We start from the raw sequence: 72089 nt of genomic DNA on the forward strand, positions 1-72089 counted from the left end.
ATGCCAAAGGACATTCGACTCACCATAGTTTATCAAAGCTTTACCAATCCTTCATGTCTTCTTCATGACGCTTATTTTTCACCCGCGTTTTCCAAGCACCCACTCCACTCTCTGTGTCGCCAGGCATGTGCAGAGCATGGACCTCTGAGTCAAACTAATTTGTCAGACTCTAGTTGTCCTAATACTAGCTTCAATTTAGGCAAGAAATTGCACCTTGCTGACCCTCCTCACCACCCCCTATAACAACTCCATGGTTACAGGTTTTCAGGGAGAGAAAGACCTGACCCAAATTGCTGAAGGGAAAACAAAGAAAAGTTTCACTGGCTTGCAGGACTGAGAAGTCAGGTGGAAAATGGCTTCAAGCACAGCTGTCTTCATATTCACATATATTCAGATGATTTAGTGCCACACTTTCTCCATCACTGCTTTGTGCTCCTTTGTGTTTCTCCAGAGGGCTTCTGAGATGGTGACCTCTGCTATCTCCACATGTACAATATCCCTATTGCCTAGAATTCCACAAGGAAAAAGTCCTCACTGTCTTACTTGCTAGAAAAGACAGTTCCAAGATTCGCTCTGATTAGACCAAATTGGGTCTCATGTGCCACCTCAAACCAACCACTCTGATGGGTCAGTTCTGGTCCGTACACCCACCCTTAGCAGTAACGGGTGAGATTAACTCCATCAGAATCCCATGGACAAGGAGAAGGTTAATTTCCCAAAGGGAATTATTATGAGTCCTGCTTCCAAATGATAGAGGCATAATTTACAGGGCGGACACAAAGAACAGAGTTCATTCTACCTATTTTTTCCTGAAAATCTAGCACTTGAGCCTCATAAAGTTGTTGGGAGAATTAAAATAAATGATTGCAAATTATCTGAGCAGGTAGCATAGAGCAGGTGTTCAAACAGTCCATCCTCTTTCCTTTCTTTCAAAATGAAATGCATTGTTTTATGCTTCCCTTTCTCTCTAAAGAGGCAACAGAAGGGTTTTGGTTGGGTGCCAACTCATGTTTATAGCTTTTTCAAGATCAACCAGTCCTGTGGCTTGTGCCAAGTGATAGGTGTGCGTTTTAAAAGGAAAAGTGTTTACATAAGCACAGACTGGAATGACGGAAAAGTCTAGAGAGATTTCTTGGATAAGATCACTCATGTTGATATAGCTAACTTAACTGGTCCTCTTCATGACCACATCATGGACCAAAAAGGATTCACCTTGAGCTCTACTTGATGGGGAGCTTGAGTTCCTATGACAGGAATAATACTACAGCTGGGAAAAAAAGATTCAGAAGTCATCTCTGACCCACGCAAAAGTCACACATGACACAGCAGCTTCCCTGAAGGCTTGACAAACAAAAGTTGTGGTGAAGGATCACGTAGCCACTTGTTCTTTCAGCTAGCCAAGAAGGAGTTTGACCTAGAAACATGTCTTGCTGCACCTATATAAATATAGCCAGTCAAGTAGAACAGTCTGTGGCTAAGATAAAAGAAAAAGCCATCTGGCTCTCTAGAACAACCCTAGCTGGGATTTGAGACATGTTCTCGTAGCCTGGGTTTGGTAATCTAAGCTCCTGGCTTTAGGATCTCCTACAAGAACTGATAGCCATTTTGTTTCTGGTAATCCCTTATGTTACGGTTGGCCAGTGCCTCTTGTTCAGATCCTTAAATGCAACTGCAAAGCCATTTTTATACCAGATGATTCAATGATTGATCCTGCAACCAAGAAACAGGAGGAATGAATTCCAGCCCAATTACCAAAAAACATTCTCTAAAACATTCATGATCAGCAGAAGATGGCAACGATGAAGATCTGGACACCCTGAATAAATGCCTACAGCCTGATCTGATCTACCCTCATCCAAAAGAGGGGACTAAAAAAAAAAAAAGGAGTAGTTGTGTAATTGTGACAACTCTCAGCTTTTAGCGGTGAGCCACTTCATTCCTCCTACTGCCTAGATTAAAAATTATTGGCATCCAATCATTGTATTACTCCAAGCTTCTGACAGCAAGACACAACAGAGAAAATCCCTTGAACTTTCCCCAAATCACCTAACACAAGTCCAAATCCTGTAACTAGGGCCTCCTAACACCATCTTACTGAAGGTCCCATGGTTCCCTAAGGTGTGTGGTACCCTTCTTTCAGCAACTCATAAATCCAGCATCGTTAGACACCAGTGTGTCTTCAGCTGGAGGACATGGACTCCGTCACTGGTACTCATTAGATATTAGTCGCTGTGGGGAGTTATGAACATGTGGGCAGATTACATTAAAGGGAACCACTCGGGGTTTCCCTGGTGGTGCAGTGGTTGAGAGTCCACCTGACGATGCAGGGGACATGGGTTCATGCCCCGGTCCGGGAAGATCCCACATGCCGTGGAGTGGCTGGGCCCGTGAGCCATGGCCACTGAGCCTGCACGTCCAGAGCCTGTGTTCCACAACAGGAGAGGCCACAACAGTGAGAGGCCCGCGTACTGCAAAAAAAAAAAAAAAAAAAAAAAAGTAAAGGGAACCACTCTTAGGGAGTCCAGACTCACTCTCAATGCCGGTCCTTGCAGCATCTGTGGTAGCTCTAGGGAAAATTTTGGGTTTCCACTGTGTTTTTCTGGATAAACTTGCGTTGAAAGAACCTAATTTTGGTGAAGAATGAGAATAGTTTGCACAAATGAGGACAGAACTGCACGATATAACCCTGGCTTCAGAAAAGAATCCTTCCGCAGATGGGAGACAAAGATCCTGCCTCTCTCTTTGGATTTGTGCCCTCATCTTTTAGGTCCAGACTGCCAAGACCTTAGGTATTTAGGCTCTGGGGAGACAGTGTAGAAATAACACCTACCACATGAGAGGGAGTCTGTGAATGGTGAGAAAAATCTAGCCCGTAAGCCCTAGAAAGCAAGCCACACCTTGAACATCAGATTATTGAGTGGTACATGACTTTCGGTGTTCATTTTTTGATTAACACTAAGCCGTTAGTAAACTCTCACTTAAATGTGTCACTATATAAGTGGTTATATTGAATGTCCATTCTTGGTCGAGAGCCTCAAAAAAGCAACACTGACCCTGCCCCGAGGCCAATGTGGAAGCAGAGACAGACAGAAGCTAGACCTCCCAAATAATGATGTTTCGCATGGATAGCTTTGAAGACGCTGGTTTTAATTGTAAGAGAGGTGGCAGTTCCTTCAGAGTGTGGCTTGGCTGGTTTTAAAGGAGTTTTGTCATGAGCCCAGTATCTGCCCTTCCTTGGGTAATTTGCTAATACTTGGAAAGAAAATGAGGAGGGAAAACCCTGTGGCTTGAGGCATTCACAGAGAGCCTGCCTAGTAAGGAGACAGTAAATGGAGGAAAGCCGAGGATATGTTGTAACTGAAAGCAGCTCAATAATTCCAGACACTGTACAGACAATCTAGTTTCCACCTGCCCCCACCCCCCATCTTTGGATACTGATAATCATGACCCAAATGCCCTCTGTCTTGCTAAGAATGAACATGTCTCTCTGCAAACATTTTTATCAGTTCCTTTCTGTGCTAATCTTCCTGCCTGTCATGCATAGGTAGCAGAGTTATGATCTGTATGTCCAGAAATGTATAATGCAGTTTGAACAAAGAAAATACTGAGAACTATTTGCTACTTACTGGGCAGGATTATGGTGTGCACAAGGGGTTTGAAATATTTAGATGTCTCAGAACTACAGGTGAGGATTCATCAAGGCCACTGTGGCTTTTCTTCTTACAGAATTAAGTAAAGCAAGCCATAGAGTTTCACTGGGTGGCAGCGTCTTTGACAGGATATTAATATCACAGGATATTAAAATCACTCCGCTGCCCCTGAACTAATTTTACATCTTTTATTTACAGCAAGCTACTGGTAGATGGGGCTAGTCAAAGAGAGCTCAGGGACCACTGAGGTAGGCTTGAAAGATATGGCAGATCAGGCAGAATTTGTGTGATTCAGTAGGCATTTTTTTGTGTGTACACCTACTATGTGCCATCTTTTGTGTTTGGGCTTGTGGGAGAAATGGGTGATGTGTTCACCATGAGATCAATCCTGAGGAGGCTGAGCCAGCTGGTAAAACCTGATGTCATCATTCCTCAATCCTTCCATCCTTCTCACTTGCACATCTGTTCTGTCCCAGGTTAGGGATGCTTTGTACCCACAGTGTGCCCTCATTTCTGCCCATACTTGTTCATGCCTAAAATTGGACCACTGTCGTCTCCACTGCTAACACCCTGGTTTCAGCCACCATTCGCTCTTTTTCTGGGGAACAGAAAAGCCTTCCACATGGCCTTCCTGATGCCACTCTCATTCTCCTGCAATCCTAGCTTCATTCTCCACACAGTAGCCAAACTCAGTTCAACTTCAGAGTAGTTTGACTCAAGCCAACTCATGAGTGGCCTGATGGAAGAAAGGGTGTACCCTCTTCTGGAGGTAAATATCATCTATTTCTTTAGCTGCTGTATTTTGTACAGAACGTCTGGCAAGTGATTAAAAATTAGGAACATATGAAAAATGTAAGAAAATATGACTCATGACCTAGAGAGAAATTAGTCAATAGAAGCAGGTCTGTGTTGGCTCTAATGTTGGAATTAGCACATTATGATTTCAAAATAAGTATGAAAAAATATATTAAAAGATCTAGTGGGAAAAGTTCACATGTATGAACTGATGGAGAATTTCAGCAGGGAGGTGAAACTAATAAAAGGATTAAGTGAAATGCTAGAAATAAAAAATATGATATTATTTTGTAGGCTTCAAAACAATCTGAGTACATCAAGGAAAGGATCACTGAACCAGAAGACAGGTCAATAGACATTTCTCAACATAAAACACAAAGAGAAAAAGAGATTCAGTGAAAATGAGTTCTAGCATCCAAGACCTTTGGAACAAAATTAATAATATAACACATGTAATTGGTGTATCAGAGGAAAGAAGATAGAGAATTGGAGAGTTTCCAATAATTTTTCAAAATTTTTGAAAAAAATATCAACTCACAGAACCAAGAAGCTCAGCAGATCACAAACAATATAAATACAAAGGAAATCACACATACATATTTTATAGTCACACTGTGAGATCTTTAAAGTGCTGAAAGAAAAAAAAATCAACTCAGAATTTTTTATATAGTGAAATTACTCTTCAAAAAGGAAAGCAAAGTAAAGACACTTTCAGATGGATGAAAGGTGAGAATATTTGTCTACACCTGACCTAAGCCGCAAAAATGATAAAAGATACCATATGAAAGTCAGATCTCAGGAAATACTAAAAAGAAACAAAAGGGCCAATATACCTTTTTATTTACACACACACACACACACACACACACACACAATTATGTGTTTTTATAATTTCTTTAAAGACCATTGAGTGTTTAAAATTAATATAATAGCAATTTGTAGGCCCATAGCATAAAATATCAGACAGTCAGGGTGAGAGGAGGGCTGAGACTAGGGTGAGGAGAGTGAGGCACCTAGGACACAAAACTTAAGGAGGCACTCACCCTCAGGGTCATGTTTGTACCTCACTCACTTCACCTTTGTCCTGACTCTGAGTGGGAGAGGTAAAATGGAAATATACTATTATAGGAATCTTACATTTTTCATGTGGTAGTATAATTTTGTTTGAAGAAAAATGTGAAATGTTAGCATGCATGTTGTAACATCTAGAGCAACCACTGAAAAATATGAGCTATAACAAGTAAGTCAATGAGGTAAATTCAAAAATTTTAAGATACTAAATACTAAAAATTCAAAAATAGAAGAAAGGACTGAGATGCAGAGAAACAAAAATTAAATGGGATAAATAGAAAACAAATAGGAAATACAGTAGAATTAAGCCCAAACATATATCTTTATATTAAAAATAAAGAGACTAAGCAAACCAATTAAAAGGCAGAAGTTGTAAAATTGGATACAAAGTAAGACCTGGTTACCAGTTATTAACAAGAAACTTCAAACAGGCTGATAATAAAAGGATAGAAAAAAATACATTGTAAAAACTTTGACAGAAAAAAGATGTGATTCTATTAATAGTCATCAAAGTATACTTCAAAAGGAAAGAATATTACTAAGCAAATGCATTTAACAATGGTTAAAAATTACATTAATCAAGACGGTGTAATGATCATACTCTGTATTAAACTAATAATAGAGCTTCAAAAAATTTTACAAGGCAAAAATTGACAGAACTAAAGGGACATATAGACAAATCTACAGTCAAATACAGGGGTTTCAACATCCCTCTTTTGCTAAATGACAGAACCTAGATAAAAATATTAACAACATCAATGCTTGTAGAATTTTTCTAAATCAGAATTTAAAGGGAGTAAGAATAACTTCAATAACAATCAATATTAAATAGTTACTCTTCTAAAATCACAGAGCAAATGGCATGACCAGACTCCCAACCAGCTGCTAGCTATTCTGATTTATCAGTTTGGTGCTCTTTCCTCACACCATAAATGCACTGGAAAATGCTAAGGTAATTGTTATATCCCTGAAAATCATCAAAAAATGTGACTCCTTGTGTGTGCGATAGCCCAATGCAGGTACTAGAACCTGAGGGAGAAACTCTAAAATGGTGGACATGGATAAAATGGCAGGTGGTTCCACTGGGAACCAAAATAGCTCTCTTCCCAAGGGGCTGAAAAGGATAGCCCATTCTTCCCACGTCATTGACTCAAAAGACTGTAATGAAACTATAATGATCCATCATGTCAGGGAATACTACTGTTTAGGGAGCACTTGATCTGTGAGCTGTTGGCACCGTGCACTGTGGGGAACCGTTAAGGTACAGCTTGCCAATGTGCAAAATATTGAGGAGCCACATCTGCCAAAGGGACAAGGATTTGCCTGCCAGCTCTGAGGGCTCCATTCCTGAGACGCAGAGTTAAAGCTAAAGTGGAAGAGGTTTTTCAGACAGAGCATGGCACTATTTCTTCATGAGAGAGAGAGAGAGAGAGAGAGAGAGAGAGAGAGAGAGGGAGGGAGAGAGATGGAGGAAAGGAGAGGAAATGAATAAAATTCTATCAAGGCAATTTTAAAAATCAAAAGTATCCACACTGACCTGTGTCATTGTCAGGTCAATCAGTCCATAGGTGACCATTAAGCCTTTAGGATGAATGAGATATGAAATGATATATATATATAAAGAATATCATCCTTGGCATACAGACTGAATGGGTTTGTTTGCTCCCCAAAATTCATAGGTTGAAATCCTAACACCCAATGTGCTGGTATTAAGAGGTGGGGTCTTTGGGAAGTAAGTAGGTCACAAGGGTGGAACCCTCATGAATGGAATCAGTGCCCTTATAAAAGGGACCCCCGAGCACTCTCTCTCTGCTCTTCCCACCATATGCGAATGTAGGGGGAAGTTGGTAGTCTGCAAACTGTAAAAGAGACCCCACTAGAACCTCATAGTGATGGCACCTTGATCTCAGATTTCCAGCCCCAAGCCTGTGAAAAATAAATTTCTGTTGTTTATAAGACACCTGATCTGTGATGCTTTGCTGTAGCAGCTCAAACTGACTAGGATGCTTGGTCTTTTCTCATATAAGTTTTACTGTGTGGTAAAACTTAGGTTTCCAGGGATGCTGCAGTGGAAATAAAATAGTCTGATAGACCTGGCTTTGCATCCTGTTCCACCAACTTTTCACCTTATGATCTTGGGTCGAGAAGTTAAGCTTAATTTTCCTCATCCAAAAAAAAAAAAAAAGTACTCATCACTCCCATTGCTGCTAACCTGGCCCCAAATTGCCCTCATCTCTCACCTGCACCAATGTCATAGCTTCTGAATTCGTTCCTTGCTGGCACTTTTCTCCCCTACAGCCAAGTTCCGGAGCATTCTTTAAAATCATAAATCTTTTCATGTCATTTTCCTGCTCAGAACATTTACCATTAGAATAAAACTCAAAACCCATAAAATTTGTTACAAGGTCTTACAACATCCTACACAGCCTTGTCCCTGCCTGTCTCCCCCTGCTCTCCTCCTACGACCCACCTGATGGTCACTGCACTATTGCCATGGTGGCCATCTTTTTTTGATTAAAAAACGTCAAGCCTGTTCCCACCCCAGAGCTTTTCTACTGGTTCTCCCTTCTGCTTAGAACATTCTTTTGCACAGCTTGCTCTCTCAGTTCCCGGGTTTCTGGGAAAATTTCAGGTCCTCAGGGAAGCCTACTCTGGCTGCTCCAACTTAAACAGCCTCCTGCCCTCCACCTCTCTCTCCTCATCATCTTCAAGCCACCACTCTGCATTATTTCTTATTGCAATCATCTCTATCTGAAATTATATTATGTATTGATCAATCGATATAATAGTTTATGATAGTGTATTACTTCTACACCCAACTTCCATAATAATGTAAGCTCCAAGAGGAGAGAGTGTTTTTATTTGTTTTTGTTCTGTATTGTGTTCCACAAGTTTAAAATAGTTTGGATCGTAAAACAGTTTGGGTCATATCATAATATGATACGTATGTGTATGTGTGTGTGTATATAAGTATATTATGTGTATAGGCACACATATACAATATATTTCTATTTAGATTTGTATTCATACTCCTATTAAATACATGAATGAATGAATAACTCCACAGATACTGAGTGCGTAGAAGTGAATGAGCTGAGCTGTATCCACAGTGTGTTGCTTTCCCTGGCCACTCTGGGTAATTGGAGCTGCTCCAGAATGCCAATCAAGAATTCTCTGAGCTGCAGCTAACAAGGAGAAGACCTCTATCCAACAACAAGACCTTTTGGAATCAAGTCTCAGTGGGCCCCTCTGAAATAACACAGATACAGTGCAGCAAAAATAGCCCGCAGAAACAGCATTTATAACTCTCTTTACAACTGAAGTCTATCAGAGGAAATGCTGAGAAAACGCATATAAATAAAAATGAATTCTCAGATTTATCTGCTGAGACGGTAACAACCTAATAAGATTTCCCCAGCAAAATCAGGGCAGGTGGGGAGGAAAAATACCCCCACAATTTCTTCTTTTCAGCCCACATATAAAGGCAATTCCTCCTTGTTTCCAGCCAGGGCCTCTTCTGATCACACATAAGTGGTTCTAACTACCTTCGATTGGAGGTGAGAAGGGAAGGAACCATGCTTTCGCTTGGCTAAATTCTTCATGGCACATAGTGCAAATAGGACCACCTGGTTCCCAGGTTTTACATCCTTCTCCTCCCACTAGTGAGTCTGACGTACCTGAAGGTCTGACCATCAAAATCTCAAAATCTTAAAAGAAAAAATATATGTATTTATATATGTATAGGTATGTGTGTGTATGTGTGTTTTGACTTCTTCTTGCCTGAAGTAGGATGTGTACATGCACACATATGTGTACACACACACACACACACACACACACACACACACTCTCTAGTTACCTCTGTTGTCAACTCATTTTCTGCCACATTAGCTTTAACTCTATACCCCACTCCTAATAACTAGACTCTAGTTTCCTTCTCTGTGCATAAGCCCCAGATTCCCAGTGCCCTCAAGATACATATAATACCTTACCCTTAGAATTTCCATCCTAGGCATGGTTTGTCTATTCCTAACTGTTGTCTGGACTCACCATTTGCCATTCACCCTTATATCCCATACAACCTAGACATTGTATTCTCTGCACCCTGCTCTAATTCAGAATCCAGTTTGCTTGGAGGTCATTCCAAGCCACAGGTTATTCTAGAAAAGAACCAAAGTTGTGGGTCCAGAAGATTTAGGGAGGTACACTCATGGTGCAGCAGGAGTAGATGGTGCCTTGAATATTAGTTTGGGGGAAAAATAGAAAAAGTTGAATAAAAATACTCAAGGCCTTGGGTCCTATCCTGGAGTCTACTGGGACTAGGGGAGGGGCAGCAGGTACTAAAGCCATAATGGAGGGAGGCATAGGGATCAGAAAATGGGTAAAGAAGGAAAGAAAATGAATGCATGAATGCTGATTCACCCAATTGTCAACATTTCCTGTGACCTATAATATGCTGAGTGCAGTGCTGTGCTCCAGGGATAGAACACAGCCCCAGCCATCATGAGGACAGGGTTGAATTGAGGTGGGAACTAATAAGAAAACTGACAATTTTAATACTATTATCCCCAGCAAGACTTTCATTTTGCACAGTGCTGCTGAGGATTTCTATTCAATATAACAGACTGAGCTGACATAAGAATTCTCTATCTCCAAGCTAAAACAAGTAGAATGCTGGATAAACCCTAGCCAAAATTTATTATTTTTTCATACATAAAGTGAGGTTAATCCAATAAAGGGATGAAGAGCAAACACATTGGTAACAAGATGACAAACCTAAAGGATTTATGGGAGAATCAGGACCAGATCTGCAATTCCATGCCTGGGGAAGAGATCTTTAGCATCAGAAAAGGTTATGAAGTACCAGCCAGGGTTCCTGTGCACATGAGAGCTACCTGTTAGAGAACCAAAAGTACGAATGCCCAGTCTTTATGTGAAACAGAACAGAAACTCTACCAGCTGGCCAGAGAAAGAAGGGAGAAAGCATACAGTCATGCCTGATATGCAAAACTCAGGCCTGCCCTGTAAGAGTATATGGTCTGCATATTAAATAAATAAATATTTTAAAACTGCTGTAGGATCAATGAAATCATACTCTCCCAATTCTCTGAAGCAGATATAGACACAAATCTGTCTAAATCTGTCTAAATGAATGCTCCACAAATGGGGGCCCAGATAATTCTCCAACAGACTTAACACCCACTGAAAGTGAGCTCATAGTCAGAAATGAAAAACCACAAGAGGACAGCAACCACTAAGGGGGACAGTTAGCAGATGTTACAAACAGGAAGAGCTCGGGACAATGTATTTATTTAGTCAGCAAATATTTACTGAACGCATACAAAGCACTATTTTAGCACAGTGACAAATAAGCAAATAAAACAGACCCAAAATTTTTGCCTTCATGAGATTTATATTGCAGTAAGAAAAGACACTTGAAAAATACTTGAAAGTAAGCATCCAAGAAAGAACTTACAGCTATGAATTACCTATAAATTGTATACTTCCTCTAAAAAAACCAGGAGTCACCTTATACTCAAAAGTTCAGAGATGTACCAATTATTCAGTATCTTCTATTCATTTCTTAAGATGAAAAAGTTATAACATAGTAATATATATATATATATATATATCAGGATATATAATATAATGTAATGTGTATCTTACTATGTATTGATATATAATTCCTTATATATAGTGCAAGTCTGATGATGCAGCCCAGGCACTTGGACTGCATTTGGCTGTTTCCTCTGCTTCCATCATGGAACATCTCTTACATTTGGGATAGAAGTGTACACAGGGATTAAAGTGCAAACTATAGAGTCAGCCAATCTGGTTTTGAATATCAACTCTTCACTTACCAGCTAAAAGATCTTAGGGGGGTTGCCCAAACCCACTGAACTCTTTCCACAGTTTTAAAAAGAAGATTAAAAAGTGGGCAGAGGAGTGGAATGGACATGTCTTCAGAGAAAACATACAGATGGCCAACAGGCACACGCAAAGATGTTCAACACCACTAATAATCAGGGAACTGCAAATCAAAACCATAGTGGGATATCACCTCACACCTGTCAGCATGGATATGATCAAAAAGGCAGAAAATGGGGCTTCCCTGGTGGCGCAGTGCTTGAGAGTCTGCCTGCCAATGCAGGGGACACGGGTTTGTGTCCCGGTCTGGGAGGATCCCACATGCCGCGGAGCAGCTGGGCCCGTGAGCCATGGCCACTGAGCCTGCGCGTCCGGAGCCTGTGCTCCACAACGGGAGAGGCCACAACAGTGAGAGGACCACGTACCACAAAAAAAAAAAAAAAAAAAAAAAAGGCAGAAAATGACAAGTATTGGTGAGGATGTGGAGAAAAGGGAGCCCTTACACACTGTTGGTGGGAATGTAAATTGGTGCAATCACTATGGAAAACATTATGGAGTTTCCTCAAAAAAATTAAGAATAGAACTACCATATGATTCAGATATTCCACTTCTGTGTATCTATCCAAAGAATATGAAAACACTAATTCAAAAAGATATATGCACCTCTAAGTTCATTGCAGCATTATTTACAATAGCCAAGATTTGCAAACAACCTAAGTGCCCATCAATGGATAAAAGGATAATATATATTTATATATAGTGGAATACTACTCAGCCATAAAGAAAGATGAAATTTTGCTTCTCTCATGTGTGGAATATAAGCAACAACAACAAAACTAAATAAATGAACAAACCAAACCAAACAAAAGCAAGTAAATAGATGCAGAGAACAGAGTAGTGGTTACCAGAAATGAAGGGGTTAAGGAGATGGTGAAACAGGTAAAGGGGATTCACTATATGGTGCTTTTGATGGGAACAAAAATTTTCATGGTGAGCATGCTGTAGAATATACAGAAGTAGAAAAATAATGTTGTACACATGGAACTTATGCTGTAAACCAATGTTACCTCATAAAAAATAAATTTTAAATAAAAAGGATATCACTAGACAGAAACTCATAGGGCAATTATGATTTCTCTATGTAAAGCACATAGCAGTGCTTGGCAAATAGTAAGAACTCAATAATTATTAGCTATTATTATACTATTTTGATGCCAGATAAAATTTACCCATGATAAATATTGATACTTCTTGATTCTTTTTTCAAAGAATGGGATTTCTTTTAAATTCTGGAAGATAACCACCATTCAAACACTCAAATCTTTACAAGTGAAATGAAGTCCCTTCCCTTTCACGGACAACCTTAAGAAGAGAGGGAAGCATTTGTTAAATTGACGAGGGATGGATGGCAAGGATTATTCCAGAACCGAAGTAGGTAAAAGCTGTTCAATAAATTGTGACCAACAAGTTAACTATGATGGAGAAGAAAATTGTTCAGACATGTGATTTGGGACGATTTAGGGCTAAAGCGCCTTTGAAATGTACATCCATTCCGTCCTCTAATACCTCCCGCAGGTTGATTAACTCACTAAGCTGGGTTTTATGAGAAAGCCCCTGTGATAATCTGTGGGTGAAGTCATCTTGAAAATGACAGAGTGCAGCATTAAGGGCAGTTAATCTTACCTTGTGGCTGTTTGATGTCAGTAGACTCTGATAATGTTAAAGTGTGTTCTCAATGCTGTGTGAAGTCATCAGAGGCCAGTATGTATGTCTTTTCTATGAGGACAATGATAACGGCAAGGATGATGTCAATATTGCTCTGCTAATGACTATATATGCATACTCTAATTTTATCCGCAATTTATTTTGAAATATAACTAACAGCATCTTCATTTTACAAATCAAGACACTAAGACTCAGAGAGCTTAAGTCACGTTATGAACAATGGCAAAATCAAAATTCTAAGTCAGTCAGTCTGATTCCAAAATTTCTGCATGGGATCTGCTGTAAAATAATCAAATCAAGGAAGTCTGTAAATAGATTTTTCTCCATGTTACGCTTCCTTAGTCAAAAAATAATAATAGGGCTTCCCTGGTGGCACAGTGGTTAAGAATCCGCTTGTCAATGCAGGGGACACGGGTTCAAGCCCTGGTCCAGGCAGATCCCACATGCCCCAGAGCAACTAAGCCCGTACGCCACAACTACTGAGCCTGCACTCTAGAGCCCACAAGCCACAACTACTGAGCCTGTGTGCCACAACTACTGAGCCTGCGCTCTAGAGCCCACGAGCCACAACTACTGAGCCCGTGTGCCACGACTACTGACCCTGCACTCTAGAGCCTATGAGCCACAACTACTGAAGCCCGCATGCCTAGAGCCTATACTCAGCAACAAGAGAAGCCACCGCAATGAGAAGCCCGCGCACCGCAATGAAGAGTAGCCCCCACTCGCCGCAACTACAGAAAAGCCCATGCAGCAACAAAGACCCAACACAGGTAAAAATAAATAAATAAAATAAATTTTTAAAAAAATAATAATTGATATTAAGCACAAGGAAAGCATAATCAACCATATTTGTAAATATTATTAAAAAGTTGTTTCAATGATAAGGTGCTTCCCCTTGAAAAAATTGCTCTTGTGATTCTGGTATTTTATTGGTGTATTATTTATCTCTCCTGCATGCTTGGTTTCATAAACACTTTCCACAATGCTCATATGTCCCTAATAAAACAATGTGACACTTGCATTATGGGCTCTCCATAAATTAGTTTGACAGCCAGTAAAAATCATGTTAAGAAAAAGAAAAATCTCAGCATCCAAATTGTGATGGGCATTTATTTGGACATTTGACAACAATATTTGAGCATCTGGAGTACACACCCTGATTATAGTTTACAATTGTTTAGCCAGCTGTCTCATTTCTATTGCCACTGGGTGTTATCCAGACACATATCTTAATCATTCATGAGCTTCATGGAAACATTCCAAGAGGAACAAATAACAGGCCACCACTCTTGCCTGGATGCCGTCAGATAAGATGTAGAGTCCTCGAATGTCGGAGATGAAAGAAACTTAAGTGATAATTTGTCTAGCTACATTCTTTTACAAATGAATAAACTAGAGCCCAGAGAGAGGATGTAATTGCTGTATTAGTCAGGATAAGGCAAGGTTATACTGCAGCAACAAGCAATCTCACATTATGGTACTTTAAAAAAGAGGGGAGTTATTTCTCTCTTAGGCTACATGACTCAAACCATAGTCAGCCAGGTATATAGGCCATAAGAGACTCTCCTTCCACATGGGCTTACATTGTCATCACAGAGGACTAGCACAATGCAAATTGTACCCAAGTTCTTAAACTTCCTTCCGTGAAGCAAAGCTCATCACTTGTGCTTCATTTTGTTGGCTAAAATTAGTCACATGTTTAACTTCAAAGGAGAAGGGATGTGTAATCCTACTAAGTACTCAAAGGACAAAGTCAGATATATTTTTGGGTTGCAATAAATATCATAATCCACATTAACTATAGCCATATTCACAATGTGACATTCGTGTAGAATTCAATGAAAGGCATGATTCCAGCAGAGGTTAAAACCAAGAAAGAGGGACTTCCCTGTCAGTCCAGTGGTTAAGACTCTGCTCTCCCAGTGCAGGGGACGCGGGTTCAGGCCCTGGTTGGAGAACTAAGATCCCACATGCCGTGCAGTGCGGCCAAAACATTAAAAAAAAAAAAAAAAAAAAAAAAAAAAACAAGAAAGCGATGCTTTGGCAGACCTAGAAGGGCAATGACAGAAGGCCAGGTGACAGGTAACACCTGAAGTCAGAAGGAAACCTGACGTGCTGTTCTAATAATCTCTCCATCTGGGGCCAAGGACTCTTTGGATAGTCTGGTACATCTGGATAGTTCAGGAAGCAGATGTCCAGCTCTGACCCTACAGATGGAGAAAACACGTTGGAAGGAAAATAACACTAAGGTAAGTGGATGCTGGGGACTAATCAAACTCTACTGTAGGTTCAGGAGACACTGGCAAAGGGAGAACCCAAATTAGGGTGGAAAATAGTCAAAGCTGTAACTAGAATGTGTAGCAGCACTCGTGACCCAAACTAAAGTGCACTGAGGGTAAAAAGTAAGAGAATGAAGATGGTGGGGTGGGGGGAGTGCGGAGCTGGAACCAGTATAAGGAATGGGTCAAAGCCAACTTATCACACTAAAAGAGTAAATACGGAGAGAAGGAGATACATTCCTTTTCATATGGTCCTTGGTGTGTGTGCTCTGAGAAGGGGGAGCAGCATAGAGATTGGAGGAGTCCTGAGAGTAGAACCTGGAAAGCACTAGGCGTGGTGTCTGGGCTCCATTCTACCGGTCAGAGAGAACGGTCAGTCTTAGTGAGGGGCTAGAGGGAAAGTGAGGCAGAATTCTAGTCCTAGGGAGGGAGACACAGAGAGAGGAGGAAACAGAGAGTGTCACAGCAAGCAGAGAACCATCTCCGTCTGAAGGCAAGCCCTGGAATCGCAGGCAAGGGTCCTCAGGTCACTTCACGACCCGTTCCCTGGCCCTCTAGGATGCTGAGGCTAAAGTTGTGCATACATTGCTCACCTGATTCTGTCTAGTTGATCGGTTCATAATTGGCTCACAGTAAAGACATGAATATATGTCTTGATGTAAAAACCTGGGAAAACTGAGGGCCTGACAACAAAACAAGCAAGCAAGCTAACTAAGCCCGGGAATGCGAGGGCATTTCTTCCTTCCTTTGGAAGAATCCACCCACTAAATCTTTCTTAATTTCCCTTAAAATATGGGGGCCTAGGTGGTGATATGGCCTAGTCAGGGCATAAGACCATCGCTTGATTGACACACTACTCCATTTTGTTGGTGGACGGAGCACAGTTACTGGATGTTGACAGCACCTTTGCTTTTCATTCATCAATTCATGAGAAACTAAAGCTGGAAAAGAAGTGACTGGAACCCACTCATACTACACGGAGCAAAAAGCGGGATGTCCTGGGCCTGTGTGTGTCTGTGTGCCCTGGACGTGTTGGATTTTTAAAGCTGGCTGTAGCTTAGACACTTGGCTTTAGGAGGATAGAAGAATTCTCTTAGGAAGACAATTGTTCTTTGTTTAGGAAAGCTCATGAATAGGTATCTTTCAAAATACAAAGTGAGAGCCGGAAGCTGATTTGAGGTATACCTATGGAGGGGATTTTTTCTGCATGACAAATTAATAGGGTCTCTGTCAGTTCTCCAAACAGAGGATTTTGAAGATCCCTAGGGCAGTTGAACAAGAGGGGTACAGGCTCAGTAAGGGCTGAAGGTAAAATGTAAAGGGTAAAAGGCTGGCACCAGTAGCAGGAAGATCAGCCAGGTCACATGGAGAAAGACAGCCAATGAGAGTCAGCTCATGGGGGCATACGCATCCTGGCCCAGCCTATTGTAATGTCTCACCTGTTCTACTCTGAGCCATAATCATCCTCCAACATCCTCAGCACTCAGGAAAAGTTTGTTGTATACAATGGCTTCATGTTAGTAATTCTGGAAAGTGTAAGTCATGTGAATATTCTCCATTTGGAAAAAAAGCAAGACAGAGAGTGTCCAGCAGTTTCTGAAAACCATATGGAAAGCAGAGTGATGTCAAAATCAAGAAAAATGAAGATCGTGAGAGAACAATCGGAAGGCAGGATATGAGCCCTCTTCCCGCCCTGAGAGTCCTCGGTAATGCTGGAGACGCTGAGAGGCTTTGCCACTAACCAGGTTGGGGCTTCAGACATGCCATCAGAACACTGACATTAGGGGTGATGGACAGTCAGGGCTGGATGAGCAGCTACACTTTACATTCATAAACTTGGAGCTGAATTTTTGTGCCCAAAGCCAGATTCACTTTGAACTGGAGCTGGCTGAACACAAAATCACAGGAATGCTGAGAAATGACAAGTTGTCCCTTCGAGTCAGAGAACTTTTTCTTATAGTTTTTTCCATTCTGCTCGGGAGGGGGCCAGTAAACATCCCAGGAAAAACCCCAGGGAAGTGATTGTTTCTCGAGCGCTCGAATTACACTGAATTATGTGCTTGCTTCACTCTAACTAGCCTTGGTTTCTGCTTTGCCAGCTACCCCTTATTCCTTCCTAACCCAACAGAGGTTCTGTTCAGGGGGCTACTCCTTTGCCAGGGGTTTCAAGGGAAAATGACCACGTCACCCACTTGTCTGTGTAGACAGTCACTCACAAAGCCTTGAGGATGCTGGGAAAGCCTCATGTCCTGCAAAGGAAGCGGGACCTCAGGAGGGATTAGAAATAGGAATAAGAAATCAATCAGGGCTTCCCTGGTGGCGCAGTGGTTGAGAGTCCGCCTGCCGATGCAGGGGACACGGGTTCGTGCCCCGGTCTGGGAAGATCCCATGTGCCGCGGAGCGGCTGGGCCCGTGAGCCATGGCCGCTGAGCCTGCGCGTCCGGAGCCTGTGCCCCGCAAAGGGAGAGGCCACAACAGTGAGAGGCCCGCGTACCGCAAAAAAAAGAAAAGAAAAGAAATCAATCCGACGCCAAGGCCCCTCTCCCTCTCTCTCCCTGTCTTTCTCTCCACTTACCTTTTAATCTCTCCTCCTCACCCTTCCCCACTTCCTTACCTGCTCTGAAGACAAGCGAGGCCTCGCATCCATAGCTTTACATGGTCTTCCAGAGGAAGAGCACAACAAAGTCCTCCAAGGCTCCGAGACCTGGACTCCAGATTCCCTGCAGGCAGAGGCCGATTGGCCCAGTTTGGGCTACTGACTTACCTCTGGCCTTACCCTGGCTGTGGCCTGGGGTCCAGAGTCTAAGGGCCCCAACAGCACATTCTCAGGAGAAGGGTGAATGACACTGTCTAAGAAGGCGTCTGTGAACACTGAGAAGCAATGAGCCTTTCTAGTGTTCAATTGTGAAGAGTCCACACGTCCAGGCACCACGGCAGGCACCTTCGATAAACTCTTTTCTATAAATCTCACAAGAACCAAGCAGCATAGCCCTTATGAGCCCATTTCACAGACACGGAATGAGAGGTGCATCAGGGAGTCCCAGCAGAGAACAGATGGCACACTCCAGCAGGGCTCAGACAACATCAAGGTGTGATGTTCACCCAGGAACCAACCACAGCTGGAACCAGCCACCACCCCTGGATCCAGGGTCAGGGCGAGGGCGCAGTGTTCCGGAACCTGATGGGAGCTGCAGGGGAACCATCTCCGCCTGGGAGCTGCGGCCACAGGTAGAAGCACCGGCTGCTACCCAGGCTCTGGTCCGACAAGGACAGAGCAGTGAATACTGTGGCCACGTTTACTCTGATCCTCTGCTGCTACCTCCCACCAGCAACTAGAAACTAGAAACGCGGCATGGATGATGTAGTCCACAGGGCAGCCTCCCAGGGCACCAGGTAAGGTGAGAAATGGATCTATCAGGCAAATGGAGAATACCTGAACAAGGGGCTTGAGGGTCCAGGCCTTCTGGGGTTCAGCCTTTACCCTTTACCTTGCAATATTTCTCATCGCTCTCGTCTCCTTTACCGCGTGACCCTTTCTTGTCACCTAAACTCCAGCCATATTAAATGTCTTGGATTACTGATGCCTTGCTGCTCAAAGCATAGTCCACGGACCAGCTGTATCAGCTCACCAGGGAGCGGCAGAGTCTCAGGCTCCACCCCAGATCTACTGAATCCAAATCCACCCTGAATCAATATCCGCGGGCAATTCCTGTGCATCTGGAAGTGTGCAGGCATTACCCTAATGGACCCCAATGGCTCTAACTCTAGGACTTCATATAGGATGACCCCCCTTATCTTTGCATGGTGTAACACATAGAGCATCATGTTTAATTTGTCCAGAAATATTCTTAAAAGGATTCTTTTCTCCAGCACGGTGGGAATGCTAATGATATAGCTGGTCTCCCCAACCTCACGGGAGTCTGGTGATTCAGGATGACCTGGGTGCACAAATTTCAGAGTCCAGAGATAAACTCGAGAACAGTGCTTCTAATTAACTGCAGTGGATGACTGAACACATGAGTGAGTAAGAGAATAGGAATGTGGCCCAAACAGGACCATGCAGTGTCCTTTTCTGGGGAACTGACGTGGATCCTGGCAGAGTACCCATTTGTACAAGGACCATGCAAGCCTGGATCAGCTTAGCGTATTCCACTGGCCTAAATGGGAGAACAATTCTAAAGAAACAAACAAGAAAATAAAATATATGTGTAAGAACAAGAGAATTGTAGACATTGTCTAGACCAGGCTTCCACCCATATCTGGGCAGTCCCTTGAACCCCTCACTTGTGGCAGTCAATAAATTCTTTCTTTGTGCTTAAGCTTATTCTTTTTGGTATCTCTACCTAGCAACTGAATGATGTCCAATTAATCCTTCTGGATATTTTATATTCGTATTCATCTTTCTGGAAGAGCTTAAGTGTCATCTTCTCCAGGAAGCCTTTCATGATACCTCTTCCCTAAGCAGAAAGAAGTGTCCCGTCTCTTTGCCAGCATGATCTTCTGGGCATATCTCTGGCACAACATGCATCATATCATAGGACCACCACCTGACCCAGCATCTTTCTCACTGGACTGAAGTGAGGACCAAAGGCAAGTACCACAGCTGTCTTTTTCACCATTGAAATAACAGCATGTTGAGGAGTGTCTGGCATATAATGGGCACTTAATATATTTTGTTTTATTTTGTTTTGTTTGTTTATGCATAAGGACTGCTAAAACACTTGCTCTGGAATTTTTTATTTATATGTTGTTTTTCTTTTTACTGTGGCATGGTGTTTTTTTTTTAATTGAAGTATAGTTGATTTACAATGTTGTGCTAATTTCTGCTGTACAGCAAAGTGACTCAGTTATACACATATGTACAGTCTTTTTATATTCTTTTCCAGTAATATATTTTTAATTAAAAAATCATTGGACATAACTCTCCCACATCCTATACATATGCAGAATGTTTCTTAAGTCCTTGTGAAAATTTCAAGTTAGTAGTATTTCAGCAGAATTGGACAAATTCTCCTGGGCAGGTCCAATAAAAATAAAGGAACAATGTAATCACCCACTCTTTTCAGCTTCATTAAGTAAGGAATTGGAGGTAAAACTGAGAAGGCAGACAGCACTTGGGAATTTGATACATGTCTTTTAAAGGACTTAAAAGAACAATTAGGAAGACAGGGTTCCACAGTTAAAATGAATCTTAATTGAATCAGTCTGGAAAGAGAAGCCTGAATTAGATTTAAAGGGAAAGTTAAGGGATTCTTCATAATTAAGTAAGTTAATTCAAAACATTCACAGTCTAATAGTTTCATCCACTCCTAGGGCTGGGTTGAGAGGAAAGAGGCAAATTAGTAAGAAGTACCTCTATAAAATCTATACCACGCACGTAGTTGAATCTCCTGCTGGACTAGGACCTGACGTAGTGGAGAAATCAGGTGGTGGAGGCAAGATGGTGCCTCAAACTGCAGCTTGGGAGATGCACAATCAAAGCAAAATTAACAGAGGCTGCATTTCCAAAGGGAAAATCCATGAAAGCATCCAAAGTCATATTAACAAACCTAAATAAAGCCTGAAATGAAGAAGCAAGTTCGTTGTCTGCCCTGGAGTACAAGGAAAACAGAAGCTTGTGTGTTGATGCACATCTAGACATACTGCCAGGTACTTGCCAGGATCAGTCCATGGAGGTTGGGTCATTAGGCAAGAGGAAGATGCTAGGCCACCCCAGTGTTCACTGCAGTGCTGTTTACAGTAGCCAGGACATGGAAGCAACCTAAGTGTCCATTGACAGATGAATGGATAAAGAAGATATGGTACATATATACAATGGAATATTACTCAGCCATTAAAAAGAAGGAAATAATGCCATTTGCAGCAACATGGGTGGACCTGGAGATGATCATACTAAGTGAAGTAAGTCAGACAGAGAAAGACATATCATATGATATAGCTTATATGCAGAATCTTTTTAAAAAATGGTATAAAGAAACTTATTTACAAAACAGAAACAGACTCACAGACTTAGAAAACAAACTTATGGTTACCAAAGGGAAAAGGGGGTGGAGTGGGGACAGGGATAGATTGGGAGTTTGGGAATAACATATATATATACACACTGCTATATTTAAAATAGATAACCAGGGACTTCCCTGGTGGTGCAGTGGTCAAGAATCTGCCTGCAGGGGACACGGGTTCGAGCCCTGGTCCAGGAAGATCCCACATGCCACGGAGCAGCTAAGCCCATGTGCCACAACCACCAAGCCTGTGCTTTAGAGCCCATGAGCCACAACCACTGAGCCCACGTGCCACAACTACTGAGCCTGCGCACCTAGAGCCCATGCTCTGCAACGAGAAGCCACCACAATGAGAAGCCCGCGCACCGCAACGAAGAGTAGCCCCTGCTCACCACAACTAGAGAAAGCCCACGCACAGCAATGAAGACCCAAGACAGCCAAAATTAATTAATTAATTAATTAATTAATTTTTAAAAAACTTAAAAAAAATAGGTAACCAACAAGCACCTACTGTATAACGCAGGGAACTCTGCTCAATACTCTGTAATAACCTAAAAGGGAAAAGAATCTGAAAAAGAATAGATACACGTATATTTGTAACTGAATCACTCTGCTGTACACCTGAAACTCACACAACATTGTTAATCAACTCTACTCCAATATACAATAAAAATCTTTTAAAAATAAAAAAAAAAAAGAAGTCGCTAGGCATGGTGAAGAAGAGAGGACAACATGGGTTTCCCCCACATAGAAACCATCTTGACCATCACTATGTCTGCACAAGACAATAGCAACAAAAAGATTGTGTGCCTCCTGTGTGCATACCTTTGTTAGGTGCTGGGAAATTCAGAAATTAATATGACTCCTTTAACCTCTCTCAGGTTTCAGTTTTTATCATCTACTCCCAAAGCTTATTGAAATGAAGTAGAGTATATTTAATTTGATAAGGGATTACGGATATACCAAAATGAGTGAGAGCCCCTGCACTGTGGATGTGCACAACCAGGTAGAGACATAACACAGGACACCAGGATGTAAGCCTGCTGGAACAAAGTAGCATGCGACTTCTAAACAAAGTAAAGCTGTTCAAAGATGAATTCTAATCCAAGGAGTAGGATGTGATTGGGTGATCCCTTTTCAACCGGTCTGTAACAACAGGAAGTGAAACAAAGAAAAGAAACCTCTAGGTAATGGAACCAGCACAAGACTCCTGGTTGGAGAGATGTATACACGTCTGAGGGATATTTTTGCCAGAAGAGACATTACATTTGATTCTGTTACCACAACCACTACATACTACACGCCACTCTCTCTACTATGATAAATTCTTCACAAAACACTTTCAGATTATTTATTTATTTATTTATAATTTTATTTTCTTTATTTATTTTTATACAGCAGGTTCTTATTTGTCATCCATTTTATACACATCAGTGTATACATGTCAATCCCAATCTCCCAGTTCATCCCACCACCGCCCCCCGACCGCCGCTTTCCCCCCTTAGTGTCCATACATCTGTGTCTCTCTTTCTGCCTTGCAAACCAGTTCATCTGTACCATTTTTCTAGATTCCGCATATATGCGTTAATATACAATATTTGTTTTTCTCTTTCTGACTTCCTTCACTCTGTACGACAGTCTCTAGGTCCATCCACGTCTCTACAAATGACCCTATGTTGTTCCTTATTATGGCTGAGTAATATTCCATTGTATATATGTACCACATCTTCTTTATCCATTTGTCTGTTGATGGACATTTAGGTTGCTTCCATGACCTGGCTATTGTAAATAGTGCTGCAATGAACATCAGGGTGCATGTGTCTTTTTTGAATTATGGCTTTCTCTGGGTAGATACCCAGTAGTGAGATTGCTGGGTCATATGGTAGTTCTATTTTTAGTTTTTAAGGAACCTCCATAATGTTCTCCATAGTGGCTGTATCAATTTACATTCCCACCAACAGTGCAAGAGGGTTCCCTTTCCTGCACACCCTCTCCTGAGAGAGTGGCATGGACATATATACACTACCAAATGTAAAATAGATAGCTAGTGGGAAGCAACTGCATAGCACAGGGAGATCAGCTTGGTGCTTTGTGAGCACCTAGAGGGGTGGGATAGGGAGGGTGGGAGGGAGATACAGGAGGGAGGAGATATGGGGATATATGTATATGTATAGCTGATTCACTTTGTTATAAAGCAGAAACTAACACACCATTGTAAAGCAATTATACTCCAATAAAGATGTTAAAAAAAAGATGTTAAAAAAAAAAGATCTTGGTGGCTTCCCTGGTGGTGCAGTGGCTGAGAATCTGCCTGCCAATGCAGGGGACATGGGTTCGAGCCCTGGTCTGGGAGGATCCCACATGCCGCGGAGCGGCTAGGCGCGTGAGCCACAACTGCTGAGCCTGCGTGTCTGGAGCCTGTGCTCCGCAACGAGAGGCTGCGATAGTGAGAGGCCCGCACACCGCGATGAAGAGTGGCCCCCACTTGCCACAACTAGAGAAAGCCCTCGCACAGAAACGAAGACCCAACACAGCCAAAATAAATTAATTAATTAATAAAAACTCCTACCCCCAAACTCCTACCCCCAACATCTAAAAAAAAAAAAAAAAAAAAAAAGATCTTGCTGTGATTTATGTCAAAGAGTGTTCTTCCTATGTTTTCCTCTAAGAGTTTTATAGTGAGCCAAAAATGGCAGAGTCAAAGCTGGAAGCTTTCTATCCCCAAGTCTGATGCTTTTTGATATTCTACAAACCAGCAAAAAAAGGGGCAATAATGAAAGAGCAGGCCATAAGAGTAATCATAACCGCATCTTTACTGTTTCTCTAAAGAGTTTAGAATATAGCATGTAGATAGTTAATAATCAATATTTCATTGTTATTTAAATATTTTAAGCAGAGGCTATCAACTCCAATTCTGTTGCAAATTTGCTTTTGCACAGATAAAACAATTTGGATCAGACATTATTTTCATCCAAATGTTTATTGGTCACACGGCAATCTCCAGAGGAGTACAAACCACTCCCCGCCTCCATCCTTCCTTCACCTGCCCCACCAAAGGAAGCCTGAGATGTGTTGTGATGGGCAGCCTCCAAGGTGACCCTCAATCATCCCTATGTTCATGACCTTGTATAATACCCTCCCTCTAGCTATGAGCTGGAATTGCTGACCCATTTCTAACAAATGGAACAAAGCTGAACCAACAGGATGCTGCACCTGATTAGGTTTTAAAGATAGTGGCTTCTAGCTTAGGCACTTTCACTCTTTGAAATCTCTTTCTCTGTCATGCTATGTGGGCGTCCTGTGAAGAGGCCCACAGGGTAAGAGATCAAGGCCTACAAACAGCCACGTATGTGAGCTTGGAAGTGAATGCTCTTCTCTAAATCAAGACTTCAAATGAGACCACAGCCTTGCTTGACAGCTTGACTGAAACCTCATGAAAGGCTTTGAGCCAGAGGCACTCAATGAAGTTATGCCTTGACCCACATTACACGTGAGATCATACATGCTTGTTGTTTGAAGCTGATAAGTTTGGGGGCAATTTGTTGTACAGCAATAGATAACTCATACAGATTTTGAAGACTGCAAGGAATCTTCAAGAATATATAAGTTGACCTTCCTAAGGTACTGGAGTTTTTAATGACCAATATTTGTTTTGTTCGTTTGTTTGTTTTTTCTGAAAAGGGCATGGAGCCTTATGAAAAGAGTAAGATTCAGCAGGGTTAAGGCAGGACTCAGAGATTTTCATTTTCACAGGGCTGCATGGGTGATTTTGAAGTTAACCAAAGTTTGAAACTCACAGACTCAACGGAAATGTCCTAGCCTTTGGGAGAGTGAGAGCTGGGTTCAATCCTAGCTCCATCATGGATGTAGGATGTAAAACATGTTACTTAAGTTGTCAGAGCCTCATTCCCCAAATATATAAATGGGAAGAATTCTATCACCCTCTCAAAGTTATTGGCAGGATCTATTAAGATAAGGGAGCTAAAAGGACTGGTGTGTGGCACGCAGTAAGGACTCAACAAAATTTCATTTTCTCCCTGGCCACTTGGGTTTGGCCTCAGACCAGGACTGCCTATGTGTGATGGTTATTTTTATTGTGTCTACTTGACTGGGTTAAGCGATGCCCAGATACCTGGTAAGGTATTATTTCTGGGTTTGTGTGTGAGGGTGTTTCCAGAAAAGGTTAGCATTTGAATTGGTGAATTGAGTAAATCAGAAGATCCTCCCCAGTGTGGGTGGGCATCATTCAATCCTTTGAGGGGGCAAATAGAACAAAAAGGCAGAGGAAGGGCAAACCATTCTCTCTCTGTGCTTGAGGTGAGCCATCCATCTTCTCCTGCCCTCAGGCATCAACTTCGGTACTCCTGATTCTTGGGTTTACTGACTCAGAGTGCACTTAAACCACTAGCCCCAATTCTTGGCTTTCAGACTCAAACTGAATTATACCACCAGGTTTCCACCTTCTCCAGCTTGCAGATGGCAGATGGTGGGACTTCTTGACCTCCAAAACCCCGTGAGCCAGTTCCTATAATAAATCTCCGTTTACATCTATCTATATCTATCATCTATCTATCTATCATCTACCTCTCTGTCTCCTATTGGTTCTGTCTCTCTGGAGAACCCTGATCAATACAATATGTTAATGCTTACAAGGGCAACACTACTAGAGCAGAGAGCCTGGAGGAATGGAAGATTACTGTTGTCTCCCTCAAGGACTGAAAAAGCCTATCACCTGGTATTTTTCTCTTTTAGATCAAAAAGTAGAGAGTGGGGACTTCCCTGGTGGCACAGTGGTTAAGAATCCACCTGCCAATGCAGGGGACACGGGTTCGAGCCCTGGTCTGGGAAGAACCCACATGCCGCGGAGCAACAAAGCCCGTGCACCACAACTACTGAGCCTGCGCTCTAGAGCCCGCGAGCCAAAACTACTGAAGCGCCCGTGACTAGAGCCCATGCTCCGCAACAAGAGAAGACACTGCAACGAAGAGTAGTCCCCACTCGCAGCAACTAGAGGAAGCCCATGTGCAGCAACGGAGACCCAACGCAGCCAAAATAAAAAGATAAATAAATAAAATTTTTTTTAAAAAAAGCCGGGAGTGATGGGAAAAATGATTGAGCCAAGAGTAACTACCCAAACCTCTCAATCCTCAGAAAGAATGTTATACTAAGAATAAGAAAGCATTTTTTTCCCAGTGGAGTAACTGAGAGATGCAATATGTGTGTGTGTGTGTGTATACAGACATATACACATGGACATATATATGCATGCATGCACTTATGAATATTCACACACATGTATCTATGTACACATGTAAGCACACAGGCTTATGCACATGTGTACACATATATGTATGCACACATTGTATGTGCACATATTTGTGTGCATATGTATACGCATATATGTATACACACACCTGTATCTGTATATGTACATATAACATATACATTTGGCCCTGAAACCAAGCTAGAGAGTGAGTGTGTCACATCACGTAAGGATGCATGTTGTTTCCTTCAAATGCACAGAAGCTACCTGCCTAGTGAGCTGTCTGCACGGATTTATCACCCTGGAACCAGGGCACCAACAAGTTGTAACAGACATTGTGGAATTATAGTCAGACAAAGACATATGTCACCTGAGAGCTCCTACACCACATGGCACAATGCACCCCGAGTAAAAGCGTTTTGTCCTTGCATCTCACAGTTGGCAGCTTCTTCCTCCCTGCTCGGCTCTCAGGGACCCTCCCTGCCAGCACACTGCCCTATATTGTTCGTGCCTCCTTGCTATTTATTCCTTTTTGTTGCAGCTAATTCCACTCAGGTGCCATGTGACCTTCGGTTTTCCTCCACTTGGGGGCATGCAAGTAACAATAAGAGGTTACAGAAGACCGAAGGTGCCAGCCTGGTTGGAGAGGGTAGGAATTGGCTGAATCCCAAATCTGGTTTTTAACTCTCTTAAAGACATGCCTTCATTCTTGCCTGTTCTCTACTCTTTTTTTTTCGGCCATGCCACGTGGCACATGGGATCTTAGTTCCCCAACCAGGGACTGAACCCATGCCCCCTGCAATGGAAACATGGAGTCCTAACCACTGTACCACCAGGGAAGTCCCTGTTCTCTACTCTTGACCACATGAATGATCTTGAACCCGTCTCTTAACCTCTTGTACATCCAAATTCACTGGGTTATCAAGGAGATTAAAGGAGAACGTCCATGTAAAAAGCTGGTACATGGTAAGAACTCTTTAAATGTTAACACGTTGCAGTTTTTATTATATTTTATTTTATATGTGACTCAATTTTCTAATGTACCTCCATGGGGTTACTGAAGCAATTGAATGAGGTAATTTATGCATTGTAACTACTATGGGACTGGACACGTTGTAGAAGCTCAATAAAAGCTATTTCTATTTCTTTCCATTCCTTTCCCTTATCTTCTGATATCTTCCAAAAAGTAGAAAGATATGTCAATGATAGATCGATGAAAAGAAGTGTCTGGTCCAGGAAACCATTACCAGCCACTTTAAAACATTCCAGAAAGGTATTGGCTACTGTAGCAACCCTAAGACAGTCTTTAAATTCTTCAGAGGGGCCCTGGCTGTGCCCTGTTCTTCCTGACATTTTCTGAGACTCCCAGTTTCCTCCACATCCAAAAATATTACCCAAATTTTCATTCTGAGAATAAAACCCAAAAAAGCAAACAAAAGCAAAAAAGAAACCAAAAATAAAAGCAGGAACTAAAATCTGCTCCAGAGTTTCTCATATCTCAATCTTACTTGGAACAACGTGTGCTGAGATTATGGAGATTATGAATTCAGTCAACGAGTTTTATTGTGACAAATATCAGTACCTCTCTGACCAAAAATTGTGTTTCTGGTCCATGCTATAGAGGTTTTTCTGGGACATAGCTTCCATTGCAGGGAGGAGCTTGTCAATGAGGTCTGGCCAATAGTGGGAGCAATTTATATCTCGTCTGGCCTGACTCCACTCAACACCCTTCTGGCTGATCCTCTTTTCTCCCACTTCCTCATTCGTCTGCCAGATGAATGTTGTTAATCAATGTAAACTTGAAAACTAAAAACTGTTATGAGGTTGGATCCTCCACTGTTCTGGGTTTCAGAATTAATCCATGGAAAAAGCTACCCTCACCACTATCACCCATCAAAGTGCCCATTGGCCAAAGTTGGTCCTACGAATGACATCCCTTGGAATTTGCTGGAAATGTTGAGAAAGAGACACTTTCTAGCTATTCAACTGTAGATGCAGACTGAAATCAGTTTATGGCCATCTCTCTACTATGTTAGACCAGCTTTCCCAAGAGCAAAGCCACTGCAGAGAAAATCAGGACTGGCTAAAAGAAGAACAGAGGCGGCCACTTCATAATGGATCTTTCAGATACATAAGCCATTTTTTCCATTAAACAGTTTGAGCTATTTCTATCATAGGCAATCTCGAGACTCCTGGTGAATATAATCCTACCTACCTATTATGTTTATTCAGAAATCCTTATAACATGATTCCTTGTCTTGCAATATGTCAGAGTTGCAACACAGTAAAATGGAAAGAACACAGATTTTTTATTTGTTGTTTAATAGCTGGGTGACCATGGACATATTACCTAATGTTGTTAAGCTCAAGTGTCCCATTATTAGATGTGTGGATAAAAATATAACGATGTACAAGTTTGCTGGGATGAAGAAATGAGATTGCTGGATTCAAGTTCTGACATATGGTGGATTGAGTTAATACTGTAACATAGATGCCACTCTTGTATCTTACTTAGAAATAAGGGATAAAATTAATTCTTTAAAGATTAAATATGTAAGTGAACATAAAAATCCAAAAGGGAAAGGGAACTTCCAGGTGCTAGAAACCAATGCTATCGGTTCATGACCTGCTCTTGAAGTCTTCAGAGCCTAGAGATACACATTAGACAGACATTCTAGGGACCTAGGGGATGTTAACCCCATAGAAGGGAAGAAGGTTTGCTATTTGGCCAGGATATCCAGAGAGTTTGAAATGAGTATCCAGAGATTTTGAAATGGGTTTCCTGTGTTGATTCAGGACCTGAGAAAACCAAATGCCTAAGTGAAGGAGGGACCAGAGGAATACTGTTCAGCATTCAAGGAAAGAGGCAATGAAGATTGTCTCTAGCCAGAGCTCTAGCTGAGAGGAAAAAGTAAGGAAGGTCATTCATTCATGAGAAACTGTTAAACACCCAAACCTGTGTGGAGTGCTGCTTTTACTCTATCTGAAATGCTCAGTGATGTCTAAACCAATAAATTAATGAATTAACTTATCTCAAACCTGGAACACCCCTGGAAGATCCAGGGGAAGGAAATTCAAAATTTTTCTGAGACAACATTTCCAAAATCTAAGATTCTCCCATAAATGCCCCAAATAAACATATCCCTTATGAGAATGTTGACTCTGATATCAATATTTGGACACCAGCTTTCTTTTAATATAGGCAAGACAGATACTAATTAAGCGAATGCAGAAAGCATTAATATGGAGAAAGGTGACCTTTATAAATGATAAAATGAATAATTCACCAGAAAGATAATATAATCCTGGACCTATGAGTACTTAAAAACATAGATGCTAAAAGTTAAAGTAGAAAGGACATTTGATTAACTAAAGAATACTAAACAGAAAGATGTTAACACATCTTGGTAAGAATATTATAAAACAAGCAAACAAAAAATACTAAGGATATAGAAAAGAGACTGACAAATGTTTTCTGTGAAAATATTTCTGTAAATATTTTATAACTTGCAGACCACATACAGCTCTCTCTCTCTGTCTCTCTCTTTTTCATATACCAAATCCCTCAAAGATGTAAAAATTAATCTTCAGAGATGGTCTTAAAGACAATGGTAGACATGAGGGAATGCCTTCCCGGTGGGCAGAGCTTCAGATGGCACTCATGGTCACCCAATTTGTATGGAAAAGAAGTAGCCCAAATGCAAATTAAATAAGGAGTCAGGGGCAGCAGTGAATGCTCTGGCTGCCTGTTCAGGGGCTTCAAGAGAAACTATTAGAATATTGATAATGAGGAAGTCTGGGATGGGAGGGGCAATGAAGTCTCAAGTTCTTAGTATCCCATATTAATGTCCATCAGAGAGCACTTTCTATGGAAGAGGCACCTGCCAAGTACCAAAAGTACCCAGCCATCTGATGTCAGCTGCCCTCTGTCACTGGCTACCAAAGTGCTACCACAACAGGCACATGGGTGGAGTGGCTACAGTGGCAGAGATGGATGCTACTCGCCAGCCCTATAGCAAAGAAAGGCTCACCAAGGTTGATCTATTGCCACTACCAAGTGTTAAACCCACCAGCAGCAGAAACCAATGCGGAACTCTCAATGGGACACAATTTCTCAGAGAGACCCTGAAGCCACTGGGTGACAGTCGAACACACAAGGCCCCTTCTATTCTGAAAGGACCAGCAGTTTGCTCTCATAGTAGTGGGCACATACTCCAGGTACAGATGTGCTTTCCCTAGCCTCAAGGGACTATGGAGCATTTGATCCACAATCAAAAGGCTCCAAATAATATCATGTGAATCCAGGGAATTCACCTTATGAAAAGATGCTGAGGGGAGTGAGTGTGTAGGTATGGAATCCTCCGGATGTAGCACACCACACTACCTAAAAGCTTCTGACTTGGTAGAATGTTGACCCGGCTTGATGAAGCACAACTGAAAACAATAGTTTGGAGATACTACTTGAGGAGCCCTGGGTGCTGTCCTCCAGGAACCAGTCTATGCTTTGAACCAAAAATCTTAATAGGGCACTGTGTTCCCAATAGGAAGCATGTATGGTCAGGGGGTCTAGGGGTATACATGGCACTCAGAAAAGAAGTATATGTTTCCCATCCTTGTATCTATGGGCTCTTCAAGTTAGATATCCTGGTCCCCAAATACATACGCAGAAGGCCATTTAGCAGACAAGGGATGGACCCTATTAGACACGGCTGTGTGCTGTCCTAATCCCTTTTCAAATAAAGATTTGCTGCCCATCTATAGGGAGTATAGCCCAGAGATAGCCACTGATAACTTCCCAGCATTTAACTAAATATCTGTTCCTTTGTCTTCTATACATGTATCTTTCAAATCTAATCTATATGATGTATACATGATTGAATATGGTTTTATAATATTTTGTACTTCACAATAGATTGTATATATTTTACAATATGACACTCGTGGCTACATCAAATTCTATCAGCTAAAAACCGTAATATATTTCTCTGATTTTGATATTTATTTTAATTGTATTTTCCTTCTCTGTGTGGAGCAAGTCCAGTTTCCCCTACAAATGGCAAGCAGGAATTCCTAGGACATGCTGTGAAAGGACTTACACCCATGAAGGCCCTTACCACCAGCCACGTTGTAGAGTGCTGTTAAAATTTTAGGGATGATATAAAGATAATAAGGAAATTTAGATACCATGACAGATAACAGTTACAAGGGCAGGGTGGGAGGAAGGTAGTTAGTGAACAGGATGTAATTGGGGAGGCCCACAGGGCCTTCTAACGTACTGGTGATATTATTTTCTTAATACATGCCGAGTACTCAGAGGTTCATTTTTAAATTAGTCTTTATTTGTGATCTATTTCATAATAAAAAAATTTTTAAGTAAAAAAAAAGGGGTGATACATTGAAGACAGAGTAAACTTATTACATTGTTTATAATTTTTCCTCAGCACTTTCTTGACTTACGAATTTAAACACCACCTGCTATCCTTGGATCTGTCTCCTTTCACCCCTAGAGAGAGTCTAGCCCCAGGCAACATGAGCCAGAGCAGGTGGGGCCTTTGCAAAGCCAATCTCTGGTGGCCTATTTCCCCATCCTAATTATTGGTGTAGAAGCAACTGCACAGCATGTGGAAAAAAATAAAGCTTATGTAATTCTTCTTTTAATTTATGCTTGCAATAAGTTAAGCTTGTGCCTAATTACCTGTGCCAAACACAAAGTCATAACAGGATGAGCGTGACAATGCATTTCTAAAACTAGACTTGACTGAGATCGTCGATGTAATGGTAGTTTGCGCATCACCGAGGAACAACTATTAGGACTTTAAATATATATACATATAAAATCTGTGACTTTTCCTGTGTGTGTTTCTATTCATGTTTCTATTTGTTTCTCTGACTCAAAACACATAAATGGTGTGCCTGAGTCAGTGACCCTGAGCGTGACACTCACGTAAGCAGAAGGGAATATCTCTGCAGACCTCAAGGAGCACAGCCATCCCTTCGCCTGCAAGTCAAGCCTCCTCCAATGGGACCACAGAGGCTGGTGCAGTGGGAGCCACGCACTTCTCTCCAGAGCTGACTCACTCTCAGCTTGGTCATCTGAAACGCAGACACCGTGTATTTGTCTTTTAGGGACAACCTCTGAAGGTGATGTGACAACTGTATATACCACCTAGTAAAGTGGAGAATGCAGAAATCATGGCAAACTTTATGGCAAAGTGTTCAATTTCCTGAGGTCCCAAAAGATATTACTGTAAATCTACAATACGCCCCCTTAACAGCTACCTCAGCATGGATAAATCACTTAACATTTCTAGTCTTTAGCTTCCCATCTTATACCTGGGAGAAATAATGTGTGTCTGTGAGGATGACATATGATAATTCATATAAAGTGCTTACTGGTGCATAAGACAGTTTTGGTACTCGGTTTCCTGGAGCTTCAGATAAGTTGTCATGTATATACAGAAAGACAATACACTTAAAAATTTCTTAATGGAATCCTCACATGTGATCTTACTCATTTTACACATGTAAGAAAATAAAGACTAAAGAAATCTGTGACTTGGCTGACCTCACATAGTTGGTAATGGGGTGAAACTTGGGCTCAGTCTTCTGAATTAAATGCAGAAATTGCCCCTGTACTCATCCTGGAAGAGTCTACAACACACCAAGGAGAATTGTTTCCTCAACCCCTCTATAGAATCTGAAAAACAGTGTGACAAATACCAACAGCATTGCTTCGCTTACATTAAGTTGTTTTTTCCTTGAGAAATTTTAACGATAACAAGAGTGAACCCAGTCTATAGGACAAAGTATATTCTGCCCAAACTTGTGATTTATGGAGGTATTCAACAAATATTTATTAGTACCGTCCACATACCACTTAACCATATATTGAATATGAATGTTGTCCACCTACACACACAAATGTAGTAAGAGTTTGTCTGTATAGGCTTTAATAAATATTAGGTCAAATCTTTGTTCTTTTTTTTTTTTTTTTTTGCGTTACACAGGCCTCTCACTGTTGTGGCCTCTCCCGTCGTGGAGCACAGGCCCCGGAGGCGCAGGCCCAGCGGCCATGGCTCACGGCCCCAGCCGCTCCGCGTCATGCGGGATCCTCCCGGACCGGGGCACAAACCCGTGTCCCCTGCATCGGCAGGTGGACTCTCAACCACTGCGCCACCAGGGAAGCCCCAAATCTTTGTTCTTTAAAAGTAATATAGAAGAATCACCTAACTGTGGGTCTCATACTATTTACCAGTTTCACCTCACTGTGACACTGATTATGCCCTTAGAATGGTAAAGGCAGTATTGGATCTGTGTAATCCAATACTAATATTATATTTATTTACAGTGCACATTAGTTGGGCTTAGCATTAAATAAAATGCTAGTTTTTGAGGATACATTTCCTCAAACGTTAGCCTTTAAAGGAATCGTGCCTTGATTACCCAGAATTTATAAACAGTCTACCTAGGTGTTTAGTTATTTTCATCCCAAATAGCTATTTTGTAAATCCATGAAAATGACAAAATTCAACAAGTGTGGCTCTCCTTGAATGCAAAAACATCACAATACCCTCTATGAAATGCTATGTAACTATAGTGGGAGGAGTTTAATTACTCTCCCCGGGTTTTCAAGGAAAAAAAAATTATTTTCCTGGCCGACTACTGCCCGGAATGCACAACCCATAACTAACATACCTTTTCATTTTGTTGATTTCCTGATTTCCTTCAAGTATTTTTCCTCCTCTCATCTCATCTTCTACCTCTAGCCTCCCCATCCTACCCAGCCCAACTGTAGCAGATAGAATGTGAAGTCACACAGAATCATAAAATGAATTCTTTCTCAGGATCCACTTTGCAATCAATTTGTGTCTACTCCATGGGAGTTAAATTGAAAACATATAAGAATGAAATTGCATTGTTCTTGCTTTTCATTTCTTGTAGCTAATACATATTTTGCTATAAAAATTCAAAGATACATATGTGAGTAAATAGGAATAATCTCTAAATTATGCATTGAGTATACATTTCTATAGAAAAATACTGCTAGAATTATTTATTATTACAAAGGAGTAAATTTTTCATATATAATATAAAAAATAAACACTGAAAATGTGAGAACAAGGACAGGCTAGGTGTATGTAAATATACAGGTACATATATTGCTTCAGTCATTTAATAAACAAGATGGCTTCTATGTTAAGCAGGGCTAGGTGTGGGATATAGAGATGAAGAGACACAGTCCCTGCCCTTAAGAAGCTCACTTTCAGGAAGGGAGATAAGCACAAAAATGGACACATACAAGATATACACTATTCTAAGGGTTATCTCAGAGTGTCTGCAAATACATCGGGGCCCCCAAGTTTCTTGGCAGTATTAGACCAGTTCATGTCCGAGGTCAAACAGCTAATCAGTGGGAAAGTCATCGCCCATTCTATAATTGTCAAACGGATGGGTTGGAGCAGCAATCCTCTCTCAAGAGGGATAATTTGCAAGATGCTTGGAGGAAAATTGTTAAAATTTTTAAAAGAGTCAGACAATAACTATCTTCTGAAAAAGATGAGGAATATGACAAAATAGCTTAGGATGGGGATACTATTTTGTAATCAGCCTTCTGTTTATGAACAATCCTAGTCAAGAAGAATAAAAGAGGAGGGAGGGAGACCCAAGAGGGAAGGGATAAGGGAACAGATGTATATGTATAACTGATTCACTTTGTTGTAAAGCAGAAACTAACACACCATTGTGAAGCCATTATACTCCAATAAAGTTGTAAACCGCCCCCCCCCAAAAAAAAAGGAAAAAAAAAGAATAAAAGAGCAACTTTTCCTGTTTCTCTCAGACTTTTCCTTTGGGGATTTCTTTTTCCACTGAACAAACAACCGAGGAATGAAGGAAAACACAAACACTTGCAGACACACACACACACACACACACACACAACATTTCATCATACACGTTGTCCTCAGGCATGAGAAGCCTTTAATGTTTTACAGTTTCCCTAAAGCCATGTTGGATAAAGATCTTGATGTGTTGCAGAAGGGCGCTGTAGGGGGAAGGTTGAGAAAACCACTTAGGGAGACAGGAAGGAACATTAGGGCACACGTCGCTCGGGTGTGTGTTACGTGTGTGTGCCGGCGACTCATAGGGACCAATGTTTAGCGGGTTGTTCTATAAAAGAGAAAATCTTTACCGGATTGAAGCTAATCCCTTAATCCCTTCCATTTGTACATCAATTTACAGTTCTTCAAGCACTTTTCCAACCATTATCACATTTAATCTTCACAAATGCCACGAAAGAACAGGGACAGGGATTAATCAGTCCTCCTAATGCAAAAAGGAGAGGGTGTTTGGCCAAGGTCACAAAGACAGCGAGGGGCAGAGCTGGCTGAAAGTTTGAGTTATTCTTTTTCTTTTTAGGCATGGCCCCTCATTTTTACTTTTTTAAAGCCTGGAGGTAGATATTAATTTGGGCCATGGGAAGAAGTAAGTAAACAAATGGCAGTTTTACGTTTATGCCAAGCTTTCATACCAGGTGAAAACTGACTCCTCCTAAAGTCCTGCCTGGTCTCCTAAACTCAGTCAGAAGATTCTAGAAGCATGACCCAAGGACCTCTGCTAGCCCCAAACAGTGTGTTTTCACTCTGCAGTGAGAAAAGGCTTTGTGCCTGAATGCAATCAATCGCACATTGCAGATGGCGTATGTCTTCTTGGCAAGATCAAGGAGGGGGTGTCATGGATGCTGATGCATACTCAGGCTCCCATCACAGCCCTGGAAGCAGCAGTTGGAGGACAAGCCTTTTGAGCAGCATGGCTCTCGATGAATGAAACTAATGACACTGAATTAATGAAACGAATGAAATTCCCTAGTGTGGGATTTTGGAGTGCCCTTTCTCCTGGTAACAACTTGAGTTCCCATGGAGAACTTTGGACTTGGGGAGCTTCCTATTCACATCTTGCTCATAACTTCCCTATCTTCCCCACCCTCTCAAGTGGAATAAGCACCCATTTACTCAGCCACACTCTTCTGAGCCCCTGCTTCTTGCAAGCTGTGGACTACAGGCTGGTGACGTCTATCGACACGGAAACAAACATTCATGGAAGAAAGTGAGAAGGGCTGTGATTGAGGAAGGTACAGGGGCTCTGGAAAGACCAGGCAGGAGTCCATAAACCAGGGTAGTGAGGGAAGAACTTGAGAAAAGATGCCCGAGAGGAAGTAATGACTGTACTGAGTCAGATGAGTGCTAGTAATTTACCAGGCAGACAGTGGAGGGAAGTGAATATCCCATAGAAGAAATAGTGCATAGAAAATCACAAGGGCGAAATACAACGTGCTCACAGAACTGCGAGCAATTTATTATTCAGTGGGGAGAGGGGCATAGCCCAAGCGGGAGGATCCTGACCATAAAGGATCTTTTTTTTTTTTTTTTTTTTCTTGCGGTACGCTGCGGCCTCTCCCGTCGCGGAGCACAGACTCCGGACATGCAGGCTCCGCGGCCATGGCTCACGGGCCCAGCCGCTCCACGGCATGTGGGATCTTCCCAGACCAGGGCACGAACCCGTGTCCCCTGCATCGGCAGGCGGACTCTCAACCACTGTGCCACCAGGGAAGCCCCATAAAGGATCTTTTATGCCAAGGTAAGAGGCTTAGTTTTTATCCTGTGGGCAGTGGTAAGCTATTGACGGCATTTATGCAGGGTCATGAAGGAATAAGTTCAAAGTTTTTAGAGACTATCACTCTGGAAACTATAAGATTGTTGGAGAAGGATGATATAGGAGGCAAGGAAATTAACAAACTTTTGCAGCAACCCGGGAGGGCAGGCCTAGCCAAGACAGAGACAGTGGAAATTTGGGAAAGAAGATTAAACTTTTTAAGAGGTTGGTCTTGACACTTAATGATAATATTGGGGTGAAGGGTGTTGAGAGGGAGAGAGGTATCCAGGGCAACAGTGTTCTTGGTTTGTGCCACGTGTAGAACCCTAACGTACTGGTCCCCAGCCCAGCACTCATTTCTCTATGTAACAAAGCAGGTTGCATGTGAATGTCAGGACCCACCTGCCACTGTCCCTTGACCTCTGCCCTGCACTGGCCAGGTTCTGCATAGTGACCACATCAGGTCAGTGACGTGGCCAATCACACATGACCCTCTGTACTTGCTCACAGCAGGCTCACCCATGGATCTGGGGTCCCAAGCAGCTTCCAGATCCTGGGCTCCATCTCATGGTCCCCATCTCGTCCTGCCCTCTCAGACTCCATGCTTGCTTCTGTTCTCTCTGCCTTCTGACTCTGCCTGTACTCAGTGACCCCATGTGGGATAACCCATTCTTCCTGCCTGCTTTGAACTGCTTCAGATGAGATGTCCTATCTAGCTGGCACTCAGGATCCAGGGGTACCCGTTTCCAGCCCACCAGCCGGCCTCCCAGACTCGACTGAGTGACTCTGGCCAGAACTGTGCACAGTGTTAAGGTCCCAAAGGGCCTGTGTTTGCTCCGTCTTCCCTGAAGACTAGGGGATGGTCACTTCTCTTGGAGACCACATAGCTCAGAGGGAAGTTTTCAGGACCTAATCTGCTCAGCTGCCCCAGCAGAGCCCGCACCCCATCCCTGCTCCGGAGGTGTCCATGAGCCCTGTGGGTAAAGGGAGAGTGATGCTCACATCCATGTACCTGTGGCCCATGGATGAGGCACCAGAAGGGCAGAATAATAACATCTGTATCACATGTTGTCTCACTGAATCCTCACAACAAATGTGGTTTGTTCAACACGCAACAGATATGTGCTTTGCACACGCTATGTACCAGATACTGTTTAAGGAGTTGAAGATTCAGAGGAGAGAGGACGAAAAGGTTTCTTTTGGTCATGAAATTAAAATTTTAGTGGAGGGGAGATGGACATGAGCAAACAAAAAGTTCAGTTAGTGCTAAGTTCTATGAAGAAAATAAAACAGCCTAAAGAGATAAAGGATTTTGGCAATTTTGGGTCTTTTATGGTTCCATATTAAATTTTAGGATTATTTGTTCTAGTTCTGTGAAAAACATCATGGGTAATTTGACACGGATCACATTAAATCTGTAGATTGCCAAGGGGGAGGGGAGGTAGGGGAGTTTGCGGTTAGCAGATGCAAACTATTATATACAGAATGGATAAACAACAAGGTCTTACTGTATAGCACAGAGAACTATATTCAGTATCCTGTGATAAACCATAATGGAAAAGAATATATATATATATATATATATATATATATATATATATATATATAAAACTGTATCACTTTGCTGTATGACAGAAATCAACACAACATTGTAAATCAACTATACTTCAATTTAAAAAAGAAGAGATAAAGGGCAGTGGGGGAGAGTGGTTAGGGAAGGCCTCGCTGAGCAGGGGCATTTGAGTTGAGATAGGAATGTAGCAGGGGTCGCCCTGCTTCCTGAGAAGGTCAGTAGGAAAAGCCTGTTAGCCAGAGAGGGCAGCTGATGCAGACACTCCAAGGTGAGAACAAGCTTAGCTAAATGCAAGGAACCCGTGGTAAATTTGTCTTGGACAGCCATGTAGAAGCTAGATCTTGTTTCCAAAATTCTGTTCTGGAAGAACATTACTGCTTCTTAATTTCCCAGTAGATGCCTCTCTTTTTATTCTTTAGAGAAACTTTTTGGCACATTAGAAAGAACCCAGGCTTTGAAGGAAGACATACTTAGGTTTGACTATCAACTTGATCTCTCTTTATTTCCATCAACTTAGTCAAACTACTGAAAATCTCTCAGCTTCAGTCTCCTCATCTGTGTAATAAGGATGAAAAGCTCAACTTTAGAGATTTAGAGTGAGACCAAAATGAGATAAACATTCATTAAAATTTAGTAAGTTTTCTGAGATATAATGTTTACCTAATAAATATTGGTTATTCCCCTTCCTCATTAAAGAGGCTGAAGACTATTATAAACAAAAGTATTATTAGAGCTATTATTAACTTCATAACCCTCTTGCTTCCAATTAAGGGAAATACTTTTTATTAGTATAATAGAGTATGAATAGAAATTTGAATATCACAATATGCAAACTTCTATTAAACATATTTAAATGTATAAATTAAAAACAAACACATCTCAATGTGTGAGTAGTCTGCTAAAATATACCCATTTCCATGGGCCTTGATTAATAATGGCAACAAATAGAGAAAAAAATATCAAGATTAATCCAAGGCAAATTGGTCAAGGGAGCATTCCACTTCATTTATCTAAAGAAACAATAAAAGGACCTGCCATTTTTGGAATGATAATTATGTGCCTTGAGCATTTTATACCTCAAATCATTAAAATAACCCTGAAAGTTAAGTATTTTTATTGGGACTCCAACCATTGCAAATGACAGGATCTCAAATCTAAATCACAAAAAGAGATGATTTTGTGAAGTCCTAACTGTGAAGTATAAGGTTGGGACCAAAACCAGGCATGACTGGATTCAGAAGCTCAAATGAGACTTTGAATTTGACGTTAGTGTTTGCTTCCCTTTCAATATCTCTGCCTTTTATCCTTCTGTGTTGGCTTTGTCATTAGGCAAGCTCTTTCCAGGAGAAGAAGCATTATCACTGGATTCCCAAGACCCTCATGACTCATAACCCAAAATTAAAGACTTGTCTTCTTTTCCAGTGTCCATAGACCAATCTCAAGGAGGACACTGAGACAGAGCCCTGCTTAGAGCAGGTGACTTTATCTTAACACTTTCTCATGGTCAGGGTGATGAGGTCATTCTCTACTGTGGTGAGGATGGCATCTAAGGGTGGGAAGAAAGTAGGGTCATGATCAGGACAAAATGGAGATGGTAGGAGTGTTGTCAAAGGAAGGATGTGAAATAAATATACACAATATACTAGATTGCATTCTTAATTTACATATGAGAAAACTGAGGTTTGGATATTTAAATCAATGAATAAACAAAATCTTGCCCAAATCACACAGCTAATCAATGGCACAACAAAAATCAAAATGATAACCGATTCTAAAGTCTGAGATCTTCCAGTTTGCCACTTGCTTCTCTAACGCTCCATTACTGCAAAGGCACCTCCACTGGATATTTCCACAAGGAAGACAAGATCACTGTATTGTATTTGCAAGGTCCAGTTTCTAAGGGACATTTTTATGCTATTTTATGCTAGTTTTGTCCTATCTTTGATACATATATATATATATATATATATATATATATATTAGATTATTATCTTATATATATTAGCTTATTCTGACATGTGCCTTCTTTGTGCTATTTCAGATTTTTTAATGTAATCTACTAAACAATAAGATTATCAGGAAAACAAAGTTAATTGAAAAGACTCAAGTCATGCACAGTTAAACTTAATAAGTCTTGGATTTTGACCTGGGATTGTTTTCCAGTCAAGTCGACAGAGCTGTACAGAAAGCCAGAGGATATGAAGGGGCCACAGAGGGCTGGTGTCCAAACTGTGCTGGACAGACCCACGGGCTTCCAGGGTTCCTTGGACCCAGGCTGTCAGCAAAAGGAGGCACAGAGCTAGGGTGACTCAGGCAGCTCCCACCCCAACTCCATCCAGCTTTATCGGTGCCATGTGAAGTGAAGGGATCACCGCTTTAATAGAAACCTGTGCTGCCTCACTCATGGGTCTGATAGCAGAGCGTGGGTATTGGTGCATCTCTAATACATGGTGGTGGGATGGTTGCTTTGGCCGATGACCTGTTAACGATTAGTCTTGGCCCTTCCCTTTAGAGGCATCAAATAGCAGAACACTGCACTCAAGTGAAGATGATTACTTCAAAGGATTATTACTCACACAGGCGTAGGCCAAGTGGTCAGAACCCTGGAACAAGAAACCTAAGACTTTCATTAAGTTGCCCAGAAACAGCAGAAAAACAGACTGATGAACTCATTGACTGTGCTCTCTGGACTCAACAAATGGACTTTGGGCTCAGCCATCAGCAGCACCAACTCTACTGTAATCAGTCAGTCCAGAGCAGATGACTGGTAATTTTTTAAACCAATCACTTATCTTTATGTAACTGCATGGCTTCTGCCTTTGTTAGAGACAGGTCTTCACTGGCACAGCTCTGTTTCCTTCCTACCCATATTGAGAGAACCCCCCAAAGCTTTAAAATAATTGTGTCTGACTTATTCTTTGCAGTTTCATACTCATTCTGTTTCTTTTGTTGTTGTTTTCTCTTGTAATAGTACATTTTGACATTAGTACACTAAACAGAGGTATACATCTCTTGCTTCTCTCTTCCAGTAGTACATGAATACACCTATTCACTCAGCAAACAATTTGGCAGTGATTTTAAGCCAAGTCCTGTGTTACACACCAGACTTGTAAACTAAATAAACACCCCTAGTACTAAGTCCTGATAATACAGTGAGGGTGGTGGTAGAGGGAAAGAATCACAGACACATAATGATAATGGAAGGACATAAATGCGCTGTGTGAGAGACGTTTGCAAAGCCTTGAGGGAGAACAGAAGTGCTCACTACCCAGCCCAAAGGGAGAGAGACGGGTCAAAGCAGCCTTCCAGAAAAGGGGACACCTGTTCTTCCCTTTTGTCAGTTCTTTATTTTATTGAACATCCAGAAGTGGCTAGAATCTGGCTACAAATGTTTGTTTAAATAATACTGGCTTCCAAATGAGGGAGAGGATCTTTAGGCACCATTGGATAAGGATTTAAGTATGAAGTACCTGCAGTACCATTAGGAAATCTTATGAAGATTTGACATTCATCATCTCTGATGCTCAGTGATGGTCTCTGATCCCAGTTGACCCGACACTTGCTTCTCTTGCCTTTGAGAGTGTTGCTCTAGGCATCTTTAGACCTACACACCTTCTTCTCTTGGGCATGCTATCTATCTCTCCACAAAGGCACATCTTTCCAACATAAGCAACTGAAATTTCCGTGGGAAAGCAAAAGAGGTGTGAAACAATTCTCCTTTTGGACCTTGCAGGTTTCATAAGGAATCTATCATCTCCCCGGCTTCCAGACTCTATGTTTCCAGAGAAGAAACCGGATATGAGGATGTCCCCTTAGGTAGTTTGTTCACATCTTCAAGAGAATAAGATACAGTTTTATCAGAACAAGAGACATGAAGCACAGAGCACTAGTACAGGTGCATCAGCTGCTGAGAGTTAAGAGCATAGCTTGGGTGTAAACAAAAAAGTTCACCCTCTGGCAATGTCAATCACTGTGAACTTGGCTAGGTTACTTAACCTGCCTGATACTGTTTCCTCATCTGTGAAATGGATACTGTCTCGGTGTCTACCTCATAGCGTGAGAATTAAACCTGAAAGTGTACGGTGAGGAGAGCTTTTGTCAACAGTTTTTCTTATATAAACATTCGTCTCAATTCTGGGAATTTATCCTTAGAGCAAGTTAAGTGTGGTTAGTGTTTGAAAGATTGGAGGAGACTCTTATGATCAAAGAGGGAAGGCAGCCTCAACAGGAGAAGAAAGGTTGTTAATTCCAGTTGGAATGTATTTGATGAAAAGCAGGGGATGGAGAAGTTTCACCTAATGCTGATTTAGATGAAGCATTCTGCAAATGGTATTGTTACAGGAAACAGTTTTGAGTCTTTACCATTAGCAAATACTGAGCAGATCACTTTGGAGAACACAAGGGTGAATTGATGTCTTAAGGGCAGGAATTATGTAGTAGATGGTGAATAAATATGCTTTGAATGAATGGACTAGAAAAGGCTTTGACTTGATTCTTATAATTTATGTAAAACAGACGTGCAAATAAATGATGATGCAATGTAGGAAGTGGTAACTACTCAGAGTCTGATACAAGTGAAGAGAGATGAGATAATACCAGAAGCGTGATGGGTCAGGAGGAAGGTGGGACATTTATAAAACATCTCCTTTCTGTCATTTACAAAACTCTTCACCTGCACAACCTTGAGTAAGTTAGTCAGTTCTAATCGGTGTTTGCTGAACACCCACAATGCACCAGGAATCCAAGGTAATGCACCAGGTTTCTTAATAGAGGGGCCCCAACCTCCCCATCTGCAAAATGACGGTGGTGGTTATACTGAATTCCTTGGATCTTTGTGAAGTTTTAGTGAAACAGCATATGCAAAGCACTTTTTTAAACTAAAAAGTGGTTTTCAACTGTGCATCGCTGTTGAGACGTCTGCTCTGGGAGTTCATTAAACAGAGAAAGACGACTTTCAGGTGGAGCAATGAACAGAAATGGCCTCCACGTAGGGACCAAAAAAATTACCTGAGTCCTTTTACATTATATCTGTTGAAGCATCATGGAGCATTTCTGAATGTTTCCAAAGAGAAATGAGAAAAATGTACAATTGAATAAAAGATGGATGTTTGTTATAAAAATGTCATTCAAAAGGCTTCAGAAAACATGCTCAGCTAATTAGCCATTATGATCAGGTAACTATGGAAACAGCTGTATATCAGTACTCAAAATAGACAGTCGTTTAACCATTTAACAGAGAAGAAGAACACAGAAGTGAGCCTTGTTTAGTGATTTCTTGCAACATATATACTAGGAGAAAAATGTAGAATTTTAAAGGAAAAAAATAACATTAAAATTAAAAAGATCCAGGTGGGAATGAGGGAGTAGAATAAAGGAACTCGTTTGCATGACTAAAGACTACGCCTGTTTTATGTGCATTAGCAGCAACACACATTGGGCCCTTGATAAGATAATAATTTGCAGGAATATTTCACATATATTATCAATAATACAAAAAACGTTAAGCTTTACTTATGTTGTCTAGCAGCACAAAGATGAAAAGGATCCAATCTCTGTCCTTGAGGAACTCACAGTATGAAGATCAGGAGAAAAATTTAATAGGGAAGATCCCTGTGAAGCATTCTGGGAACACAGATGAGTACATTACAGATTTGGTGTTGGAGCTGGGGATCAGTGAGAACCACAGGGAAAAGTGGCATTTGAGCATGGCCGTAAAGCCAGAGAGATAGTCATACAAGTGGAGAAGATGGATAAGGAATGGTGCCAGCAACATGCCATGACCTTGAATTATGTGCACAGTGCACTGGGAAATGACCAAAGCAGTGGACTTCGAGGTTCTTCTGAGACTTTGAACACATTACAAATATATCCTAATCTAAGCCTCATAACAACCCTATACTGGGTATTATTATCATCATGCAAATTTTACAAATAATGAAGCAGATGCTCAGAGGTATTCAGTAACTTGCCCATGATCATCCTGCTAAGAGTCAGGATTTAAGTTGATAACTGCTTGGCTTATGAGCCTGGGGTCTGCATCCAGCTTCCCACTCTGATTTGCTCTTTGTCTCTGATTCTTCGTCTTCCTTTTTTTTTTTTTTTTTTTTTGGCTGTACCATGCAGCTTCTAGGATCTTAGTTCCCTGACCAGGGACTGAACCCCAGCCCCTTGACAGTGAAAGTACAGAGTCCTAACCACTGGACCACCAGGGAATTACCTGTCTCTGATTCTTTACTGTTCCTGGTTTCCCAGCCTCCTGTTTGGGATCTTGTATCCAAATCGTCCCAAGATAAAGTTTGATTGGGACTCAATCATCATCCAACATGGAGCATCTCTGCTAAACAGAGTTCTCATGGGAAGCCACTACAAGGATGCTGGTCCTCTTCTTATGTCTAGCTTATATGTGCATCCAGATTCATGTCTAGTCAGAAGTGGCCAGGACAAACATCACATGACACGAGGTATAATTTAGGAGCAAGTGGTTCCCAAGGAATGTTGGGCTGAGAAACTGTCTGCGGGCATAGCAGGACTCAAGAGTCTTATAAACTGATCCCCAGAACAACTCAGCTCCTGTGGACAAGAGTTGAGCCCCTTGATAACTTCCTATGTATAGAACTGTCGTTTCTCCATCTGTCCAGCCCAAGTCATTGGTCTATACATATACAGTTCTTCCCATACTCCTGATTTGTGTTGCAAACCACACTGGGAATAGAGCTTTGATATGAGTACCAGCCTAACTGGCTGATGTCCTGAATTCCTGACAAATTATTTCTAAGCCATTACCACAAGGGATGGAACTTCTGAAGCTCTGTTTTAATCTAGAATCTTCACTTGCTTACGACTTCCTTAACAACACATGTGACTTTCCTAATGACAACTGCTGCACCTGAGAGATGATCCTTGGTCATGGAGCAATCCTACAGAATGATAACAGCAATGGCTTGGCAATGGCAGAACAAATGAGCACCAGGGTATAGTAAGCAGGAACCACCATAGCACCTGATCAAGTCTGCTGAGAGGCTGCCTTTGGAACAGAATAAAACTCCAGTCATTTTTAGACTTTTTTTTTTTTTTTTTGCAGTACGTGGGGCTCTCACTGTTGTGGCCTCTCCCCCTGCGGAGCACAGGCTCCGGACGCACAGGCTCAGCGGCCATGGCTCACGGGCCCAGCCGCTCCGCGGCATGTGGGATCTTCCCTGACCGGGACATGAACACGTGTCCCCTGAATCGGCAGGTGGACTCTCAACCACTGCGCCACCAGGGAAGCCCCCAGTCTCCTTTTGATGTATGTAAATGTAATACATATGAAAAATAGAACCTGAGGGGGGATGGTAAAAGTACCTATTTTACTTGAAATATTCATTCTAAACTGACTGTGAAAAGGTATGGCAGGGGCTTCCCTGGTGGCGCAGTGGTTGAGAGTCCGCCTGCCGATGCAGGGGACACGGGTTCGTGCCCCGGTCTGGGAAGATCCCACATGCCGCGGAGCGGCTGGTCCTGTGAGCCATGGCCGCTGAGCCTGCGCATCCGGAGCATGTGCTCTGCAACGGGAGAGGCCACAGCAGTGAGAGGCCCGCGTACCGCCAAAAAAAAAAAACCAAAAAAAAAAACAAAAACAAAAAAAAAAAAAAAAAAAAGTATGGCAGGTATATATGTGTATTCCCTTAAAGCAAGCGCCAAGAAAACCAAAAAAAAAGTATAACCCAAAAACCCATACATTAATTAAAATGAAAAGCTAAAACCTATTCAAATAATCCAAAAGAGGGAAGTAAATGAGGAATGAAAGAACAAAAACCAAAGGAGACAAATAGAAAATGAGTAATTAAGTGATATCCTTAAATCTAATCATATCAATAATTATATTAAATGTAAGTAGTCAAAACACACCAATTAATAGACACATTGCCAAATTAAATTGGGGGCGAGAAACCTATTTCTGTCTATAAAATACCCTTGTTAAATATAATAATACAGATACATTACAAGTAAAAAGATGGAAAATGATATATTAAGCAATGTTAATTTTAAAAGAATAAAATATAGTGGTTATTAGTATTAGATCAAGAAAAATTACCAGGTGGGACTTCCCTGACAGTCCAGAGTTTAAGACTCCATGCTTCCACTGCAGGGGGCCCAGGTTTAATCCCCGGTCAGGGAACTAAGATCTCGCATGCCGAGAGACACGGCCAAAAAGTAGAAAATAAAATGAAATAAAATGTGTTATGTCTTTAAAAAAAGAAAACTTACCAGGGATCAAGAAAGATATTATTAATGACAAAATGGACAATTCACCAAGTGTGTTAGTTTGCTGGGGCTGCCATAACTAAGTACCACAAACCGAGTGGCTTAAACAACAGAAATTTATTGTCTCACAGTTCTGGAGGCTAGAAGTTAAAAATCAAGGTATCAGTAAGGTTGATTCCTTCTGAGGGCTGAGAGAGAATCAGTTTCCTGCCTTTTGCCTAGATTCTGGTGCTTTGCTGGCAATCTTTGGTGTTTCCTTGACTTGTAGAAGGATCACTCCAATCTCTGGCTTCATCTTCGCATAGTCTTCTGCCAGTATACATGTCTGTGTCCAAGTTTCCTCTTTTTATATGCACACCATTGTATTGGGTTAGAAGCACACTCTACTACAGTACAACATCATCTTAACTAATTACATCTGTAACCACCCTATCCCCAAATAAGGTAACATTCTGAGATACTAAGGGCTAGGACTTCAACATATGGATTGAGGGGAATGCAATTCAATTCATAACATCAAGGAAACATAACAATACTAAATGTGTATGAATATAAACTCAGATTTTCAAACTACATGGAGCAAAAACTGGTAGAACTAAAAGGAGAAATGGACAAATCCACAATTATAATTTGAGACTTATGAGGCACAGATTAAGGCTAGGTGATGCCATAAACCCAGACCAACAACAGTGACCCTTGTAAAAGAAAGAAAAAGAATACACATTGCGGGGAAGAAAAGAAATCAAATTGTCTTTGTTCACAGATGGCATGATTGCCTATGTAGAAAAATCCAAAGGAATCTACAGAAAAGGCTCCTAAAATGAATGACTGAGTTTTGCAAGGTCACATTTTACAAAGGTAACATAAAATTTCAATTGTATTTCTATAAGCTAGAAATAAACAATTGGAGATCAAAAATGCTAACAGTACTATTTACTATAGCATCCAAAAAGGAAATACCTAGGTATTTATCTAACAAAATGTGGGCAGGATCCATAGGCTGGAAACTACAAATCCCTAATGAAATAAAACAAATAGGATCTAAGTAAATAGAGAGAGACACTATTTTGTGGAGTGTAAGACTCCATGTTGGAACCCTCAGATTCTTCTGTAGAGTCAATGCAATCCCAGTTATAATCCCATATTGACAAGCTGATCCTTGGTGGAAATATAAATTGGTACAATAACTTGGGTCAACTGTGTAGCAGTGTGTATTAAGGATGGGGATGTACACACACCATGACCCAGCAATTCTACACCCAGACTTACACCCAACAGATACACACTTCCATTCACCAAAGATAATGAACAAGAATATCCAGGGGAGCACGACTAACTGAAAGCTTTAAACTGCCCACGGGTTCCGCTACAGATGGATACAGGTAAATGGCTGTAGGGTCGCACAATAGGATTTAAAAAAAAGGCTTCCCTGGTGGCACAGTGGTTGAGAGTCCGCCTGCTGATGCAGGGGACGCGGGTTCGTGCCCCGGTCCGGGAAGATCCCACATGCCGTGGAGCGGCTGAGCCCGTGAGCCATGGCCGCTGAGCCTGCGCGTCCGGAGCCTGTGCTCCGCAGCGGGAGAGGCCACAACAGTGAGAGGCCTGCGTACCGCAAAAAAGAAAAAAAAAAAAAACCCTGTAAATTGATGAATCTCACAAAAAGTCTACTGAGTGAAAGATGCCAGGCATGAAAAGGTACAGGATATATGTATATACTTTCTATAAAGTTAAAAAACAGGTAAAACACATATGTACTCCTACAAATCAGGAAAATAGTTACCTTTTGGGAGAGGTATGATTGGATGGGGTGAGAGGGCCTCTATCATTCTGGTAATGTTGTGTTGTATCAGTAACCAAGGTACTGGTTACACAAATGTGTTCAATCTGTGAAAATCACCCTCATCATTTGTGTATTATTCTTTATTTTGAATTGATTTTTGGGGGGGCCACACTGAGTGACATGTGGGATCTTAGTTCCCCAAACAGTAATTGAACCTGTGCCCCTCACTGCAGTGGAAGTACAGAGTCTTAACCACTGGATCATCAGGGAAGTCCCCGTGTACCATTCTTGACATATGTTATACTTCACCATCGAAAAAAAATTGGAGTGTCTTCTCCTGCCTCAAAATGCAATTTGGAGTCCTAAGTTTTCAGTACCCACTCAGCAGTTCCTGGAGGCACTGTGCAAACACACACTCACACCAGCACTCATACAAGTGCTCTCCCACATTCGCGTGCCACGCAGGAAAACACACAGTAACATATATTCATTCACACATATGCACACACATGTATATATGCAAACATGCACATACATACCCACACACCCATGTGTGGGTTTTCTCCTGTGTGCTGTGACGTGTCTGTGGTCCCAACCTTCACCCTCTCCCCAGCCTTAGCTGCTAAGTTCTTCTCACAGAGGAATTCTGTGTTTTCTTTTTTGTCCCCTGCTGGGCCTGCCTCTTTGACACACAAACAAACAGTTAAGTGTTTAATGCTGACACACTGAAGCGTGCAGAGTTAAAAAGCTTTGGCTCTTAGAAATCTCAACAGTGGAAATGATAGCAGGTGGCTTCACCCAGAAATTGTGCATGACCATGTTCTGCTCTCTCCACAGCTTAGAAGAAAAATAAAGAAAGGCAATGAAAACGCTTCCAGATGGGTAAGGTAGTCTGTCCTGGTAGCAGATACCTTTTCCTTCTTCATAACTTATGCGGATTCATTGAGGAATTCATTCGTGCACAGATTGTAAGAAGCTGAAGAAAGATCTCAAGTCAGACCTCTGGGTGGAGAAAGAAGAAAACAGGAAGAAAGAATGAAGGAAGAAGAGAAAAGATAAAAGAGGAGGCGGTCAAAGGAGAGAAGCAAAGGTTTGCGCGTTTTCTCTTGCAAAGTAAGTTTGGGAAGAAATCATGACCAAGTATACACTTAAAAATCTTTGTGGTCAGTGAAAAGTGCATTGACTTTTTAAAAACTTTTAATTTTATATTGGAGTATAGTTGATTAACAATGTGCTAGTTTCAGGTGTATAGCAAAGTGATTCAGTCCTACATATACATGTATCTATTCTTTTTCAAATTCTTTGCCCATTTAGGTCATTACAGAATATTGAGCAGAGTTCCCTGTGCTATACAGTAGGTCCTTGTTGGTTATCTATTTTAAATATAGTAGTGTATACATGTCAATCCCAAATTCCCCAACCCTTCCCCCCTAGTAACCATAAGTTAAGTCTGTGAGTCTGTTTCTGTTTTGTAAATAAGTTCATTTGTATCATTTTTTTTTAGATTTCCCCATATAAGCAATATCATATGATATTTGTCCTTCTCTGTCTGACTTACTTCACCTAGTATGAAAGGATACATGCATCCCAATGTTCATTGCAGCACTGTTTACAAGAGCCAAGACATGGAAGCAACCTAAATGTCCATCAGCAGATGAATGGATAAAGAAGATATGGTACATATATACAATACAATGGAATATTACTCAGCCATTAAAAATAATGAAATAATGCCATTTGCAGCAACATGTATGGACCTGGAGATTATCATACTAAGTGCATTGACTTTTTGATGTTCTCTGATGTTCTCACAAGGGGCAGTCACAGAGCACACAAAATCAGCAACAATGTCATTTAAATTATGAACCACCACTGTGCCCAATATGGTTCCAGTACAAAACACTCTTGCCTGTGTTGCCAGATCACACCAGACAGTGAGCAAAGTTAGGTCACAATGATGACCGCTCAATGGAAATCTTGTGGATCTGCCCTTGCTTGGAGGTTTCTAACCTCTCCCACATCGCTGGGGTTTCCCTGGAGATGTTTCACCTGTAGTTTTATGCCTGGTCCTCTCAGTGACCATGTGGCACCCACCATTTTCCTCTCATACCTGCCTTAGCTGATTGCCTGGATCTCTGGCCAGACTCTGATGTCCCCAAGTTCATCTTCAAGGAGCTACAGGCTCAGGTAGCTCTACTGAATCCCTGTGAAACCACTTCCTGTTGCTTCCAGGGCTCCACCTCCTCTAGGTTATGTCCCCCATTGGCATTTAAAGGGTGAGAGATGACTCCCAAAGCGTTGACCGTGGCCAATCCCAGCAGCATCCCTGGAAAGGAGGCTCTATCACATATTTTCTTCTGGTCTCTGAGAAGCCTTTCCCAAGACCACCAGGTTTCTCTATGCTCTTTTAGTATTTGTTACATAGGATGATATCATTCAACCATCAGAGCATTCTGGCAAGGAAGGGATACTGTACCTTCTTATAAAAATAAGAAAACTGAGGTGCAAAGAGATTGACTTTCCTGGTGTCACACAGTGGTGAAATGGCTTCAAATTTTGACCCCAGAACATGTTTGATTCATCATGACTTAGTGCTTGTAACCAAAATGTAATTATTTCTCACTTTGTCTGTCTTCCAGAGCAGATGATAAACTCCAGATCTGTCATCTTTTGGTTCAAATTACCCATTCCACACCCAAAACAGCAGCATAGACCGTACAATCTGGTTAATCTTTTTCCATGTGGCTAAACCCCATTCAACCTTCAGGGATTACTTACTTAAACATGATTTTCTTAGGGAGCCCTTTCCTGACTCTTGCCTTACTTTGGGATCGCTGGTTATACCGTCCCATAACTCCTTATATGTCCCCTGTGATAGTACCCATTGTGCTTAATTGTAAATATCAATGTCTTAAAGAAAGGAGTGTCTGCCTCATTCACAAATGCAACCCCAGTTCCCATCACCTATTTCAGTGCCTGGCACTAAGCATATGCATAATATGTATTTATGTAAGACAGAAGTATTCTGATGCGTATACTAATTACTCTGGAAGTTTATTTAAAATGTAGATGTGTCAGATTCCGTGGACCTGTGATGTGACCCAGGAACTTGCATTGGATCAATCAGCTTTCAAATTTCGATGCTGAAAGATAGTTTGCATATGTTTATTGAGTGAGTTAATCTTTAGGTGGATGGATGGGTAGATTGATAACAATGAATAAATATCGGGTTGGCCAAAAGCTTCATTCGGGTTTTTCTGTAAGATGTTACGGAAAAACCCTAACGAACTTTTTGGCCAACCCAACTACATCCATTAGCCATTTAATGAATGAATGGACAAATAAATATAATGCCGAGCTGAAGCTACATCTGAGATTACGTTGACCCCATTAAGATTCATTTTACTCTTTCCTGAGTCCAGCCTAAATAGTGAGTCTTCCCTTTGACATCTCTTTAAAGCAAATGCTCTGGGATGAATAGTTCTCTGATAATCATCATCATTATATTTTACTCACCTCACCAACACTCCAAATGAAGCCTTTGCACTAAATCTTTACAGAAACAAACAGCTGGGAACTAGGAAAACTCTTAATCAACCTGAAAGTAAACACTATGCTGCCATTTAAATAACTATCATCTCCCCACACATGAACTCCTTAAGACCAACACTGAATAAATGCAGAGAACACATCTATTAGCTGAAAATGAAGAAAATAGTATTTATGAAATGAGTACTTTGAATTTGATGAATGTTTATAAATGTGTTTATGTATGAATTGAATATTAACTTATAGCTTGAAAGGGTTTAATTCGCCTTGGGATATTGTTTTGGAGCACAGGAAACATAACCAATTCACAAAGGGAAAGGCAAAGGATATCTGCACGCACAACTGAGGTCAATTAATTAGGCAATTTGCATACATTTGAACGGTTATTTTCAGGGCCTTTTTTTTTTTGACATTTGGCTCTTCCAGTCCCATATTGTGTTTTCAGCATTCTATTTATGCAACACGTCAATCACTCAGCCATTCTGAGTGCATCGTGATTGGCTCAGGTGCAGCCCTGGAGGCCACCGTCTTCCTGAGAACTAGTTATCTCTGCACAAAAGACATAATAACTTGTCCAAATCAGCCCTAGAATGACAAGGAGGGAAGTTAGGTTTCAACCAAACCAATGAATTTGATATAGACCCATAAAATATTGGTAAACAGCTACTGGAATACAGTAGAAGCTCAGTAATTATTTGTTGAGTGAGTGAATAAATGAATGAGAGCTAGCCTGGATTTCAAGAATCATTGAATGCAGAGTTTTTAAACATGATTGCAATAGTATCATTTAAACCTTTTGAAACCCACACCTTCCTCAACAGTGCTTTAACCCTCTATATGTTGCACTGAGCCATGTCTCAGGAAGATTTTGTGAAGCCTTACTGGATTCCAATTACTTTATAAAAATAAAATGTATATTTAATATGCTTTTACAATGAGTTATTTTGGTCCTTCGGGTTTTGAAAATTCCCATGAAGGATCCCCCACCCTCCCAATATCAAGGCAAAATTATAGAGGGTCCTTGGGGCTTCCCTGGTGGCACAGTGGTTGAGAATCTGCCTGCCAATGCAGGGGACACGGGTTCGAGCCCTGGTCTGGGAGGATCCCACATGCTGCAGAGCAACTAGACCCGTGAGCCACAACTACTGAGCCTACGCGTCTGGAGCCTGTGCTCCGCAACAAGAGAGGCCGCGATAGTGAGAGGCCCACGCACCGCGATGAAGAGTGGCCCCCGCTTGCCACAACTAGAGAAAGCCCTCGCACAGAAATGAAGACCCAACACAGCCAAAATAAATAAATTAATTAATACCCTGTCTTGAAAAACCTCACAGAGACCCACAGAGTTACCCTTTAAAAAAAAAATTATAGAGGGTCCTAATGCGAAGTCAAACAGCTAGTTAATCAAGTAATGAAAAGATTAACTAGATAGACAATGATACCTAACCTCTACTCCCTGACAACAAACGCAGAAGGAGGCCATTGGTAATCAGATGTCCAAGAACTAGGAGTCAGCCGAGGGAAGAGTAATCGCACCATCAAAAGAGAACCCCATCCTTATAGGTTTTGTAATGTATCCGATTGTGCAAAGTGCTATTATACGTCTCACTCAATATGAGTTTACGAAAGAAGCGTGGAAGATGTTGTTGCCCTCATTTTGAACAGGAGGCAACCTACTCTTTTTATTGGAGTGGGATATTCAAAGCATGATCACTGCTACGCTCAATTCTGATCCTCAAGCTGGCTCCATCTTCAAGGCCGAGAAACGGTACAGAGAGCAGTGCAGGAAGAAAATCCATTCATTCAGAGTGGGGTTAGTTAGCATTTAGTGTTGCTGGGTGAGTACCCACTGTGTGTCATGATTGTAAGGAAGGTATTCTGCCCATCCCACACAGTTTCCCTAAATTTTGGAAGATATATTAAGTATTTAACTACAGACAGAGCATCTCTTTCCACAGAGGGAATAAGAACGAAGAAAAGAATGCTAGGAACAATCATTATTTACACTAACAGTAAAAAATTAAGGTGTGTAGGGCTATTAGTAAAGCATGTCTTTCCAGCAGTTTGGGTTAGGTGGAAGTTTAGACAGAGCCTGATAGAAATATATTCTCCAAATGAGGAGGCTGGAGGGAGTGTCTTTGAAAGAAAAATAAATAATTCATGAGACACGTTCTGCTATACTGAAATCGAACTTTGCCCACTCTCCAACTTCACCAATATCTTGATCTAGGTAATCTTTCCTAGTATCCTCTCAGCCAAATAGTTGGCATGTAAGTGCTGCGTTTAGTTATGTGAACCATTGAGAGTGTAGTGGAAAGGCACTGAAGTTGGAATTACATCATTTTGTTAAAAAGAGTGGCGAGTTAATATATTAAGAGCCTGCAATGTACCAGGCATTGTACTAGGCTCATGGACATACATTATCTAATTGAATTGTTACAATAACTCTTTGAGAAGCAAATTGTATCCAGTTTCATTTATTTTGCAACCATGGCTCATGGAATGTTTAAGTGTGTCCAGTTTCCCTCAAGCAACAAGCAGCAGAACCAAGACTTGAGCTCAAATCTCCCAGACTCCAAATCCCAGATTCTCGCTTTCGGCTCCACTACCTGGCAACCATGGGGTCCACTCACACGGCTCCACTGAATACCTTGAGCGCTGATAACTTAGGACCCAGGAGAGTAGATTGCTTATTCCAGGCACTGAGAAAATAAGACCTGAGTCTAATTTTCCTGAGTCTGAGAATTCACAGACTGCTGGCAGAACAGTCATTTCCCAGAAACTGGAAAGGAATGCTCTCCCCAAGCCTCTGAAACAAACACACAATTTCCCCTAGTTGTAATCTCCATCTTTTCTTCCCTCCCTTCCGTCCCACTTTCCATTCACTACCTGTGGTCCCTGACCCATGCCCCATTCCTTTCTAGTCTATGAAGGTGACATGACACAGACAGCAGGCTTAGTTTTGGAATCAGATAGAAGTGGTGGCTGAAAGGCTGATTCCCTGTGGGATTTTAAGCAAGATGAGCTCTCTCAGGCTTTTCTTCCTCATGCATTAAACAGGGAAAATAATGTTTAAACTGAAGTATTGTGAGTGTAAAGTGTCTGATTTACAAAACTGAGCTATTATTTGTACAAACTGAACTATTACCGAAGTTCAATTCGATTCAGCAAACACTGACTAAGGGCACTTTATATCAGATGACGACCAGGGTAAGATTTGGCTATTAGATTAGGCTAAGTAACTCCCAGTTCAAGCTACCAACCCCAAGAACAAGGAACTTCTTGGTTTGCTCCATGTCACATTCCTGCTCATGCTCTGCTCTCTTACGTTTGTATTTGTCTCCTGTTCCCTGCCTCTCACAGGCCCTGAGCACCTACGGCATTGCACTCTTCCTTGGCCCAGCCTCACATTCTTTCCTTGGTTCTAATCGCCCATGGTGTCTGGATTTTGCTAGTCTCCAGCTGCACCCTTCTCCATCCTCCCCCAGGGCGTGACATCATCGTGCTCACTCTTTGGAAGGAGAGTCACCATAGTTGCACTCAAAAAACCATCCAAGGAGTTCGGGGCTAGGCTCTGGGGATTCTGCGGAATACAATATTAATTTCTGTATTCAGAGAAAGTATCAAGTGTGCATGCTTTCATTGACCTCTTACAGATTTCTATCATGAGAGCTTTCCTTAGAAACAGATGCCAATTCAAATGCTCTGATCCCAAGGCTAGTTGGGGTGCCCTCATTGTTCAGCCCCACAAAGAACCCCTCACAGGTCTTTAATAGCAAATACTGTAGTTTAAGTTGCTAGTTTGTTTGGGTAGTTCTTTTTTTTTACCTGTCTGCCTGTCTATCGAACTAATTTTCTTTCTTTCTTTCAAAGACAGAATAGGAGGTAGACAGAAAACCAGTATCTGAGAATCTGTTCACCATTCCTTACTTCTGAGACAGACACCTTGGTCCCCCAAAAAACTCCTTTTCTAAAGGCTGCAGAATGAGCCAGTCTCTTTCACACAGCTCTGTTGATTCATTCACGCTGACAAATGTCAACCAAAAAGCTCATCCATTCCGAAAAATAAATCCCCAGTGAAGATGCACTACCTTATCTCCAATCAAAAACTGCCTAAAATTTTTTTTTTTTTTTTTTTTCCGTACGCGGGCCTCTCACTGTTGTGGCCTCTCCCGTTGCGGAGCACAGGCTCCGGATGCGCAGGCTCAGCGGCCATGGCTCACGGGCCCAGCCGCTCCGCGGCATATGGGATCCTCCCAGACCGGGGCACAAACCCGTATCCCCTGCATCGGCAGGCGGACTCTCAACCACTGCGCCACCAGGGAGGCCCTGCCTAAAATTTTGACTAAACCGATTTCACTGAAGTTTGGTCATTTGAAGTTGAAATATATTTTCTAAAGTCAAAATCCAAGCAACTATCCACCATAGGAAAAGGATATTAACAAGTTCATGTTTAGTTTAAGATTCAGTATAAACTCTAAATTTGTCTTTATCCTGATCAAATTTTATCCTTTGTAACAGGTGCTTTCATAAGAAACAAATATCTATGGACTAAGTATTGCTTCTAAATATTATATTGTACAAAAGCCAGAGTCATCAGCTTTTAATTCAATTAGCAAATTGAATGGCAGAAACTAATCAACTTTATTAAAATGATTAGGTTTATTAAATTTTATGAAAATTTAAAGTTTGCTAATTATGAAACTAAAAAGGTTAATTATAGTAAAACATGATCAGATTGGACGATAAAAATCATAAATCAGATATAGATGAGTTATTAAAGCTTTAACTAAGGGAAACTAGTTAGCATGTGGTTTTGAGCTGTAAGTATTTTATCTGTTCATTCATTCATATGCTAGTGATATATCTGCTATGTTCTACACTCCACGTTAAGGGCTGTGCAGAACGCAAGAGAAGGACTCACAGTCCTGTACTCAAAGGATTCCCACTGAGTGGGGAAAATGATTCTTGGGTTACACAGTGGCGCCCAACATGTAACTCTGTAGTTCCACAGAGTCCTTCTTAACCTTACCCTTGTGGTGGAGTAAACTCCTGTAGGGAAGCCCTGTTGTACTGGGAGTGATGATGTGCTCACCAGGAGACCTGCTGTAGAGTAAGGAGCTGTGGAAGTGGCGAGCCCATGGGAAGGGAGGAAGGGACATGTAATATACACACATATTTTGTACATGGATATATACATATACATACATGTACATACATAGATTTATAAAATCTGTCCAGTCCAAAGGTCAGCACCAAAGACAGAGTGCACCATACTAAACCCTTACCTGTAAGAAGGAGACACATGGGCTCAGGAGGAGAAGAGTTTCTCTCCTGACTTCAGGAGAAGCTTCTGTCTTGAAGGGAGAGAAATGCCCCAGCTAAGGCTAACATAATAGTCATACTGCTTCATTCTGCTTTGTTTCTGCCCAGCAATCTTTACCTCCTCAACATCAGCTCCTTTTTCTCTTGGGGGAGCCATCCTATTCCCTCCTACCTTGTGGTTCGTGGCAGAAAATATTTAGGGAAGGCTAAGCCTTGAACGTGTGTTGACTCAAGACCCAATGTTTCCCAACCAGAGCACTTCCCTGGGATTTTTCAGAATTGGAACTAGTCCAACACAGAGATAACTTAGCCTAGAAAGTGCCTGGGTTTCCTGTCCCATCTTCAGAAGGAGACCATAGCTCGTCTGCGGAAAGAAGCAGAAGGCACTGAAGGAAGGAAAAGTACTGCTACTCATTGGGTTTCTGGTTATTTTACTTATTTTACTTATATATATTAAGCTGCATCGTTGTGACCACCTAGAGGGGTGTGATAGGGAGGGTGGGAGGGAGACGCAAGAGGGAGGCGATATGGGGATATGTGTATATGTATAGCTGATTCACTTTGTTATACAGCAGAAACGAACACAACATTGTAAAGCAACTATACTCCAATAAAGATGTTAAAAAAAAAGCTGCATCACTGCTTTCTAAATTTTAATTAGTTGATCCAAAATAATTATACTTTTGCCTAATATATTTTTAGTTTGCTTTCTGTCATTTGTTTTTTGGGGTTTTTTTGGGGGGGTCATTGAATTTGATTTAAAAAAAAAACCTGCTTCATATGCCCCCTGAAAGATAATTCAGAAAATTTGTTTTTACAAACACATACATAACACCTACTATGTGCCAGTGCTCCCTCTGGGTGCTGGAAATAGAGTGGAAATTTAAAACAGATTCAGCTCCTAGTGAGGAAGATAAGAACAATGAAAGAGAACTGTACTATTTTAATGGTATAATAAATGGGATTGATACAGTCACGAATGCCGGGGAAGGATTCCAAGAAAGTGTCACTAGAATTGGGGGTTCTTGGTGCCCCTCCCAACCCTAAGTTTTATTATTCCCTAATTTCCGAGGGAGGAGAAATGTCAAACACTTCATATCCCATGTCACTTAAGGAATAAAGGGTAGTTTTCAGTTTACCTCCATCTTCCTTCTAAGGCTTGCTGGTTCTTTCAACAGACACACCACATCTAACTTGATCTTCTCGAGTTTGCTAAATGGCCACCGTTGGCTGATTGAGCCATTTCTACTGGTTACCAGGGGACTTGAATTACACCTGCAACTTCTCAGCTGTAGCTCAGCAGCTATTCTTCGGGGATAAGGGACTGAACTACACTGCCTTCAGGGTTTCATCTCAGTTTCCAAGATATACCCATTGCTGTCTCTAAGAGTTAACTGATAAAATGCTTCCCTAGCACTCCCCTTCTTAACAGTTCTAGGGACTGGACCCAGATGGACCACGTAATCAAATGTTTACTAGGCCTGGGACAGCGAGACTAGTTATTAGAATAAAGAAAGGCAGACACTATACTTCATTGCATACTTAAGCTGAGTCGTATATGACATGATTCCAAATATCTTTAATTGCTTCTAAAATAGATAACACATAGCTATGAATAAAACACTAGTATTCCTAAGTTGGCTAGGTGTTCAAAATACCTTCTCACAATTTAATCTTTTTTTATAACTTTATGTTATTTATTTTTATTTTTGGCTGTGTTGGGTCTTCTTTGCTGCACGCAGGCTTTCTCTAGTTGTGGTGAGCGGGAGCTGCTCTTCATTGCAGTGCGTGGGCTTCTCATTGCAGTGGCTTCTCTAGTTGCAGCACAGGCTCTAGGCATGCGGGCTTCAGTAGTTGCAGCACACGGGCTCAGTAGTTGTGGCTTGCAGGTTCTAGAGCTCAGGTTCAGTAGTTGTGGCACACGGGCTTAGTTGCTCCACGGCATGTGGGATCTTCCCGGACCAGGGCTTGAACCCGTGTCCCCTGCATTGGCAGGCGGATTCTTAACCACTGAGCCACCAGGGAAGCCCTTCACAACTTAATCTTGAATCTCTCCTACCTAATCCAACTTTTTTCTGTAAGATTCCCTTCAAGAAACCTCTTCAGTTATTGACTAGCTTTTCCCAAAATGGGAACAGAAGGGAACAGAGCCCTGAGGAAACTTTATATTTCTGAGGGCCTATTTTGAGCCAAACTCCGTGCTAGGTATTTTTATAAGGCTCTCAAATCATCACAACAAGCACTTTGCTCCTTAGACATTACTATGCCAGTCGTGCAGATGAGGAAAACAGTACTTTGGCAAATTCCCCAGGTAGAGTGAGGTGGAGATTATGTCTGGTCTGTTTAGCATCACAACCTAAAACCTTGATTCTCAGTACACAGCACTGACGGGTCACTTCTGTTCGCTTTCAGCAATTTAGCATTTAATCTGAACTATGTAACTTGCCTCTGTTTCACATGTATCGCCTTTATATCCCCTAAAGAAATTGTGTGTAGAAAACATCCTGTCTTGAATACAGTCAGCCAGGACACTAGGAGTGGTTATTGGAAGTACAAAGTGTGGTGGAGTAAGGACAGGAGAAACTTAATCAGGGACTGATTCAAGAAGATGGTCTCCTGTATTGGGCAAGAAAACTCACATATGATGAAATCCAGACCTTAAAACAACTGCCATTAATAGAATCTTCTGAGGGAACTTTGTCTTCAAATCTTTCTTCATCGTGTTATGTGAAATCTCATTGTGATATAGTTTTTTTTCAAAAGTTTTCTCAACCTAGGTCAATGAATCCCTTTATTTCAATCAATATGATTCTATGAATGTTTTATACTCATCCAAATTCACAATACTAATCAGTGAAGCAATCCTATAGTTATAAAAATTACTTCAAGAAAATTAAGAAACCATTTTACATAGAAAATAATCATATGACATATAATATTTGCATATTCACTTTTTTTCCTGATTTAAAAAATGATCAATAATTCCTTACAGTTGTCAAATTCATAGTGTTTCCCAAGAAACATATGTGCTTTAATTCAGCATCTCAGCTCAACTTGGTACTGGTACATGACCTTGGACAAATTATTTCACCTCTCTAATCCTCCGTTTTCTTATCTATAAGATGGAGGTGGTGACATCTTTTTTTCAGAGCTTTTTAAACTGTAAATATCATATGGAATCTCAGCATAACATTGAACACATAGAGTTCAGTAAATCTTAGCTAACTCTGAGACAAATTGTTGGTGGAAAATCTTAAGGTTTGAGACTTCTGGTCATTTAAAATTTTGCCTCAAAGCCCATCATTCTGAATTTGTCATGCCTACCATCAATACCCAGCTTGAGAAGTCTCAGTTCAGAGTTTTTAGTTCATATTTACTGATGAGTCACAAAGCAGTGATTGGTTTCCTATGATTATACACATGCATGCACACACACACAACTTATTACACAAATATTGACCTAACTCCTTCTATGTGCAAAGCTTTATAGGCAATAAAAAGATAAATCAGATATGCATCCTGTTGTCAGGCACTTAAATTCAAGCAGGGGAGATAAGAGACATAAATCATTGGAATGTAAGGTTGAAATAGATAATAATAGCTACAATTTATTGGACATCTGTGTACCTGGTATTTTTCATCTGGCAGTTCTGTTTCAGAAATCAAACTTTCTTTTTTCCTAAGGGGAACTCTTTTTTCCCCTTCCCACATTCCCTGCCTTGGCCAATACAAAAGGGATCTTCCCTGACCCCTTGTACACTTTCAGAGGTACTGGGGAAGACACTGAAGTACCAGGAAGGATGCTGAAGTTTTCGGAAAGCGGGGGCGGTGCTTCCACTTTCTCTCCATTCCTGTACTCCTTGGTCTCCAGGACAACAAAGGGCATTTAATCCATTGGACAAAGTTACCATCGGCTGCCTAAAAAAATAAGATAAATTCCACCACTTAGGTCTCTCTCACTCTTTGCCCTGTGGGTCAATGAAAAAGAGGATGTATTCTCTTACCTGCCATGTAAATCCTCTTGGAGCAGGACTAAAGTTCTGCCTCCCAACCTTTCCCTGCTCCTCTTTCTGGGATTCCACTTCTGTCTGTGACGTTGTCTTAGCCACCAAGACCAAGTGAACTATTCTTTGGCACTGTAATGTTTGATCTGTATGTTTTGATGTTACTGCCATGTGGAAGGCAACCCTGGAGACAGCAGAGTGGGTCGGTAGCTGCCCTCACCTTCAACTTATTGTTTATTAAGCACCAGGAATTGGGTCATGTGATTTCCACACAGGATGCTCACAACAGCCCTAAGAGGAGACTAATAAGAGGTTCCACTCGACCAAGACATTTCTCTGGGTTCAAAGGTTCAATCTGCAGCGTAGAAAGGTGCACTGACAGTGATTAAGGAAGCAGGATTCACAAACAAATGAGGAGAGAGGCAGGAAAGAAGGGAGGAAGAAAGGTGAACCTTTCAACTCATACTCTTGTAAAAGTCCTCTGTGAGACAAGGTGTTATCACTGCAAAACTTTTTGCTTCTCTGCAGACCTATGACTAAAATCTCCAGGGGAAGGTCAGTCCCATTAAATTTTCGAGTATTCTCTGAGCACTTACAGCATTTTAGACAAAGCATGTTGCTCTGAAAGTTGCATGTGATCATCTACAGTAATATGCACCAGAGAATGAGCCCTGGGTCAGACCCAAGCCAGTGGTCAAGAAATGGTAATTATGAAGAAAGTTTCCTGAAGCAGAGTGGGCATCCAACTCACTGTGTACATCTTTCAGGATGCTAGGGGGAAGCCAGAATTGATAAGTTCCAAATTTGATTTTAAATATGCAGAGTAAACACAGAAATAGAGATCAGGTAATAACAATTCAGTTTTGAATAGCCCTCTACAGTTCACTGAACAATCCCACACCAGCCATCTTGATTCTCACCCCGACCTTATGAGACTGGTAGATAGGATATAACATATTTTTTATTATTATTTTCAGGAGCTCAGAGAGCAGAAGGGTATTTCCCAAGATAACAGCATTTTAAAGTGGCAGAGCCAGGGTCTAAGTTGATTCTGTGATTTTTATCCAAAAAGTCAATCCATGCAAGCCAACAAGAAATTGCAATTATGTCAATTGTGCTGTCCCGCATTTGTGTTTAGATAGCCTGCGTTATTTTAAGAACAAACGCAGGGACTTTCCTCGTGGTCCAGTAGTTAGGACTTCACCTTCCAATGCGGGGGTGTGTGGATTCCAGCCCTGGGCGGGGAGCTGAGACCCCATGTGCCTCGGGCCAGAAGGCCAAAGCATAGAACAGAAGCAACATTGTAACAAGTTCAATAAAGACTTTAAAAATGGCCCACATTGGGCTTCCCTGGTGGCGCAGTGGTTGAGAGTCCGCCTGCCGATGCAGGGGACACGGGTTCGTGCCCCAGTCTGGGAAGATCCCACATGCCGCGGAGCGGCTGGGCCCATGAGCCATGGCCGCTGAGCCTGCGTGTCTGGAGGCTGTGCTCTGCAACGGGAGAGGCCACAACAGTGAGAGGCCCGCGTACCGAAAAAAAAAAAAAAAAAAAGAAACAAACAAAAAATGGTCCACATCAAAAAAAAAATCTCAAAAAAAAAAAAAAAGAACAAATGCAGTGTCAAGTACCTGGAGCAGGGTGTGAAGAAGACGTGGATGTTTTTAGGCTCAGGGAGAGCTGGACTTGCAGGACACCCTGCCTCTTCCTCAGCTGGCTTTGTAGAATCAACCTCTCATTCTGCACCCTGAGTTCCGAGGAGGCAACAGGAGACGGTGTGGCTGCTGACATTAGCTCTTTTTTTTTTTTTTTTTAACCTTAGCAGGTTGTATTTATTGAGCACAAACCATGTGCTAGAAACAGAACTAATCAACTTCACAGGCATTGTCTTTTTTCCATGGTGTGTAACTGTATTTAGTTGAAAAGTATTAATAACAATAGCTAATATACATGTGCCAGGCCCTGTAATCGGTGATTATATTATATATTAATTCATTTAAAGACACACAGATTTTTACTAGTAATTTTCATGCATAATCTTGCATATGCCTTCTAACATCCCTGGAGTATGTACTACCATGATGTCCATTTTACAGATGTGGAAACCGAAATGAGAACTGTACAGTAACCTGCCCTTATCTCTGGCTCCCAAATCTGGTTCTTTTTTTTTTTTTTAAACATCTTTATTAGAGTATAACTGCTTTACAATGGTGTGTTACTTTCTGCTTTATAACGTAAAATGGATAGCTAGTGGGAAGCAGCTGCATAGCACAGGGAGATCAGCTCGGTGCTTTGTGACCACCTAGAGGGGTGGGATAAGGAGGATGGGAGGGAGACACAAGAGGGAGGGGATATGGGGATATATGCATATGTATAGCTGATGCATTTTGTTATAAAGCAGAAACTAACACACCTTTGTAAAGCAATTATACTCCAATGAAAATGTTAAAAAAAAAAGAATATCAATTGCTGTGTTAAGGACAAATGAAGAAACAGTTATGATTTAGTTTTATAAGCTGAAAAGTCATGTGCAAAAGTGAAGAGCTTTTCTTTTATGAATGGAACTGCTGATGTTTTCTACACCATCTATTTTAATACTAATAACAATTCAGATGACGTCATCCCCTGGTGCCTGTAAGGAGAAAGCGCTTCAGAGAGTTTAACAGTCTTGCTCAAAGCTGTACACATGCAGCAAGTTAAGTGGGGGAGTCCAGATTCCGAACCCATCCTTCGATGCGAAGCCCAGATTGATTCCCCAACTCTTCTAACAAAAAAAGAGAAGGCATTTATGGCACTGCATTGCTTTGGGTCATCAGGAGGGCCAGCTTTGTGCATAGGAAGGAAAGCTCACATAGGAGAGTTTCCAGATCAAAATGTCCCTCCTGCTTAACAGGGAGAGGATGGCTCAGCTTTTCCTGTGAAAGGGACTGAGAGAGTTCAGTAGTATAGAATTATAGTATTTGAGTCAGTCTGCCTTGCTCAAGCCCTGATCCACACCCCCCTTTAGCTGTGCTACCCCAAAACTCAGATCCTTTCTATGTAAAATGAAAGTTAATGCAACCACCTACTTTATGATGCTGCTGTGAGGATTAAGGTAGACATTTCATGTGAACCGGCCAAAAGTGGCTGCAAGGTAGTGAGCCCTCAGGAAAAGTTACATAGTAATCATGCTGTCAGTATTACCAAGAAGTCCAGGGTGCCACACTCACATATATCAGGGGAGAGACCCACTGTGTGCAGTCAGGAAAGGCTTCCAAGGAAACGACATTTAAAGTAAGATCTGGAGAAGGTGTGGGGATTAGCCAGGTGAAGAGTTCGGGACATGTTTCCTAGAGCAACAAGGAGAAAGGACGCCATGAACAATAACTTAGGCACCAACAATATTGGTGCAAATGAAAGACCTGGAGGTAGGTAGAAGCAAGGTCATAAAGGGAATTCGAAGCTCAGTTATGGACTTTTTTTTTTTTAAAGAATACGTCCTACACACAAGGCAAGTCCCTGAAGGGCTGTAGACTTGCTTTACCTGGCATCTGACAATGGATTTTTCCCAGCTCGGGAGGCTGCTTATTCCTGATTTGAAGAGTTCTGTCACTCAGGCATATAAGTCATGACAGTGTATCTCCAAAATGTATCCCCCAATTGTGCCATATCCCTTTTCTCTGTGACCATGAACCTAGCACAATCTCTTTTCTGGATTTCTGCAGCAACTTCACAAACTACTTCCCCACACAACACCCCTGGCCCCAGCTTAATGACTTACACTCAGCAAGCACGGTAATCTCTCTAAAGCATAATCAGATTATGTCCCTCCCTGTTTAAAACCATCGAATCATTTCCCTTTCTACTTAGGAAAAAAAAATCCAAAATCCTTACCGTGCTTTACACAGTCCTACCTAAACTAGATTCTCCTTTTTTAACCATTTCCATTTCCATTTGAAAACCTGTTTCTCTGGGAGGCTTTTTCTGACAACTCTAGGTAAAACAGCTCTGGATTTTCCCTCTTCACATAACAAAAATTGTTTCTCTCTATACATAATTCCTGGTATAGTTTTAAGAGGTTTTATCAGTATCCAGACCTATCTCCTGAATTCATTTGTCTATGTGCTTGTCATTTGTTTTCCCTCTCGAGCAGATACATTCTGCTGGGCAGGAATTCTGCCTGTCTAATCTGCCTCTGTGTCCTCAGCACAGGGAAGAATTTATGGCATAAATTAGAGAGGAAATTTTGGTTTCGTTACCCACTGAGTGGGTATTTCTTCCAATTCTTCCAATCAACATTTAGGTTCCCAAGTTGATTTGTTCACCTTTATGTTCGTTTTAAACCCTCATGTACCACAAGATTGATTGTGAGACAACGAAGCTATGATCATTCTAAATCCCAGATCCTCTTGGGTCTGAATTCATTTGGTTATTACTACTACTTTTAATGATCATCATCATCACCAACATCGTCATCACCATCATCATAATCATAATCATCATCATCACCATCATCATCATCATCATCACCATCAACATCACCATCAACATCATCATCACCATCAACATCATCACCATCATCATCATCATCACCATCATCATCACCATCATCATCACCATCATCATCACCATCACCATCATCATCAACATCATCATCACCATCACCACCATCATCATCATCATCACCATCACCATCACCATCAACATCATCATCACCACCATCATCATCATCATCACCATCATCAACATCATCATCACCATCACCATCATCATCAACATCATCATCATCACCATCACCACCATCATCATCATCACCATCATCACCATCATCATCATCATCAACATCATCACCATCATCATCATCATCAACATCATCACCATCATCATCACCATCACCATCATCATCAACATCATCATCATCACCATCACCACCATCATCATCACCATCAACATCATCACCATCATCATCATCATCACCATCATCATCACCATCATCATCATCACCACCATCACCATCATCATCAACATCACCATCACCATCACCACCATCATCATCACCATCACCACCACCATCATCATCATCACCATCATCACCATCATCATCATCAACATCATCATCACCATCACCACCATCATCACCATCATCATCACCACCACCACCATCATCATCACCATCACCACTACCAGCAATCTTTATCAGCACAAACACCACCACCATCCCATAATAATAGCTGTTTCTATCAAACACATTTCATGTGCCAGACATTCTGCCACTTTCTTATTTAATCTTCACAATGAGAGAATGTTGACACCATTTTCTTTATTCTTCAGATAGAGAGAGAGTGGCTCAGAGCTCAGAAAACTCAAATGGGTTGTTCAATCACAGAGCTAAGATGTGGGCAAGTGGGTTTCAAGCCTAGGTTGGCTTGAACCCAAAGGCAGTGCTTTCCACAGGGCAATCCTGCTCTCTCATTTTATTCCAGATTATCTCATTTCATGATTATTGACTGGACTCCAGCTCATCACTACCCTTTGGATTTTTTAAAAACTCATTTCATCCCACTCTTCTTCTACAAGGACTGTGGCTTGGAATTGACATCTGGCTCCTGTGCTCTCAGCCACCCTGGGCAGAGTCCTCCTGACTCTTACCATGAAGTCCTAAAACCAAGTCCACCCTAATTCTCATTCCAAGTGGAAAACTTGAGAATATGTCTGTATAACTGGATTGGTGAAATCGAGTTATTAAGACACATTCACTGATGGGCTCTCAGGGTCCACACATGTTTTTTTGTTGTCTACACGAAGTGCCATCTTAATTTTAATACAAAAGATTGAAGCTCAGACAATCCAATGTCTTGATGGGCACATCCATCAGAGCTGCTGACTGGCAAGACCCTGCTTGCCAATTCCCTTGAAAAGATTTTTTAATAGAACTTAAGAGATCTTCTTGAAATGAGTGTGATGGGATGGTGCTTTTTGCTCTCATCACTTTAACCACATTAGAGCCCAGTGCATTAAGCCTTGCTTTTGGAATTACACTAATAATAAGCTGAAGAGCTGCAGATTTGAGTTAAATCTTTGACATCCCAAGAGGAAAAAAAATCGTCAGAAAAACATGCCTCACATTTTCTCTCCCTTGTCAGACAAATTGGTATTCTGTTGATCTTGTTTTTGAAATATCTTGCATTTCAAGCCATTAGAAAGAGAAAACACTTATTTGTCATCACTTTCCTATGATGCTTAGATGTGCACTGTCAAGGGTGATTTTTCAGACATAATCCAGCCGTGTGAGGATTGCTATTTGTGTTAATTAGTATGTGACAGATTGGATTTCTCCAGAGGGCCTCCCAACTCTTGTGGCTTATTTAGAGCAAGGAGAAACGAATTCTACTGTGCAGTAAGCGATTATGGGCCTAACATTTCCTCTGTACGACCCCTTGCCCTAAGTGGTTTTATAAGATGTTTATCTCAGATGTGGCCAAGTGTGTTTTCATGTAGTCAGGCTTCTTTCTCAAGGCCCATACAGACTGTCTTTTATCTGCCATTTTGAAATCCAAAATTCTGAAGGCTGAAGGTTTTTTATAAGTATTTTGCAATAAAATATTACCTGACTTGACATGAGGCTTTTTCTAGTCTTTATCCCTTTAGTGTGGATGGGTTTGTTGGTTACTGCATAAATATTTATATTTGTTGTCCATGACCCCACTGAGGACATGACCTTTCTAAAATTAAAGGAAACAAAGAAAGGAAGAGGAAGGAAGGAGGGAGGGAGGAAAGGAAGGAAAGAAGAAAGAAAGGGAGGGAGGGAGGAGAGAATTCTAAAGCACAAGCCCTAAAACTTCCAGATACTGATTGAGAAACTGTGCCTCTATGTTGATGACACTGTATGGGATATACAAGTAGTTTTCATCAGTATTAAACCGTGAGTTCTACTGGTAGATTGATGACCAATTGCCAAGTTGTTAAAAACCCCAACCTTGTCTTTGGTCTCTAGGCAACCTCTCCTCCCTTCACTGTCAACATAGAAAACCTCTTCTGTTCTCCATAACCAAAAAGTCTCACCATATTGCAAATCCCAAATTCACTCCTCTGACATCTTTCTTGTTTCCCTAACAGTGATCTGCACTGCTCTCCAGGAGAACAATGCGGGTACCTTTATCACATTCGAACTTTGACTTATAGTTAATTGCATGTCTCCCCTACTTGATTATAGAGCTTATTCATTCATTTATTTATTTATTCATTCATGCAATTATTCAAGTTTTAATGCCAGTCTTATACTGGGTACTTTTATAATTTTGTTTTCTGATTAGTCACTGCAAAAACCTTTAACACATTATTAATGCCTCAATTTTTACAGAAGAAAAACTGAAAACTGAGGTTCAGAGAGTTTAGACAACTTAAGGATTGTAAACTGTATACTTAGGATTTTAACTCAGGTCTTTCTGACCCAAAAGTCTATGGTTTGTGGATCCTACACAGTGTCTGGGGGACATATCGTCCTATTTGCTTTGTTTTGGTCATGCTAGAATGCACTATTGAAGTGGTTTTTAAATAGGTAGTTAGACGTATTATTCATTTTTTCCATTAGATGACTCAGAGGAACACAGAGATCTCCTGCCTTACTCTGCCTGATACAATTAAGGAATTATGCCCTGGTCTTAGATTTTGACCTATTGTCTCCTGTACTGACCACGTTTGTTGACTTTTCCTTTTTATGCATGTTCCAAAAGGAAAGATATTATCTCAAAGTAATGCCACTTAAACACAAGAGAATGTATTATTTTTAATTTGAAGGATAACTTTTATGACTCACTACTATGACAGTCAGCTGAGAGTAAGGCCTCGGACGCTGCTCAGTCAGGGGCTTGCATCTCCCCAAGCACCCTACCTCTGATGCTGCAATACAGTTATCGTGAATCTATTATTCATCCCTCAGGATATAGTCAAGAAAGGGAATCTAAGGCTTCTGTTAATCCAACCTGATTCTTTGTGTGGGTAATTTCCACAGTTCTCTTGCAAGTGATTTTTTTGCTCAACATCATATAATGCAACTCATCTTTGTTGATATACGTAGTGGTGATTTGTTCTGTTTCACTGCTACATGGTATTCCATTGTAAAAGTGTACCACAATTAATTAATCCATTTCTAGCCACTGCATATCAGGTTTTGCTAATTTTCTTCTGTTTTTTTTATTCGCTTATCTATTCATATATTCAATAGATAGTCATTGAGGGCCTATTCAGTGACAAGCACTGTTCTAGGCACTTTGGAAACAAGAGTAAACCAAAGCAGAATTCAGTAGAATAACGTATACTAAGATCCCAGTTGGGGTTAATGCTTAAAACTGTAAAGGGAGACAGGGCATTATGCCTGTGTGTTTTTCTTTAGACATATTGAGCTGCATGAGATAGGAGGCAAAGACTCGGATTTAGCCAGGCTTATTTTAGTTTTGTTTTGGAAAAAGGAGGAGATGGTATCAGGAGTCAGCACACATTTTCTGTAAAAGGAGATACAGGAAATATTTTAAGCCTTGTGTGCCAGAGACTCTCTGCAGGGACTACTGAACTCTGCCATTGCAGCATGGAAACAGCCACAGGCAATACATGAACAAATGGTATGGCTCTGTGTTTCCAATAAAACTTTATTTACAAAATACATGACCAGCCCTAGGTCTAAAGACTTGAGGGTATTCAGAAGGGAGTGATTATAAACTCAGTCCCTGTAATCAAATTGGGAAAAGAGGAGATAATTGAAGACATAAAGAATGAACACTCTTACACACATTGATTGGTGTAAATGTGTGTGTGTGTTGAAATGTTACTCACCTCGTTAACATTACTAGGTAATGACAACTTGTTTTCCTTACTATCTACACCATTTTATCCTTCCAGTGGCATATTAGGAAAACTCTAGTTTCCTCACATCCTTGTCAATAGTTAATATTTATAGATTTCTCTCTCTCTCTGCTAATTTTGGGATTATAAATGGCATCATATTGTCATTTTAATACAACATTTTCTTGGTTCACCATGTTTTCTGGAATCCCAGAACCGCCATCTTGTCCACTCTGTGGAATGGATGGATGTACAGAGAAACTCCACACATGTGCCAGGCCTCCGCTCACTGATAGACCCCTGTAAGAGGTAGACACATGGCTAAATCCAATGCACATGTCCAGGCCTGTTCTAGGCCCTGGCCAACCCTGAACAAGACAGGAAGTACGTTGTGGCTTGAGGCAAATTATTTGATGGAATCTAGAATTAAGTCATTGAGCTCAATTTATTGGGAGACTTCAACATCATCTTAAGCATCATCATGGTTCTACTTATAGTTATGGAAAGTGGCTCCTTTTGGAACTCATATTTCTCAGTATTAATAAAAATATGAAACCCCACGATGACTTGGATCTGCCCTTTATAGCATCTAGTTGCAGATGGGCTTAAGGAGATGGTCTCAAGGCTAGCATGTCTCATAGATAGAAACCAATGAATATTTTATTTTGTCTCTAATGCAAACTTCATGTGGCGAGCACTTTTAACAGTTACGGTATTACAAAAATAACTGCTCATTCTCAAAAAATTTAAAAACAAAGAAAATGACAAAAAATAAAATCAATGCATTCTGAGTTCCACCACACAGCAATGTCAATGTTCGATTATGCTGTGCCTGGGTATCTTCAGGCTCACAAGCACAAACCACTCCCAGGATACATTACCTAAGATGTAGATGTCACTGTACTTTACAAAGGGAGCATGTGCAACATGTAGTTCTTTAACCCCTTTCTTGTTATTTGTAAGACTTGGTGACACCTGGCTTGAGGTTCATTAGATAGTACCATTCCCTGCCCAAATGTTGGAGTTTCAGGGTCCCTCACAGAAATGATGAAAGCAGGCATGGCTTCTGGAAAGACCCAGGAGGGATTCCTGCACTTCTTACTTACCAGCCATGTCATAGTACGCTAGAAAGTCATTGGCTGAGATGTGTTGATATCATGCTATGTGCTGGGAATTGTTCTCAGTACCTTTGTGTTATCGCCTGTAATTCTCACAAGGCAATAAAGTCGTAATAACGTCTCCATTTTACATAGGAACATATTGAGGCACTGGGTAACACACCTTGTCTCAATTCCATTACCTGCAAAACAGGGTATATTAGTCAGGGTTCTCCAGAGAAACAGAGCCAATAGGATATAAATAGAGAGAGAGAGAGAGAGAGAGAAGAGAATATTTATTATGGGGACTGGCTCATATAATTACGGAGGCTAAGTCCCACAGTCTGCCACCTGTGAGCTGGAGACCCAGGAAACCAGTGATGTCATTCAGTCGAGGTCCAA

The sequence above is a fragment of the Mesoplodon mirus genome (assembly GCF_964341445.2).
Source record: "Mesoplodon mirus genome assembly, chromosome: 16".
NCBI lineage: Eukaryota > Metazoa > Chordata > Mammalia > Artiodactyla > Ziphiidae > Mesoplodon > Mesoplodon mirus.